The following is a 72,089-nucleotide window of genomic DNA, read 5'->3' as shown; positions in this document are numbered from 1 at the left end:
TACACTGTTTAAGGGTGTTCGCTTTTACACAGATAGGACATCCAGGTAGCCTACCCCAACCTATCCCCAACATTCCATAATGGGCTTATCCCTTGGACAGACCAAGTAATACTTGTCACAGGTTTAATGCAGGTCAATTGTGCTTGGTTGCATTGTTGGATTGATACTTGTGGGTCTCTTATAATAAAATTCGGCTCTTATCAATTTACGGAATAAAATCACTAACAGAACTGAACATAGAATTAAAGAAAGGGTGGGCTTGTAAGAGCTTAGTGCAAGTCTATCCACTGCCATTGATTGTACCATACCAGGAGAGGGTACCACCCGCAATAATAAAAACAGTTACTAAATACAATCAGTTTTCCAAGGCTATGAAACCTACTGCAAAACAAACTTAATTTACACACCTGCTACTTTCCATTGCATTGACTTGTTCATGCAGGTTTTTAATCATGTTGCAATTTCTTGTAAGTGAAAGAATATTAGACAACTAAGACAACTAAGGATTCCCAGCTTTTTCTCTGTATGAGATGCAGCTACAGCAAAATGTTAGCAGTACTTATTTACAGAATTAAAAAAGAAAGAAAAGGAACAGCTTACTGAATAGCACAAGATAACAGTAAAGTAACAAGAATTCAGGAAGTTAAAAAGATACATAAATACATAATACAGAATTTGCACAAGGGAGGGATACATTTGTTGCTTGTAGTGAAATGTGATAATATCAAGGAATGGAAAATAATGGATTTATTATTTTACTGAAATAATATACATATTGTAACAAAGGGAGGCATTTAGTTGGCAATATGCAGAGAAAGCATGGAAGTAGAGTAAAACATTTGTGTAGTAATGCACCTAGATTGATGACTTATGTGTAACAAACAATAGTTTAAGTTTGGTTAACTTACCTGATAGAGAAATCCTTCCTCTCAGCAAACAGACAGGGTGTGTCTTTTAGTACAAACAGAGCCAGTGATGGGACGTTTCCTTTTAAAGAGAAGGTGGATGTGTCACCTGTCTATCAAGCTAAGGCTGGGGAAGGAGTATCATGTATAAAAGCTTGTTTGTATCATTTGTGCACTGAGACCAACGCTGGGTAAGCTGGCTGGTCCTGAGAGAAAGCTGGTCTATGTATAGCTAGCGTTTAGGGTCTCCATAACTGCTGTGAAAGTATATGGTGTCAAAACATTTACCATCCTGACAATAAAGCTACATAAAAAGGAAGAAGTTGTTCGCGTGTGCTTCTGCAGTAGCGGGCTCTTGCCACAAGTGGTGTCAGGAGTGGGATATTCCGGGAAGCAAGTTTCCGCTACCCAACCCGCACAGACGTCAACATGGAGGAAGTACTGAGAACGCTCGTGAATGTGGCCGCTGCGCAGCAAGAATAGCAAGCTCAGATGCTACGAGTCGCCGAGGCACAGGTGGAAAACACAAGGCTCTTAAGAGAAGAGTTAAGCCAGGTGAGGCATGACAGAAATGAACCACCTGGTCCTGTTCTCCAGAAAATGTCACCAGCTGATGACGTAGAAGCATATCTGGTGTCCTTTGAGAGACTTGCAAAAAGGGCAAAATGGCCTCCTAAAGATTGGGCTGAGAGACTGGCGCCATATCTGACTGGGGAAGCTCAGCAAGCTTATATGGATCTAGATGAGGAACGGGCCTCTGATTATTTGTGCCTAAAGGCTGAGATATTGGCTCGCATTGGAGTTTCCGGGCCAGGCCAAGCCCAGCGCTATCACCAATGGCGCTATGACAAAGGAAACGCCCCATCTCTGGCTCTGTTTGTACTAAAAGACACACCCTGTATGTTTGCTGTGAGGAAGGATTTCTCTATCAGGTAAGTTAACCAAACTTAAACTATTGTTAGTTACACATAAGTCATCAATCTAGGTGCATTACTACACAAATGGTTTACTCTACTTCCATGCTTTCTCTGCATATTGCCAACTAAATGCCTCCCTTTGTTACAATATATAATATATAATTATAGAATAGTGGGTTAATCACATACAGCAAAGATATGTCTCTAAATATATGGTATTACAATGGAGTCTTCAACTTATCCTTAGATTTTCTATGATCAACAAATTAACTCTTAGGGTCATATTCAAATGTTTGTTTTGCGCGCTGTGGAAAAACTATTACCGTTAATACGGTAAATAGATAGCTGGATTTCAGCTTGCGGCTCAGGAAGCTGCGAGCTGAAATCCAGCGTGTAAATTACCGTATTAACGGTTTTTCCCCATGTACGCTTACCGTAATAACGGTAATCATGCGCGGACCGCGAGATTTTCAGCGTTTCCGCCGAGAATTGAATATGCCCCTTAGAATAAATAAATGTTTCAACATATAATACCGAATTACAGTCCACAGATGACCACATACTGTAGAAAGTGATCTCCGGACTATTGTGGAGTAGATTAAGTCAAAGCCGGGGTGTGATTAATACTGTCGGATGGTGACCTGTGGTTGGGTGTGTCTTTGCCTTCAGAGCGGAAATACCATTGACCCTGACCCAGACAGCAGTAAAACGTCAACCAACATCAGACTCTAAATAAGATGGAAAAATTTAATAGGGATAGCATTTATATTGGGGTAGATGGGGAAAATGATGGGTTGGATTTGCTGAAGAGGGTCACTGGGGTTTGGTACATTGCACACTGAAACATAGAAGGGTGTGTTTGGTAAGCTCAAAAATTTAACACATTTACTTCTATCTATGAATTAAAATAAGAAACCATAACATAGTTTGCTGATTCATTAACTAATATCTGAGTTTACAATTATTCTATCTTTATCTAAGACATCTAATACAATTTAGGGAAGAGAAGAATGTGTAATTATCCTTACTGTAATGTACTTTCCAGTCTTATGAACCAAATGACCTTCTCCTTACAATTATATACTGCACAATCTTAGAAGTTAGAAAGCCTGATTCATTAAGGAAAGTAAAGCAAAAAAAGGAATAACTTTGGCAAAACCGTGTTGCATTGGAGGGGGAGGTAAATTTAGAATGTGGGGAAAGATTTATAATTGGGGTAAGGTATGTCCTAGATCAGCATTAAATTTCAGTGTAAAAATAAATAAATTAAGTATTTGTGTGCTATATGAAAAAGCAGCCAGTATTTTCCTTATGTGCAAAATAATAAACTAATTTGCACCCCTTGCATTGTAACATGGTTTTGTCCAGGAGAATATGTACTCCTTTTCTTGCTTCGCTCTTCTTAATAAATCAGGCCAAGAATGTACACTGATGTCTGTGTTTTATCAAAGGGGCAGAGATAGGGTGGAAATTGTTAAAGTGGTGATGATGGTGGCAGCGGCAATGATCGCCGCCATCTGCCCGTTCACTGCCTTGTCCGAGCTGGATTGTGGGCAGAAAACTGTATCCTGCACAGATTAGGGGAGGGGGCAAGAAGCAATGGCACCGGCGCCTAGGGTGAATCCAAAGTAGATGTTGCATAGATCCTTGTATCCCACAGTTTGATCCCCTGAAAATAGTTCCTTTCTATTGTGCGCTCTGATTAATTGTCCTTAGATGTTCTAGGAAGTAAATAGACCTGCTGCGCCAGTAGGTATAGTATTGTCTACAATATCTATCCTTAAAATGTCAAGTTAATATTATGTGAGTAGTCCTATATTAATGGGTGGTCCCTGGATAACAGGGAGCACCCAGGGAGGGCTCCCTGGATATTTAGAGAAGACAAAGAAAGAAAACAAGTTATCCAAAGCAAATGTCTGCAAACGTTTATATAGAGGAAATTAGAATAAAAGTATATTTGGTTAGACTGATACTATTGTGTAGGTTTTTTGTTGTTTTTAACATTTTTCAAGTTACTGCTATAAACAAAATTACTCTGGATTGATATAAACATAATTGTTTCCTCCTCTACAACCACCACCACCGCTATGGAATTTTGCATATTTATATAAAAAACATGGCTGGATTCTTTTGTAGTTCCACAAATAAAAATTGTGTTTTCTTTTTTTTTTACTTGCGCTGTTATTACTCTACACCCATAGCCCAGGGGTGTAGTAAGAGCCCCAGTTCTTTCAGCACTGGGCTGGGTGTTCCTAGAGGGGGGCCCACTCCCTAGGTAATCAAACCCAGTGCTGAACAGTCTGGGGTTGGTGTGTCATTATGGCAGGGGACCCCCTGCCGCATGTCCCCTGCTATAATGCCAACCACACCGGGTGGTTTGCCTAGTGCTGGTTATGTGGAAATCGAGGTGGACCCCACACATTTTTTTTATGGATTTTTCCACAACCAGCAGTAGGCTGGCAGCCTAGGGTTACTAGTCTTTAGAGGGGGAAACCCCACATATTTTTTTTTTCTTTTTAAATTCATCTTTTTTTTACATTCTAAACCCACCGGCTTGTGCGGCTGTATAGCCCAGCAGTGTAACAGTGATGTGTTTGATAATCTTGGTTCTAGAAAGCAGCATGATGTATCTGGCGATTTTGAATTCAAACTCGGTCGACTTTGTAAAATCGCAGCTTCATACATTTGGCGACTTGTATAGCTAGAGTGGGAAAAAGTCAGGACCACGATTTGTAACGATTTTGATAATGGCGATTTTGAAAGAAACACATCTCTGGTGATTTTACATCAAATCGCCATTTAATACATCAGCGAGTTTAAACTCACCCGAGAAAATCGCTGGAAATGCAAAATCGCAGTTTGATACATTTACCCCTTGGAATGACCCAGTCGGAGAAGAGGCCTTAATCCCATTGAAAACCTGTGGAATGACCTAAAGAGGGCTGTGCACATGAGATATTTAATAAAAAATATATATAATTGCTGATATAAACAATTCTACTTTGGATTGATACGTTGACCCCATAATGTATACATGCTGTATGAAAATGGGCCTGCTATGTGTTTTGAAAATAAAACAAAAAAAACCAAATTAAAAATCAAAAATGGGTTCAACACACATTTCTCTATGCAGCATATATTTTTCTGAAGAACCAAATTTATTGGCCATCTTTACTATGAACAACCTATACTCTTCCCTATGTAGGATGAATGGCAAAAGACCAGCAGAATGTGAACACAATTTTTTTTTTATTTGTGAACCAAATAAAAACTTTATTTTATTTCTGTTTCTTTGAATCTTTTTTTTCTTTCTCCCATGGCAGATGCTAGATGTTGTCCTCTACATCTGTGTAACTTGAGCACTGGAGGATGCAAGTGCAGAGGCAGGTGTTGAGCCCTCTGCTCTCTCAGGGTCAGTGTCTACAGGGACAGATGTCCCTTAGGCCGCGTGGAAGCAGATCATTTAGGATGGCTGCCACGGATGTACCAACCCCCTTGATATTGTGAAGAATGGTGTCAAACTTGCCCTTTATCTCCTGGAGGCTGAGACTGTGAGGATTTATTGTTTATTTTTAGGGGCTCTGTTGCAGTTTCATAACTTTTATCTATGGCCTCCAGGAGGTGCACAGATGGAAAATGTGCAGGACCAGAATTCAGAGAGGAGTGGGGGGAAAGGTGGCTCATTGTCATGCTCTTCACCTGCGGTGTGTGGTTGCTCCGCATCTTGGGAAAATCAAAAGGAATATTTGAGCAAGATTGATTTAGAGTAATCTATTTAATCATTGAAAGGGTAATTACCCTACTTCTTTGTAGGGGAAATGAAATGATTACTCATTTAAAGAATAGTTAGTTAGTCCTATATATTATAATAATTTCATATTTTATTTTTTAATATGGGCCTAATTTCTGACAATATTTCTGGCATGACAATCCATAAAATTGTAAATGCTAATCTTAGTCAACACTTTTAAGATTTAAGGAACAGTTAATAAATCTTTACAAAAAAGGGTAATGTGGTGCGTGTAAACAATTGTACAATGGTAATGACAAGTGTTGACTACAGTTGTCTTACATATAGGGCGTATCAAGTATCTTTAATTGCTTTAATAATCAGAAACCTTTTGATATGTTTTTCAGAACTAGAGTGTTTTTCCTTGAAACGAGTTACTAGGGGATGGTTTGCTATTCCTTTCCTGATGCTACGGACATGTTCAGAAAGAAACATTTTTTAACGGACGTGTTGTCCCAATATAATGTAAACCACAGTTACAGTCCAAAAGATAGGCCACATATTTTGGGTGGCATGATATAAACTCATGGATCTTAAAAATAAAACCATTGATCTCAAAATATATAGGCTTGTTTTTATTGCTCTTACAAATGTCGCATGCCACACCTATGAAAGCCTTTGTTCTTAGCATATTCCTCATTTTGACTGGTAATGGAAGCCCTCCTCACTATTGGCATTCCCATACATGCATTTAGGATGTTCAGAACATATAGGTTTCAAATATGTTTTAAAAATCTGCTCAATTCCTTTGTATTGTGAATTCAATTTAGTAATAAAGGCCAAATAACACCCCTCCTATTTCTTTTCTATCCAAATCAGGTATAAGAAGGTCCTCTATCTATTTTATTAATCTTCTCCAGAGCCTTATTTATTTCACTTAGGACACATTCCATGTTAATGAAATGATCTTTAATTTTGTTAGATTGTTTACAAAATACAAAGGATCAGAACAGTTTCTCTTTCACCTTGTAAACTGACCCAAGAGAACATTTCTAAGACATTTCTGGTGGTAGATACTGGTATTGAATTTGATTCCATAGGTTTATAATAATTCTCAGTACATATTTTCCCCTGGTCAGTATCTATATTGAGGTCCAGAAAACTGATGCTAGAATTATTGTTCTGAAAAGTCAGTTGGATATTTAGATCATTATTATTCATATAAGTGTAAAACAAATTCAAATCCTCCTTGCTCCCTTTCCATATAAACAAAATGTCATCAATAAAATACCACCAGGTCAGTAGGCTCACTCTGAATGGATGGTGACTCCACACAAAAGAATCATTACAGTGACTTTTAAATCAACTGGCATAGCTCGGAGCTAGTGCCTGTAGCCATGCCTGTTAGTTGTATGTAAAATCTCCATTGAAATCTAAATAATTATTCATGAGATTATATCTAATTCCCTCAATAATGAAGTTGCTTGAAACATCTTTCAGAAGAACTTTATTGATGGAATACTCAATGCATTAATACTATGGTTAATAACGCTTATAGCGATGTTACATCTGCTATACAAAGGATATAATTACCCTCTCATGTAACATTCATAAGTGTATTTAGAGTATCTTTAGTATGTATTAAATAGGATTTATTTTTTTTATTTTTTTGCCCCTTATCTTGTAGGATATAATCAATAGAAGCAGACAAGCTGGACTCTCAAGAATTCGTACCAGCAACAATTTGATTTTGTGTATCTTGAGTAAAATATATAACACTGGTACCTAAGGGTCCTGAATCATTAAGAAATGGGCCAGATCCTCATCTATCGCATGCATTGTCTGATATTTAAGAATAAATTCTTTAAATTTAATAACAATGCTATTGGTAGGATTTATTTTTTTATATGTTTTAGTATCGTTAAGTTGCCTTGTGACTTATTTTTTGTAATTGCATTTGCTCAAAATAACTACCACTCTGCCCTTATCAGTAGGCTTTAATACAATATCAATATTAGATTGGAGATCCTTTAAAGAAGAGGTGTCCAAACTCGGCCCTCAAGAGCTACCAACAGTTCATGTTTTCAGGATGTCTTTAATCATACACAGGTGGGTTAATCTATTTGACTGGGTCATAAATTTCCATAAATAGAAATCCTGAAACCATGAACTGTTTGTTGGTAGCTCTTGAGGACTGAGTTTGAACACCAATACTTTAACGCATCCCTCTCCGATTGTTTTCCTTTTTCCTTAAATTTTCAACATCATCAAGGACTAATTTACTGAATGTTTTAATGATTCCCACCCCCCCCTTCATATGATCTGGGTAGAACATGTTGTTATCGTTTCTGTTGAAACCCTCTTCCTGAACTTTTATAGAGATAATTTTTTTTAGAGAGAGTATAAAACGGGTTTACTGAAAATATGTGAATATTTTAAATATACAGGTAATCTCAAATATTTTGGAAAAGGTCCATGCGAGGTTGATACACTGTAAATAAATGTTATTAAAGTTTCTGTACTTAATTCCTTTTCTACTGATTACAAAAATACCCACAATCCTCTTTATTTATAACAGAGGTAGGTAACCTATGGGCTTCCAGCTGTTTTCAACATTGAGTGGTACATGGGGACCAAATTACTAATTTATTTTACTATGGGGTCCACAAATGTCTAGTTACGCCCTTGTGTCAATATTATTGTAACCAACACAAAACAAAGATTACATCAAACATTTCAAGTTGATATAATTATTGTGTTTAGATAGATAAACGGAATGCAAACAAAAGTGTATTTGACAGACCAGCCAGGGGAACAGACATATCCATGTATATTGATTTAACAAAATATACAGTGATCATTCTTTATAACACACGCTTAAAACACAGACCGAGACTGGTATTATAGAGAAAATAGCATTAGTTAGGCATACTTATTTTAATACAGGTTTGTGCTCTAAATATGTCTGGTGGTAAATGATGGTGGTGTTATGAAGGGCGGGAAGGCGAGGGTATAAAAAAAGAGCACTGTACATATTTTTGAACTTTAATTGTTTATCTGTAAACTAAAATGAACCAAGGCGTATACACATACTGCACCAGGTATGTGGCAAGCCTTTAAAATATTTAGAAATGACATTTTCCCACAGCTATTTGACTATTTATGTATATATACGGTATAGTGGTAGAAGAATAGCATGTGTATATAGTAGTTTTTAAAGATTTTACGAGGGTAAACATGCTAATCATTAATATTTTTGCATTTAGGCATGTTACACTAAAATAGAAGCACCTCTTTTTGTATAAAAAAACAACACAAAATGTGTTTAATTTACGTTGTATTGTCACCAGTGTTGGACTGGGGCATGAAGGGCCCACCGCTGAAACCAATGACTTGGGCCCACCTAATACCATGTAGCGCTGCAAAGGGGGTGTTGGGGGCCTGGTGCACTTAAGACAGGTGGTTATTATTTTAGACAAATACACAGGCAAAACTGTGTGCACTACTGTTAGGTGCACGCAGCGCTGCCTTCACGAGCATTACAGTGTGAAGCGGGACATACCTCCCAACTGTCCTTGTCGTCGGACCAAATCATCACTAAGCGAGAGTCACCCAAATTCGTGACTGCCCCACCAGAATCTGTACAGTTGGTAGACTGTTCTGCTCTCTCCTACTTGTCTTATCACTTTCCCCACCTGCTGGTGTCTTTAGATCGGTTTCTTGTCTGGATTTTTGGAGGCCCTACTGGAAAAAAAATGGGGACATGAAATTTAGAAAACTCCAACCATCCCTGGCATTAAATCAACAGCACCCACGTTTTATAATTAGGCCTCTCTCCAGCCCCGACATTAAAGTAATAGTACGCACATTTGATAAATAGACCTATTTCCCTCCACCAACCACAACATTAAATTAATAATATTCCCATTTAATAAATAAAACCTCTTTCCCTCCCTCCTAATAGCCCCAGCAAAAAATTAACAGCATTTACGTTTAATATAACCAGTTCCCACGACCAAACCCAGCATTAAATAATTAATATTCACATTTAATAAATAGCCCTCCCCACATTCAATTATAGACCCAAACCATCCCAGCATTAAATTAAAGGTCTCGTCACCCTATCTTAATTTAATAGGGCCCACCAATAAATTAAATTGCCCCACTATCACCCCACAAATAAAATAGCATCCATTAAATAATTAGCCCCATCTAAACTACAACATTAAATTAATAGCCTACCTTCCACCCATGTACTATTATGACAGCCCCCCCCTTCCCTCACACATTATAGCAGCCCCCTTCCCTATAGTTTTCTCTCTGCAGCCCCCTTCCTATAGTTTTCTCTGTGCAGCCCCCCTTCCTATATGTTAGCATAGGCACCCCCCCTCTCTGTAGTTTAGCATAGGCAGTCTCCCCTCTCCCTATAGTTTAGCATAGGCAGCCCCATCGCTATAGTTTAGCATAGGCAGCCCCCCTCCCCCTCCCTATAGTTTACCATAGGCAGCCCCCTCCCCTCCCTATAGTTTAGCATAGGCAGCCCCCTCCCTCTCCCTATAGTGCAGTATAGGCAGCCCCCCTTCCCTATAGTTTAGTAAGACAGCACCCCTCCCACCTCCTACAGTTTAGCATAGTCAGCCACCCCTCCCTATAGTTCAGCATAGACAACCCCCCTTCCACCCCCAATAGTTTAGTATAGGCAGCCCCCCTCCCTCCCCCTATAGTTTAGTATAGGCTGCTCACTTACCTTTAGCTGCTCTGACTTGCGTCGCTCCTCAGATCAGGCAGACAGGAAGTGAAGTGAGACTTCTTGTCTTCCGCACAGTACTGTGGGTCCCCATACAGCAACAGGCAGCCTAGCGATTGGCTGTCTGTTGCTGTCCACTGACCACTGACCACCAATGCTTTTGATCACCCCCACCCCGCACCCACTCACCCTCTCCTACATGTGTCAAAAAAACAAAAACGAGCTGAACACTGCTCTGCCCCACTAACGAAGGGGGCGGGCTATGGAGCATCAGGGCTTTCCAGGAAATTCCCTGGCACCCTGGCGGGCCAGAACGATGCTTATTGTCGCCCATATGCAGAGCTAAACACATCTCAAGACGGATCCGGCTTCGCATCGACAGTATATGTGCGACACTTACGCCAAGTGCATAAATAGTTGTCACAAACACACTCCTAGCTTATGTGACTTTGGGTGTTTACTGTATATTCCAGCACTTAATCTCTCTATTACCTGTCACATAGGTTATAGATCTGCTGAATCACTCCCAAAACAACATTCTCACACTCGCATACACTTTGATTCTGCCACCAACTATTGAATAAGGGCAATAGGACTCCCAATATACTGATACCCACAGGCTAGCAAGGCCCACACCAGCAATCAAAGGGTTAACTCTTTAACATCTCCAGACTGTTACACAAATGTAAATTCAAGCACACACCAGGCTTGATAGTCAAATATATTAACAAATCACATACCAAAATTTAAAGGGTTAACATGGTCAAGCTATATTCTTCTTAACAGGCAAATTGATTTGTTGGAGTATCAAGGAAACAACTTATTAAATTTTAGATTTAATATACAAAGGTACAGCGCATTCAGATATACAAACAAATAGATAACAATTGACATACAAATATAAAATACATAACAGTTATAAAAACAAATGGGATGAAAGTTCAGAGAATAACTTACGTATAATAATCGGTATGCCTGGGGCAGGCAGAAGAGATGGACAGTCCTTCAATTAGGTTGAACACCAAGAGCTGACAATTTGTCCTTTCACAACACAGGTTTTAAGATAACTCAAATGGGACAGGACTATCCCAAAAAGTCTTCAATTTAATAGTTCCCATTTAGGAAGCACTACAGTTTCAGAGTCCAGCCAAACCACATCCAGAGTTTTACCTATGCTTTCTGAATTTTTGGGATACTGGCTGGCCCGGCACTACTATTAAGCAGCTTTAGGGAGCTAGTGCCAGCCACTTGTGTGGGCTTCATGGTCTGCTGACAACAAGAGTAGGAAAAAGCTCCAGGTTAATCACTCTGCACAGAGTGCACAGCCCCTACCTCCACTCTGATGTCCACTCACCCTGACCAAAAACTGTGGGACCTCCCTGCAAGGTGTGTGGAAGCATAAGTACGCAGAGGGGAGCTGATAAGTCATCAGTTGCCCTCTGAATATTAAAGGAAAAACGAATCAGCAAAAACTAAGTAGGTATAGGCTGGAGATTAATAATTTAATATAATTGGTGAGAAGTTAATGTGGAAGGGGGTTAGGCATGATAATTCAAAGTTGATTATGAGGGCGAGGGGGTTAATAACCTTAATGGGGTACTTTGATGAGGCTGAGGGGGGTGAAGATTAAGTGGGTAATAAATATATATTGGCTTCATTTGGATTAATTAATGAAGTTGGGAGTAATTAATTATGGGGATGAGGGATTTAATGATGTTCAAAGGGTTGTTATGATGAGGGTAAATGATTTAATGTGTGGGGAGAGGGGTGGGGATGGTATTGATGCAATGTGTGGTGAAAGGGGTGGGGTGGTATTGGTGTAATGTGTGGGGAGAGGAATTGGGGTGGTAATGGTGTAATGTGTGGGGTGTGGATGGTATTGGTGTAATATGTGGGGAGAGGGATGGGGTGCTATTGGTGTAATGTGTGGGGAGAGGAGTGTGAATGGTATTTGTGTAATGTATGGGGAGAAGGATGGGGAAGTATTGGTGTAATGTATGGGGAGAAGGATGGGGGTGGTATTGGTGTAATGTATGGAGAAAGGGGTAGGGTGGTATTGGTGTAATGTGTGGGGAGAAGGGTGGGGGTAATACTGGTGTATTGTGTGCAGGGATGCCAAGAGGAATTCAGGGCCCCGGTACAACAAATTCATGTGGCCCCCCTTATAGTCGAGTATGTAAAAAATAACGGTGCAAAATTTTTCAGGGGTGTGGTCATGCATTTGGGGGTGTGGCAAATGCGCCATTGGGGCGTGGCTAACAAAGCAAAATCACTAGCCTCTGAATTCTCCAGAGCGTCACATTTGTCCAAGCACTCCTCACTTTCAGGACATCTAGCACCACAGTGTAGTATACAAAGAATGCAGTGTGTACACAAAGAATTCAGTCTTGGCCTGCACCTTACATTGGGCACAACACTCACCAAAAATTGCCATTGTCCCTACTAGAATCACAACATTTCACACACTGTCCTGCTCTCTCTCCTACCTGTTCTTCTCACTTTCACCACCTGTGGATGCAGGTCTCTTTAGTTGCGGCTTGTCTGGATCCTGGAATGCTGGGGGTCCTATTTGGAAAAAAAATGGCTACATTTAGATAATTCCAAACAACCCTGGCGTTAAATCAATACCACCCACGATTAATAATTAGGCCTTCCTCCAGCTCCAACATTACAATAATGTGCCCCTTCATCATCGTCATGCCTTATGATCACACTGCGCCCTCCATGCTGCTTTTGCCCCCTTCACCTGGCTCCCCTTTATCACACTATTCTATGCTGCCCCCCCCTTTTTCAATCCCACTGTGCCATGCCTCCCCCCCTTTTTAACCCCACTGTGCCATGCTGCCCCCCTCGTTTTTAAACCCCACTGTGCTGGGCCCCCCTCGTTTTTTAACTCCTCTGTGCTGGGCCCCCCTCATTTTTTAACCCCTCTGTGCTGGGACCCCCTCATTTTTTAACCCTTCTGTGCTGGCCCCCCCTCGTTTTTTAACCCCTCTGTTCTGGCCCCCTCTCGTTTCCCCCCCCCCCCTTTACTTACCTTTTCCTTTTCTTCTCTCTTCATTCTTGGTCCTCTCTGCTACTCTGCTCCATGCAGACTGACTGCCGGGGGCGTGACAGGATGACATCACGTCCGGCATGCAGTCTGAATGGAGCAGAGCAGCAGAGAGGAGGGACGCGCTCACGTGAGTATGTTTATATATTGTTAACTACCCTGCTCCCCCCACCAACGACGAGCCCCCCGCCCAAAAAAAAAAGTTTTGAAAAAAAAATTGTTTTGAAAAAAAAAAGAAATAAAAAAAAAATTGTCGGCGCGAGGGCCCCCTAGCATGCACAGGCCCAGGTAATTAGTACCCACTTTCCCCCCCCACCCTGATTGTGTGGGGAGAGAGGTATGGATGTATTGGTGCAATGTATGGGGAGAAGGGTGGGTGCTATTGGTGTAATGTGTGGGGAGAGGGGTGGGGGTGGTATTGGTGTAATGTATGGGTAGAGGGATGGGTGTGATATTGGTGTAATATGTGGGGAGAGGGGTGGGGTGGTATTGGTGTAATGTTTGGGGAGAGGAGTGGGGTAGTATTGGTGTAATGTGTGGGGAGAGGGATGTGAGTGGTATTGGTGTAATGTGTGGGTAGAGGGCTGGGGGTGGTATTGGTGTATTGTGTGGGGAGAGGGGTATGGATGGTATTGGTGTAATGTATGGGAAGAAGGGTGGGGTGGTATTGGTGTAATGTGTGGGGAGAGGGGTGGGGGTGGTATTGGTGTAATGTATGGGTAGATGGGTGGGTGTGATATTGGTGTAATGTGTAGGGAATGGGGTGGAGGTGGTTACTGGTGTAATGTATGGGGAGAAGGGTGGGGGTGGTATTGCTGTAATGTGTAGGGAGAGGGGTGGGGTTGTATTGGTGTAATGTGTGGGGAGAGGGGTGGGGATGTTACTGGTGTAATGTATGGGGAGAAGGGTGGGGGTGGTATTGGTGTAATGTGTAGGGAGTGGGATGGAGGTGGTATTGGTGTAATGTGTGGGGAGAGGGGTGTGGATGGTATTGCTGTAATGTATGGGGAGAAGGGTGGGGGTGGTATTAGTGTAATGTTTTGGAATAGAGGTGGGGGTGGTATTGGTGTAATGTGTGGGGAGAGGGGTGGGGGTATTATTGGTGTAATGTGTGTAAGATTTGGGACTTTTTTTGCTTTGTTTTGAAATCTAACATTTGAAAATCCCCCAATCTGCCCCTGGGACAACATTTTGCATCAGATATCAGTGCATCTGGACTACAGCCTTACCTGCCAGCAAGGAGGAGGTAAATGTTATTATTTTACAAAGTTATGTGTGAGGGTGTGGGAAGTGGGAATTGGGTATTGGGGGTCGGTGGGGGATTATTGCGGACAATACGGAGTTGAAGGTACCAGTTATTAGGATAATAGCATATGCCCTATTTGGAACCAATCGGGCTGTAGTACACTTATATATCTAATCAGTTTGTTTTTTTGGACTCTAATATTTCTTTTACATGTTAAGAGGAAACACACTGTGTCAGTTAGAGTCAGAGAGAATTACATCAAACCGCAGTTTATCTCCTTGATTAACGAGATCAGCCTGTTGTTGTATCATTATGCTGTCTATATTGGAGTAATTTACATACAATTATCTAAATGTTTGGACACCCAATTTTAGGTTTTCTTGCTGCTTTCCAAATTCTTTTACTTAGTATGTTGGTAAGAGTGATGTTTTCCCTACTTTTTTGGCTTTATTTTTTATAGGGTACTCTGACACATCACACCGCCCCCTAAATTTTTTTATTTGCTTTTAAAGTGTTTCAATCTGAGAGCAATTGTGTGAGGGGCAGTATCAGTGACAGGGTGCTGTGAATGACCTGGCACTGTGTGCTTGCTGTACTCTGCTGAAGGTATGAGGAGGATGATGATGATGGTGTAACAGGAACTGCTTCTGCTGAAGGCGATATACCCACCCAGTGGGCTGTCACGATCATGTAGTCTATTCACCAGTACCACTTGTCCACACATCTGTAATTAAGTCGATAGTCAGTACAATGGTATTTTCTAGAGACTGGATTACTTTTTGTTTAACCTCCCAATACAGCTCAGAAATTGCTGTTTGGGTGAAATGGAATTAAGATGGAATTTGGTAGCATAGACACATGATGCCAACTAATCTGCTTAAACCTGACGTATTGATGGCGGAAATTGGACCCACATCCAATGCTAACACAGCTGTCATGCCTTTAGCGATCTGCTGTAAATCAGGATGTTGGCTGTTACACTTGCATATGCGTGCTTCACAGACAATTGTTGTTTAAAGCAATGCTTATTGTTCTTGGTCCCCTTCTGTATAGAAGTTTCATCCCCAACAGCAGCAGCAGCTGAAGTGTGAAATGATGCCTCTTAGGAATCATGAATTGCATTAGAGGAGTCAGTTTGCAATTGAAAATTGGATGCTGGACTACATACTAATAATGAAGTTGATAATGAAGGTGGTGACGGTGAAGATTTCATGAGGTGAGGTGTCTCTTCATTCTGCTGCTGGTTGATGCTGGACTGCATGTTACTGTACATGATTTTCCAGCTTTTGATAAACTACTTGAATTAACTCGCTGCAAATAATGTAAGTGGGAAATTGTAAGCTTGTATGCAGGGCTTTCTTACCTCTCTGTCTGTATTACCCAGCATTGTTTACATAGTAACATAGTTGATGAGATTGAAAAAAGACACCAGTTCATCAAGTTCAACCTATTTTGGATCTTCTGTGATCCCTCACTTATATTTGAAATTGATCCAGATTAAGTAACCGCCAATCTGTTTCAATTAGGAAAAATCCCCCCAGACTCAATATTGCAGTCCTATTTTTTCCCTTTATCCACTACTATCCTTCATTTTAATTAACGGCCGTAACCCTGGGTACACTTTTCTGCTAAAAATTTGTCTAACCCTTTCTTAAACATATCTATTGAATCTGTCATCACAACCTTCCCTCGCAATGAATTCCATATCTTGACTGCATTTACTGTAAAGATCTCCTACCTTTGCTGGTTGTGAAACTTCCTCTCCTCTAACTTTATGGGTTGACCGCATGTATTGTGTATAGTCTTTGGGGTAAAAAGGTCCCGAGAAAGTTCTCTGTATTGACCCTTAATGTATTTGTACATAGTAATCATATCTCCTCTTACACAGGGCCATCTTTTCCATTGGGCACGATGGGCAGCTGCCCGGGGGCCCCACGGGCAAGGGGGCCCCATAGGCACGGCTCTTAATGAGAATAAATAATCCTGCAAAAGAAAAAAAACTTCAAGGGTCACTGAGCAAGTACATCTATCTATCTCTATCTCTATATATCTATATCTATATCTGTATCTGTATACATCTATATATCTATATCTATATCTATATTTATATTTAGGGGCCCTAGTGCACTGCTTTGCCCGGGGGCCCATAATGTTGTTAAGATGGCCCTGCTCTTACATGCCTCTTTTCTAAAGTAAACATGCCTAAACTGGCTAACCTTTCCTCATAACTTAATGACTCCATACCCTTTATCAATTTTGTCGCCCTTCTCTGAACCCATTCTAGTTCCAAAATATCTTTTTTATAGAGTGGTGCCCAGAACTGTACTCCATATTCAAGATGAGGTCTTACCAACGATTTATAGAGTGGCAAAATTACACTATCTTCCCTTGCATCTTTACCCCTTTTTATGCATGCCAATACTTTATTTGCCCTTGCAGCTGCTGCTTGACATTGAGCACTATTGCTAAGTCTACTGTCTACGAGCACTCCCAAATATTTTTCCATTATAGATTCCCCTAAATTAATCTCATTTAATTTATAGATTGTGTGCTTGTTTTTAATCCCTGTTTTATTACTGTGTTTTTTCCCAATTGTAATGTGCTACGGAATTTTCAGCCGCTATATAAATAAATGATAATGATGAAGGTATGAGGTGCCTATCTCTACTTATTGTGAAGTCACAAAGGCTACAGATGCCTTGACGAATGTTGTCTGCGTTGGGATAAAAATATTTCTGCATGCAAGGGGTGGATTTTTTGGTCTTTTGCCCAGGCATGATAATGTAATTTTCATGGGGATGTACACATACATCATTCTCCTCATTATCTTGTTCAAGTACAACACACTGTAACCTTTTCAGATCTACAATTATTACAAAGGGATAGGTAAAATTCCAAGGAGTCTGCAGATAGGGATAAATTCCCTATGGGTTTCTCATGCAGCACTGAAATACACAGGTGCACCACATGGATGTAATTGATTTGTTGTTTTCTGTATACAATGTACTTTACTAAGGGTTGTACATTGTACATGGCCCCATAGTTATATTACCCCCTTAAGAGCAGCTTTAACAGCGTCGGCGAGGTCAGTGACGTCATCCAGTGCAGCCGGCGTCTTCTGTCTCCTGGGATTGGTTGAAGTCGCTTCAGTGAATAGTCGTGATGAATCCTCGTCGTGGAAGCAGCCAGCTGGACTCCAGATGTCGTGGTAAGTTTTGTCGGTGTAGTCTGCACCGATCTTCCGTACCCCACCCATCTTATCATTGATTTCAGATTGTATAGGAATGTAAACCTTATTTACTGCGCCTGATCCCTCTTTTGTTGCAAATACTGCTTTGACTTTCACTTTCATTTAGTAATGCTCTCCATCAGTACACTTTTACAAATTCTAAGTAAAAAGTTTTTTCAAGGGTTGGCCACCCATGATCCTCATAATGGGAGAGCAGTCTTCTAAGCCCTTTCCACATATAACAGAACTGTGGTGTTCCCTGCCTATCTGAAGTATACCCAGGGCCGGTGCTAGGGTCCATGGCGCCCTAGGCACTTTGTCAAAATCGGCGCCCTCCCCCCCCCCGCAAAAATCGGCGCCCCGCCCCCCCTCCCCCACACCGCAGGAACACTTTGAAGCCCCCCTCCCTCCTCCCCCTCCCCGTCTTTCCTTACCTTGCCTCAACACCACTGCTTCTCTGCTCCGTCTGCTCCCCTCCACTCACTGACATTGTCGGGCCGTGATGATGATGTCACGGCCGACAGTCAGTGAGTGGAGGGGAGGAGACAGAACAGAGAGGCGGTGGTGGTGAGCAATAGCCTCTTCCCCCCTCCCCGTGGATTTATATGAATGCTGTGTGGCGGCCGTGAAAGCTCAGCGGTCGCCGCACAGTTTTAAAGTAATTTTCATTCTGTGGCGCCCTCCAGAGCCCGGCACCCTAGGCAACTGCCTAACCTTGCCTAATGGGAGCGCCGGGCCTGAGTATACCATCACCAAACTCCATTTTATTGAGGCAGCAATGCCTGAAGGTGTACATAGGATGTACACAGTGCTGGTTCAAACACACACTTATGCACACACACAAGAGACCTATGTTAAAGATACTGTAGAAGCAGACACTGAAGATATAGTTGTCCTCCAGAGTACAGAGGAGGAGCTTAATTTTTCATGTAATCAAAGTAAAGTAAGCAAAGCGATTGAGGCGGAATCTTAAACATAAAAGGGGATATTGATTTGTATGTATTGGTTAGACATTAGAAATGATCTCCTCGTCTATATGGTCACTCATATAGTGCTGATGTATACATATTGTGGAAGTACTCCTTTAATGTCTTAACCTTCCACTGTCTCTTCATATTCCACCTGTACCACACCACCAGTAGCTGCACAGAAATGCTAATTACCAATGGCATTACGGTAGCCAGCCGCACTTTCCCCACCAACTACAATTATTATTCTGCAATAATATGAATCAATCTGTTACAGAATACAGCCTGCAAATCAAAGACTTAATTCTTGTCTACCAAGCGACACCAGTCTGTTACAACAAATAGTGAAAGATATTGAATATTTGGTGTCTGAACTGCCGATGAGTCAGTTACAATGTCACTATATGCCTCAGACTGCTGTACAGCATCTTCACAAAGGATGATATTTTGCCTACACCAGATCCGGCCTGCAAGGGGTTAACTTCTCATCATTAGACTTGGATCCTAATCACCTGTGTCTGGCCTTTATAAGACCGCCTGTTTCAGCAAACTGGGCCAGTTTATCATTTGTCTCTGCTGCTGGTCTCTGTGAAACAGCTGTGTTCTGGTCTTGTTTTGTTGCATGACATCTGACTTCTGCTTGATCCATCGTCCTGCATCGTTTCGTGTGACCCAGACCTACGTTTGACATTGCTCCTGTCTACTCCCTGGCTTTGTTGTGGATCTTCTGGCTTCTGACCCTGGCTTGTCTGACATTCCTCCTTTCTAATTCTCCCATGGATCAACTAGTATTTCTTTCTCCAGTGGCTAAACCTAGTGATTCTGACAACCTGTACCTGCAGTCATCCTGTTGAGTCTGGTCTCCAGCTCCCCAGCTAAACCTGGTTATCCTGACAACCTTTACCTGCAGTCAACCTGTTGAGTCTGGTCTCCAACTCCCCAGCTAAACCTGGTAATCCTGGTATCCTGTTCTACTACTGCTATGGACTTTGCTGTTTAACCATTGACTGCGCTTAATTTTACTTGTGCAATCTCTGTTTATAATAAAGACACTTAATTTCAAAGACAACTAATCTCTATGGAATTCATACTGGCAATCCTGACAAACAAAAACAATTCAATTATTTAATATGTCAGAGGTACCTTTCTGAAAAATCATGATGACTTTTGCCTGAAGAAATGTAAATTAGAAAAGAGGACACAGTTGCAAGTTGATGTTCATCAAAAAGGGGAGACATTTACTAAAATAGGTGCTAAAAACCACAAGGCAACGGCTTAAAAGAATGCTAGAAAAATGTTTATGCACATGCTTATTATGACAACTACTATACTGTAGGTATTTTGTGGTTTAATATCTAGGTGTCAAGTTGTTAATAAAATTTTACAAAATATACAAAAGAAGGAAACTAGAATACAATATGTAAACGTTTCTCTTTAATAAAAAACATCTTCTTTTATACGTCTAAACAATGTCCTGAATTATCTGTTGTGAACAGTTTATGGGGCCAAGAAAACCCTAAAAGTCAAAAGTTTAAGAAAAAATGTCTTTTCATAGCATCCATGCTGACAAACCAGCCCAGTGACCCAGCCAAAGGGTGCTAACTATGGAATGACCCGGGGTCGATGTCCCCCTACCCCACAGCCCAGCCAGCCCCTGCAGAAAACTATATAAACTGAGCTGATTAAGGCCCAGCATATTCAGGACTATAGAAAGAGTACCTTATAAATGGTATTGGAGACTTCCAGGTAGTGTAGTTTCTTTTCAGTGGTCTCCCACATAGTTTTAAACTCTTGTGACCGCACTTGATGTGCCAACAGACTACAAGCTCATGTTAGGATATGCCAAAGGTAAGCTTGTGAATAAATACTAGGGAAAACAAGAGAGCGCAAGCAATGACAATGTGTTCAGTGCAGAATCAGATTTAGAGACTCAAACTGGATGAAGAATTATATCAGCAATTTGAACAAATGAATGTTTTGTATGCAAGAAACCGGTTCACCTAAATATTGACAGCTGAGTTTAGAAAGCTAGAATTAACCCCAGCTGAAGAAGCAAAGTAATCAATAGAAGTTCACAAGTGCTTTAAAAGACAATGATAACGCTGCAGGTAATGAGGCTGCCTTTAACACCAGTGTGGGTGCATCATGAAACAATGTATGGTGTGTTATTTCTGGGGCCATGAGTCATATGACTAACAATAAAAGCTTATTTTCTCACCTTAACTAATGTAAGATGGAAAGAGTGAATCAATAAGAGACCCCAGGGAGGAAGAAGTAATTTCTCCCATTCATAGAGGATCAGTCAATATATAGTCTACTTGCTGCTATGCAAAGATGAAATACCAAATAAACTCATAGTGCATCTTGCTTGGCAAGAAGGCAATTATACCATGTGTAAATAATGGGGCTGAATACACAAGTGGCAAGACACATACCATCTGGAAGAAGAACAGCATAGCTCCAGGTCACCGTTACACTCTCTGTGAAAGAAAGTGAAATATGCTCTATTGCTCAGCTATGTCAGTGACATATTGGTATCATGAGATCATGACAACTTGTTATTTCTATAATTGTTTCACCAGTAAGGCCACAGAGAACAATGCAACGGAAAAAAGTTTGAGTTGTAGTATATTAGAATATTTGCAAGCAAGGACTATGTACATGTAAAGTAAATAAAAGTGTACCAGGTGAAGCTCATAAAAGGATGTAATTATGTAGGCTACAGAGATAGCAAAAAAGGATGCAGAATTCTGCAAGGCAGACACCAACAATGTAACAATTACAGAAGTGTGATAATTGATGATGACTCTGTGTCATTTTAATTTCACAACATTTCAAAACCAGTTCAGCCTGAGCAAAAAGCTCAATCAGAAACACAGGAAAACAAGCAAAGTAACATTGAAATTGAATTACGTCCTACATGGTTTGAACGCTTTCTCAAAATTAACATTGCTAAAACTGAACTCATTGGGCCTGATTCATTAGTGATCTTATCTGCCGTTTTTTGCTTATCTTAAGCAATTCCACTCTGTGCGTGCTCAGAAAAGGGAGATAAGAAGCAAAATTCACTGTGTAAAGCTAGGTACACACTACACAGTTTTCGTCCAATAATCGGCCCGATCCACAACAGTGAGTATGAAATTACAATCATTGCTCACGACAACATGGCTGTAAAAAGTCGCTAAAGAGACGTCCGCTCTTCCCTTTATCGTCCTAAACAAGGCTAGTGTGTATGCAGTCCATGGACCGAGCGATCGGACCATCGATCGCATGTAAAATCGCTCGGCATAAAAAGTTGGTGGAAATTTCTGTAGTGTGTACCTAGCTAAAGTGAAGAATTTCTTAAGTTAAGATGAAAATCCATCTTAACTTCACTCTTATTTCCCCGTTTCTTCTTAAAAATAAGCATCTTAACTTCTGCACAAGATAAGGGGCCTGATTCATTAAGGAACTTAAATTAAGAAGTTTCTTATTTAAGTCTCCTAAACAAAACCATGTTACAATGCAAGGGGTGAAAATTAGTTTTCTGTTTTGCACATAAGTTAAATACTGACTGTTTTTTCATGTATTGTTATAGCACTTGTTATAGTACTTGTTATAGCACTTCTTACAGTAGGAAGAGAGGAGGATAGAGGTGGCATTTTTGCAAACATTAACAACTGTTTGGGGTGTCATATTCCCTCCTCCACAAACTATTTTCTGCCTGCAGAAATCAAAATATACCAGCAGTATATATTCTGGAATTTGCACTACAAGTGTTTGGGGTGTGACATATTGCCCACTTCCAATAAATCTATTTTCTGGTGCTGAAAGTATTATCTAGCAGCACTATATATTTAATATTTTGCACTACAAATGTTTTGGGGTCTCCCATATTCCCTTGTGTGAAAAAACATTTTTTTCTGGTGCTGAAAGTATTATCTAGCAGCACTATATATTTAATATTTTGCACTACAAGTGTTTGGGGTGTCCCATATTCCCCTGTGTGAAAAAACTATATTTCTGGTGCTGAAAGTATTATCTAGCAGTACTATATGTTTCATATTTTGCACTGCAAGTGTTTTGGGTCTCATTAAAATGAATTCACAAAGGGCTAATTCATTAAAGTAAAGCAAAACCATAAAGAGAAAATTTGATCCTGATAAACCATGTTACAATGCAAGGGGTGCAAATTAATTTAGTCATTTTGCAAGTAAGGGAAATTCTGGGTTTTGTTTCATGTAGCACACAAATACTTTATAGTTTTATGTTTATACTGAAATTTAAAGTTGATCTAGGACATGCGCTACCCCAATTATAAATTTGTCCCCACATTTTAAATTTCCCTTCCCTCTAATGTAACATGGTTTTACCCAGGTACAAAGTTACTCCTTGTTTGTGCTTTACTTTTCTTAATGAATCAGGCCCAATATCACTACCAAGAACCAAGCTTGAAGAACGCAGAATAAAGATGTATGTTATAATTTAATATATCCCCCTATGTCTAGGTGGCATTGTTAAGTTGTTAATAAAAAAAAATTATATATATATATATATATATATATTATCAGGGAAGACAAGTGTTCTGCTGCAGTGTAAGAAGCTAGTACATTTTGATCTTTAATAAAAAAAAAACATCTTCTTTAGTTTCAACATGCTTTAACAATGTCTTGTATTTACTTCTGATAAATAAACACCACATGCAGGCATGTGAAAAGAAAGTACATCCTCTTTCAATTATTACAAATATCACATTTCAGGACACAGTTAACAATCATCTACTCATCACAAAATCCTAAAACTTAATAGAATCTCGTGTGGCATAGCCAATGGCAGCTTTTATTTGTCATTATTTATTCAACAAAAAACAAACAAACATGAAGAAGCCATGTGTGAAACAGTAAGTATACCTCCTGATTCAGTAACTTGTAGTACCCCACAGCAAATGAAAAGGAGCCCCTGGGCAACGAACGGAGAGGCAGCTCCATCAGAGCAGAAAAAGAAGATTAGTATGGCACAGGCGGCTAAGATTATGTCCTTCTCTCTGAAACAGTCTGCAAGTTATTAAGGCCCTGTGGCCTCAGAGAGACTGTGTATGTTATTTGGGTCTCCATCATCATCATTAGTTATTTATATAGCGCCACTAATTCCGCAGCGCTGTACAGAGAACTCATTCACATCAGTCCCTGCATTGGAGCTAACAGTCTAAATTCCCTAACATACACACACAGACAGACGCGGGTCATTTTTGATAGCAGCCAGGTAACCTACCAATATGTTTTTGGATTGTGGAAGGAAACCAGAGCACCTGGAGGAAACCCACACAAACACAGGGAGAACATACAAACTCCACACAGATAAGGCCATGGTTGGGAATTGAACTCATGACCCCAGTGCTGTGAGGCAGAAGTGCTAACCACTTAGCCACTGTTTTGTCTAACATAAATAAGACAGAGTGGGGTGGCAGGGAAGGTGTGCACCTCTGGAACTATATTAAATGGCCAGAATTTTTAAGCAAATGTATTTTCACAGACTCATTATTAGCCATTCCTTTTCACATTTGTAAATTTAAATATGTTTATTACTTTGGTATTTGTCAAATAAAATGTTTTGATGGGGAAATCCTCTGTGACCACCTGGTAAATCAGGAAATCCTTCAAACCCTAAGTACACAGTTTTCACCTCTTGAAGATCATGTAAATATATTATTCCACAACATGAAATCTTGGTTTTTCATGTGCGCACAATACATACCTACATTCAACATGGAATATCCCGATCTGCTTATCTCTTTCCAATACAACGGGCAAAAGTTCTACCCTTGCGGGTGACACCATCTTTAGGACACTAAACACTGGTGGGTCTCATGTGACTTAGTATTTGTGCTGTTTATTAAGGCCAACCTTTGCATTCTTTTGGATGCCAAAGCAGTAAAACTATCATAAAATAATATTCCTTATATTTATATTACTCTATGTGCAACTGGAGAATTCCTGCAAAGTAATAATTGCAGCCTACAGATTTCCAGTGTCTGTCTCAGAAAATAAGAACAAATGGGGGTCTCTAGTTATCTGACAGATTATTATGTTCTGCCACTTCTACTGGTGGGTTATAAATCAAATTCAGAGTGCAAGGTTAAATACTCTCCGAGGTTTCAGAATTAGACATCCTACAGCTTCTCTGGAAGGAACGAGTCTTACACAGCTTGGAAGGAAGGGATGTATTTGAAGCTTTCAAATAACCAAACTGTCAATGTTGGCTTTGGAGGAAGTCAACAATTTTTCACAGAAAGGGAAGTGTTACAATGACAGATAAGTGTTGTAAATGCCCATCTTACTCAGAATTTATGAACGCAAGAGATTTATAGTAAATGTCAGGAAATATTTCACAGAAGAAAACTTTTTGTGGAATAGAGTCTGTGGTTTGGTTGTTAAAGCAAAACTGATCACACATGCTGCGTCATTAGAGCCGATCATGATGAATTGGTCTGGTATTGCAGACTATCCCCCAACAACTGTGATGTCCAGAAATTAAACCTATAGGGCAAGTTATTAAATGCAGTGGGAAGATAACTGCTACTGTTTGGTCCCAGCGCTGAACGGCCATAACTTGTCCAACTGGGCCACCTCTGCAAATTGTACAATGGTCCTGATGTTTGGCTCCCTGGATGTAGCATGAGTGATAAGCATTAGATAGAAGTGCAGTTGTTGCTGCTATTGGTAACTAGACAGGCAGCATTTGTTTCAGTGCAATGTCAGTATAGACAATTATTGTATTTAGAGATCAGTAAAACTGCTGAAAAATTTTGTGTGGATTTACAGCAGAACAGTCCATTTTAAATGGGTACGGAAATTAGGAGGTACAGTATTCAACTTCCACTTTTGCTCCACCATTCTGCAGCATGCAGTTTTGTACTATACTTTGCATTTTGCGGAATTTAGTCTATGAATAGAGCTGAGGAGATGTTGATCAATTTGTTCTGTTGTGCAGTATGGTTAGGATAGGACTGGGAACATTTAAAGCCAAATTCCTCTGGCGAAATATGCAAAATTAGGCAAATTTATATATCAAGAATCCTTTATTTGTGACTGAAATATTATTGCAACTAATGCAAACCGAATTATTATAATAAATGATAATGTAGAATTGACAAAACTACAAGAAAATCTCTGCTACTTTTTAACTATTTTTTATAGTAATCACAACTAAAAATGGCCCAAAAAGGGAACACTTTGTTATATGTGTTGTTCGACAATGCTAGCTTAGCAGTGCAGAGCAAGTATATTTCTACTTTACATGAACAGTAATTTCTCCAAACTACTTTCTATAAAAAATTACAATATTCTACAGGTCCAAATAATTCATTAAGTTCAACTCTATAACTGTGTGAGGAAGCCAGCGTCTACCCAGAATTCCTAGGGGTATGTTTACTAAACTGCGGGTTTGAAAAAGTGGAGATGTTGCCTATAGCAACCAATCAGAGTCTACTTATCATTTATTTAGTACATTCTACAAATGATAGCTAGAATCTGATTGGTTGCTATAAGCAACATCTCCACTTTTCAAACCTGCAGTTTAGTGAAGCTTTGTCTTTGGTTCTGTGGGCTAATGCTAGTTTTTATGAACTATCTATGAGAATCTAAATAGTTTCTGTTAAAAGAAGACTTCAACTGTCATATGAATCCCCTGTTACAATCATTCTTTTTTTTTACATTAACTGTCCTGTATATAGTTTAGGGTTGTTTGCTAGTTATTTTCATACTATGTTAACATTTGTGACAATCATTAGAAAATTACTTTAGTTCAACTTCTTTGATTTATTTCCCTTATTGACATTTACTACATTTTTTATCATGGAACAGAGTTTACACAAGTGAATCTATAAAAATGTCAGCATCAAATCAAAATTTGGCAATGTATTTTATGAGTTAAAATTAATGCAATTATTAGACTTATTCTATTTAAACTTTTTTTTTAACTATTTTTTATTTTCCTTATAGCCCCTCCTTGTAAAATGTATCACACACATCTGCAGCTCTCCTTTGAATTCTTTCTGCAGTATCTACTATCCTCATAACTCTCAACAACTGACCATAAAGGACATTCTCTATAAACGCTTTGAAGAATGCAGTTCCTTTTTTCCATATATAAGTCTTAGTGGTAACTTGCAAATCTAGATAATGTATCGTAGTTTTGACTTTTCCATCTATACATTTCATATTTGTATTATGTAAAGTGTTGATATAGGTTATGAAACAATGAACAAGTCCTTTATAAACCTATATATATAACAGTTATGTTTCTTAATCACGTCTTTATTTATTAAACACATTTCCTCAAGATGCTTCATAAATTTGCAAAGGATGACTCTGAAAAAAATAAATGGTATACAACCACTTCAAGGAAGCCCACAAGGAATTTTTGCATGTCTACATTATAATTTGATGTTCGTAATGTCTCTGTTATACTCTGAATCCCTGCTTCAGAGATATAATAATCTTTTTCTGTCTAGAAATGTGTGAGGGGCTCCTACCCCACTTTTGTCACCTGTTAATAATAAAGGCATTAATGATAAAACAGATTAAAAGAAAATGTTGTACTACTGTCATTTCTTTCCTTCCATGAAATACCTTTATTAGATTAGATATTAATGTCTACTGAACATAATATACATTTTTACAGATTGCAAACACATAGCATGCATACGAGACTGCCAACCATACTTGTCAACTCTCCCGGAATGTTCGGGAGACTCCCGAAATTCGGGTAGGTCTCCCGGACTCCCGGTAGAGCAGGCTAGTATCCCGCATATTGGAACTTACTCCCCAAAATGACATTATTCGCAGTATATCGCGTCATTTTGGCCCTGCCCCCGCGACAAAAATGGCATTTTGTAGCGGGGGAGGGGGCAAAATGATGCGATTCACCGCGCCCGCCCCCTCCCGCCCTCCAACCACGCCCCCTGCACTTGATCTCCTGGAATTCACTTTTTAAAGGTAGGTAAGTATGCTGTCAACATTACTGATCAAGACTTACACTAGACTTTCAGCTTGAGTAAGAGATACGACAGAAAAACAAGTAACTTTGAGACGCTCAGAGCTGGATTCGGATGTAGCTGTGTGCACTTGAGTTTGGAACGCCTCTACTGTAAATTCATTACGGAAAAACGCCCCTTCCCTGCCCACTTCACTCCAGAAAATCGTAGGCTGTAGTAAGTGTCCTTTGCGTATGAAGGCGCTGCGGATATGGCTGCGTTCACGGTTGTATCTACTGGTTCTGGGCATGCGCAGAGTGATTAGGCAGATGATAGGCTCAAAATCGGACGATACGTACCTTGATGAAACAAGCCCTTGGTGTGGACTTTGGGCTGCAAAAGATATTGAAATATATTTGTTTTGTAAATTCAATCAATATTTCTATAAAATTTCTGCCTTTTTTGTTAATCACATTATATTGTTAGCTAAATTCTGTAACTCTTTTGACTTTTTTATAGTCCAACTGAGCCTCATTTACAGTTTGATGCATTTTATGCACCGAAAGTACTCATAAAGTACGCATAAAGTACGCATAAAGATTCTGTCAAAAAAAGCATACTGACACGTTTATGGTGAGTTGTCCGAATCTCAAGATACGCCCAATTACTTGTGCCTAATCAGTGGCGCACGCAGGGGGTTTCTGGTTCTCCCCTCCGCGAACCAACGGTACTGTACAGCAGCCGCGGCGCTGTCAAAGAAGCGTCCGTGGCAGTGCCGTATTGTAGTATAACACAGCACTGCCGCGGATGCTGCTTGACAGCGCCGCGGCTGCTGTAGAATTCAGACTCACCGAAATGGAGCTGCTGCGCATGCAGCTCCTTCTAAATCCTGCGTTCGCCCCTGCTAATTATCACACAGTGCTAATTATCACACAGTGATGTAGCTTAACAGTGTTATTAATTCATGCTAAATTAACATTATCCTATACAATATAGTATTATAAGGAAGTGAGAGAGGATAGTATTTTGACATTGTTATTAATAAATGTGAGTCACATTTCCATGTAAAATGTAATGAAATACAAAAACAGCCTGGTGTGTTGTTTTTCCCCTTTACTAGTTGAATGTGAATTTTCTTTAATGCAGTATTTCAAACGGAAATGAGAAATAAGTAATGCGAACAGACAGCGGTAATATAGCCACAATGCTAATGAATGAGGTGCTATGGAGGGGTCAAAACACCAGTCTCCAATCACAAGCAGAGAGAGCTGCTGTTGTCATTGTCATCATTGCATATATCTTTACACCAGGCCTCCATTAACCACAAAAGATATGTCTCCTAAGATGCCTCTTAAGATGGGAATGGGTCCAAGTATAATTATGCCACATCTCCAGAGGGCGTATTACACCTACGTGAACATGACCCTACTGTACTCAAATTGAGCTTACAGGCCCCTATTTTTCAGAGGCACTGAGGGGGGGGGGAGGGGGGGGTGCAAGTGCAAAAGGCCCTGGCCTGTCTGTGTATTGGGAGGAGCCATCAACCTGTTATGACCACACCCCCATCTGTGGCTATGGAATGGGCTCCAAGAAGTTGCTGTATCAGGGTATGAAATTCCTGTTGACAGTCCTGTTCCTCCTCACAAGTCATAGGGGGACTAAAGACTAACATGTGTTCAAATCGACAAACAGACGCATGTTGGTACGCATGCACGCTACGGAGATGTATATATGTACACCACAGAAATTGACGTACGAGGTTAAGTCTTTTATTGTCCTGTTTTGCTTAATATATGTTCTGCTATAACAGTCAGATTATATACTAGTGGGTAAAAGTTTTTTCTATATGCAGCTGCAACCAAACCTTCCTCTCTTGTCATCCTCAATCCACATCCTATGTTTTCCACAATTCCATTCACATATTTCATATCAATGCATACTATGCATTCAACATTAATTTGTGGATAGGATAGTACAAACACATGTAGCAGTGGAACAAACCAAATAATTATTTTAAAATAAAGATTGGTAATTTGCCATGTTGTCATTGTGCACCATGCTATAGAAAATAGATTCTGATTTCAGTCCAATAATTACCATTAACAAAGAACATAATTAAACAAGCACAGGTTATAGATCAAATAAAGAGAAAAAATAGAGTATTAAATACAAACTGAAGGTTGAGGTGTACGATAAAGTACTAAAATCAAGGCGTGGACCCAGCTAATAATGATTTAAATTAAATATTGTCTGTACATCACTGTATAATATGGTGGCGCTATAGAAATATAGCTGCTATTGCCACTTTTTTTAGTTTGTACTTCTACTTTTGTTATTGAAGCATGATAAAAAAATAAACATATGCAATACTATGAGTGATATATAAATGTACAAATAGTACACATATTTGCTAAACTCCTACTACAAGACGTTGAATCTGGTGGTTTAAGATGATGTAAAGTTAAAAGTTTAGTCACTTGTATTAAAAAGAATATTAATGAAAATAATAACGTCGCTAAAACAGGAAAATTGTATATTACTTAAAATGTGTCTCCCTGTAGCTAACATTGTATATGGATATTTTCCCTAGGATCATATAGTATTGACAATAAATGACCGTTTGTGTACATGAATGATGAAACACGTGTGCAGATCATTATTATAACAAGTAAATATATATTTGCAGTCAGTACGATGTACATGTGTAAACATCACTGCTCTCTGCAGACAGGGAGGAACCTGACTCTTCAGGCTTGGAGTCACGAAGTTCACGCCCCCAAACAGACCCCGCCCCTAGCTGGGATCTCCAGTTGACTGACGTAATCGTTTATAGAAATAGCCGGCTCAGTGTGTAGTAATAGTACAGACGTGAGCCGGGCTTGCCAGTCAGTCAGTGTATGCAGCTCGTCGCGGGTCACACAGCCTGCTGGACACATAGCACAGGTAGGAAACAAAAGCCAGGCTAATGGACTGGTGACTTAACCCTTACAGAACTTTAAAGTATTTAAAGTAACTATTTTTAATGCTGTCATTTTAGACCTTTTTATTAAGAGATGTTGTCCTAATCTGCACCCTAGATTTTGCAGACTTCTGATCCAGAGTTTGTTACCTATAAAAATCTGCATTTGATTCAATAGTTGTGTTAGCTATGTAATGATGATACACCTGTGCTACCGCCGGCAGTACCACACTTCGTTTGAGATGGTAGCAGAGAAGAGTAAGATGAAATACGGATGGAGATGTCAGTGTGCGCAGTTATTCTGATCCCTATCTAGTAGATGCACTGGGCTGCTCTGGTGCCCCTCATCCAGGGCTGATCTGCTGTTCTGCTGTTATGGGGATAACTTGCGCAGTTGTGGTCCTCAAGACCCAGGACTGTTCTCCTGCCCCTCAAGCAGGACTGTTCTCCTGCCCCTCAACCAGGACTGTTCTCCTGCCCCTCAAGCAGGACTGTTCTCCTGCCCCTCACGCAGGGCTGCTCTCCTACCCCTCACGCAGGGCTGCTCTCCTACCCCTCACGCAGGGCTGCTCTCCTACCCCTCACCCAGGACTGTTCTCCTGCCCCTCAACCAGGACTGTTCTCCTGCCCCTCACCCAGGGTTGTTCTCCTGCCCCTCACCCAGGACTGTTCTCCTGCCCCTCACACAGGGCTGTTCTCCTGCCCATCACACAGGGCTGTTCTCCTGCCCATTACACAGGGCTGTTCTCCTGTCCCTCACACAGGACTGTTCTCCTGTCCCTCACACGGCTGTTCTCCTGTCCCTCACCCAGGACTGTTCTCCTGCCTCTCACCCAGGGCTGTTCTCCTGCCCCTCACCCAGGACTGTTCTCCTGTCCCTCACACAGGGTTGTTCTCCTGCCCATCACACAGGGCTGTTCTCCTGCCCCTCACACAGGGCTGTTCTCCTGCCCTCACACAGGGATGTTCTCCTGCCCCTCACCCAGGACTGTTCTCCTTTCCCACAGAGAGGGCTGACTTTCTGCCCTTCACCCAGGACAGTTCTCCTGCCCCTCACCCAGGACTGTTCTCCTGTCCCTCACACAGGGCTGTTCTCCTGTCCCTCACACAGGGCTGTTCTCCTGTCCCCCACACAGGGCTGTTCTCCTGCCCCTCACACAGGGCTGTTCTCCTGCCCCTCACCCAGGACTGTTCTCCTTTCCCACAGAGAGGGCTGACTTTCTGCCCTTCACCCAGGACTATTTTCCTGCCCTTCACCCAGGACTGTTTTCCTGCCCCTCATCCAGGGCTGTTCTCCTGTCCCGCACAAAGGGCTGTGTTTCTGCCCCTCACCCAGGACTGTTCTCCTGCCCTTCACCTAGGGCTATTCTCCTACCCCTCGCCTATGACTGTTCTCCTGCCCCTCACCCAGGTCTGTTCTCCTGCTCCCCACAAATGGCTGTACTCCTGCCCTTTACCCAGAACTGTTCTCTTGCCCTTCACCTAGGCCTATTCTCCTACCCCTCACCCAGGACTGTTCTTCTGCCCCTTATCCAGTACTGTCCTGCTTGTTTTTATTTTTGTTGGCATGCCCTTGACATCATTGCATACCACTTAATAGTAATAGAGGACATTAACAGTGATTTGATATTCACCAATTTGTTAATAACTATCATATGTATTGTATTGTGATTAAGTAATATGGTTTCAGGTAGTGACATATATTCTCTATATATATGCTAAAGTGTTTTAGCACACCTATATTTCTTACCTGTTCAAACTATTACTGATAATACCACTTACCATACTTAATTACAAAAGCAGCACTACTATATACAAAACATTGTATATATGATATATATTATAGTAAATATGGCACAATGCGGTTATATTTTATAGTTAGTAATTGCAGTAATTTATGTTAACTTTCTAAACTAAATACTGATTTTAAATTCAATATCATTTATATGATCAGTAATACTTTGTAATGTACGGTAATTCATTGCTGTATTGATGAATAGCTGCACACTAGTACAGAAACACCATGTAAAGCGAATGTAGCTGTTGAGAGCAAGCTCTGCAGTAAAAGAATGAGAGTTGTAGGTTAACCACAACTGAAGAACTCCAAGTATTGGACACAATATAGTGAAGATGTATTGACTTTCATTGTAGATAGATAGATAGATAGATATACAGACACATTATATTATGCCCTGACACCTACAGATCAGTTCTAGACATCTTGTGGCTCTCTAGCCTCTGGCTGGCAGACAACATTGGGACTTGTAGTTCTACAGCAGCTGGAGAGCTAAGGGTTGCTTAAGACTGCTATAGACTAAAAAGTACATCAGTATATAACAATAGAAATAAAGTATTGAGAATTCCAGCTGAAACAATCCATGAGCAAATTCTGTACTACTACAGACTTAATGTACAGTAGGAAAATATTACTGAAGACACAGCGTACATGGTTAAGTTCAATTCTTCTTTTTCAGCGGAGTTGATTTCAGGTAATCCCACACCTAACTCAGTTGTCACATTCATTGCGTGACGAGACATTTCCAACATATGGTCTGTTAGATAACAATATGTCTAGGTGTACATTATTATGACTTGATATGTCTTTTTTTCCTGCACTGTGTACCTGTACTTAAATACATATGCCATAAATCAAAGGTTAACAGTTGGTTTTTACAAGCCTTACAATGCATCCATAACCATATCTATCTATCTATATATATATATATATATATATATATATATATATATATATATATATATATATTTATAATCAGATGTTGTAACTAAGCATTTCTGTGTTTACTTACAAAGTGGTATATAAAAAGGTTATACATAGAAATGCAAAATATTTTTAAAGGTTATGCTGTGCATTATTAATTATGTAACGCATAGTATGAATATACCCGGGCAATAAGTTACAAAAATGTACATTTCTCCCCTAAATCGTGCGTAAAGATTTATGAAAAGGATATGCTCCAACATGTTCCTCTTTAGTCATGTGAAATGCTGGGAGGTACAGTATTCCTGCTAAATATACTTAAGTTGTATATGGATCATATTAATGAAATGCAAAACATAATTTCAGAGAATGGTCTCATATCACTCCAGGGTGCTGTTAAGACTGCAATTTACATTTTAGCACATAGCTGTTTTTTTTTAAATTAACCTGTTGAACATAATTGCTGAAAGCACTCCATTATCTCACCTGCACTACAAGATAGGGGCTGCCTTGAAAATTTACCTCTAAACTTAAAGCAGTCCCCAACGTAATGTTTTCCTTAGCAATCTCAGCCACCCACTTCCCTCTTTTCTGGATTTTGTTTTCAGAAACTTTAAGCCCCCAAGCAATTATCTATAAGCAAATGGTTAACTTTGCAAGAAGCAAGTGTCATTTCATTAAAAGACTGTATGTCCGCCCTAAAGGCATGTCATGACATGTCGGTAATTATAGTGTCTAAGTAAATTCGCGTACATTAAGTTGATCATTTGTTTTTAAGCTGGACCAATGTGGTTAAAACACTAATACATGTTGTATTTCAATGGAAATGTGCTACAGATTTAATTGGGTTTTTTATGTAGCTCGTTGTCCAGACAAATTATTTGTATGTCCGCAAAATCACCACCTTAGCTACCATCTTGGGCACAGACCTGGCGGAATAGAAGGCAATGAGGTGACAGACACACAATCTATGCAGTGTTTTTAACCTATTTGTCGTGACTGATCCCCAATTTTGCAGGTCCTACTCAACCATGTGCAATTGCAGGTATGGCTGCACCTATGGCGTGTTTCTTGAAAACATTGAACACCTCTTGAAACTAGAGCAGTGATTGCCGGCCAGACTGCTAGGACATAAGTGTGTCACATCAACAGACTTTATGTGTTACAAGATTTTAGATGTTATGTTTTTTGAATGCACTAATTTTTCACAATTATGGCATTATGTACTGTCATATTCTAACATACAGTCAATGTTATTACAAGTAGCCTGGTGGAGGTAGCGTCTTTGGGTGTGTCACAACATTGACAATGCTGGGAACCACTTAGCTATAATATATTGATTTGTAAAACTGGGTGGTGCCTTATGCCATTTTTCAATTTGAGTTATACTAAAACACAACATTGCTTTAGAATCCTCCAGTGTAGCTGTTCTTTATGGCAAATTAAATGACTGCTCGCTTTTTAGAACTGGGGCACTATGGTTCTAGATCTGTCACATCAAATAAATGATTTCTTAAGATCTTAAGAACCTGGCTTAGGGAATAGTTTATATTTAGACATAGGTGGATTTGCTTGTTATAATTTTGCGTGTCACTTACAATTTGATGCACAGCAACTTACATCACTAGTTTGAGCTGTCTGTATGTGAAACTTGTGAACCCTTATGCTTCAAGATGTGGATCAGGGGCGTCTACGTGCAATGTAATATAGTAAGAGCGTGCAGATGGAAATTAAGCACACATCTTTGAGATGCATCTTATTGTGGATTACTCAGATATTTATACCTAAATCCTGTGCCGACCCAAGACAGTTGTAATTTTTGAGGTGCTGATGATTGCTGCATATTTGCTAGATTTAAGGTTGCACCTATCTTAAGATGCATGAGACTCAAAATACAAGCCTAAGTGTACAGAATAATATTTAACCATGAAAAATTTCTATGTTTACTCTAACTCACTCCCAATAGTAGGGTTAAAAAGTGACTGCATTTCAATTTCACTGACTGTGAGTGTATAAAAAGCAATATAATGTATTTTAATAAGTAAGACAAAAACAAAAAGAGCACATATTGCAAATTAGCCCACACATCAGTGTGAAGGTGCTAGTGGATCAATGTTATTTACTTTTCATGTGCTTTTCTTGTCAGCATGAAATATATATATATATATAGCAATCTAGACAAGTTTCCTTAGAACCTCACTGATTCCTATAAAACTACTGGTCCTGTCTTTCCAAACCTCAGCGTTTTTCCTTCATGTAAGCAAATCTTTCAGAGCATTGGTGTCCTCATCATGTATACAAAACTTTAAACCTTACAGGTCTCTCATCCACAAGTACAAAGGTTTTGAAACATAGATCTCTAATTTACATTTCAAGCTTAGATGTTTGGTAATAATAACCCATATTTTTTTTAGGTGGGGGTAAGCTGTCCATGGCTACACAAAGTATTAAGTGGAACATAAGGAGTGGCTGTGGCAAGCTCTGAGTCTCCTGTGGCTTGTAGAACTCTAAGGAGAACTTTTGTATAATTCCTAATTAGAGGTGACACACCAAATTATCATGCACACTATCATAAACATGTCATTTAAAGCTTTGCAGATGGTATCTGGGGATATTGTGAGACTAGATTAACTAGACAGTCTCCTCCCTAGAGATGATGATTTGCACATAATGACACAATGCATTCATTATATATTCAATAGACATTTAATAACAGGTGTTTTTGATTCTGCTTTAAAACTGCTGTAATTTTCTGTGTTTTATTTGTTGCATAATATCTAGTAATCTCTAGTTTCATTATTTTGCTACAATGTGAAAGGAGGTTACCTGCTGAGTATCAAGCACCTCATTTAGAGTCGGATGCAATGTCCGTGTAAGACTTACATGAAAGAGTAGGAGTGGCAGTGTGCCGCAGCTTGGTAGGGTATTACAAGTGGCATGCAACCCCAGTTGCGTCCCACACCTAATACCTTACCAGGCTGCGACCAGTTCCTGCAGTTAGCTAACTACTTGCACCACCTAATTTCTGCCACACTTTTTCAGTCTTGTTTTGACCTGTGTTCCGCCTGTTTTTGATCCGACTAAGGTAGTTAGTAGACGCCCATAGTATCTGAATTATTCACGGTCACGCCTACATCACTCTGTGTTCCACCCTTTCCCTTGTACTGAGACGCAGTGTACACTTGCGTCTGAAAAGTAGACGGAACTGCAGGGAACTGTTGCTCACTGCGCATGCCCCATCAGTGGAAATGTGCAGCATACGCCTGAAATTGACTTTGAGTCCGACTCTAAATGAGGCCCCAAGGGTATTATAGATTGTTATAGTGCAGGATATTAAAGGGAAACAATTAAATATGCAGCAAATCAGAACACATGAGTATGAGATTGTACAGATCTGGTTATTTGGTGCTTGGGTGAAAGTCTGGACCGCAGTAGACCTATGGATTGTTTTCAGCCGATTACTTATAGGGAGGGGGTTTCAATTGTCTGTCAAAAATAACGCGGCTGACACACCATTAATGCAGTAATTTTAACCCAGCATTAAACATTACCGCACTAACAGTAATAATGCACACTATTACCGTAATATCTGTAATAGTGCGCAGGCCGCGTTACTTTCAGCAGTAACATGGGCAATTGAATTCCCTCCAAACAGATCAATATGCTGTTTGGCCAACCAAAATTTTTCAACTAGCCAGATCTGACTGATCTTGATCTAATTGGTCAGGAGGTCATAGCTGTCCCTAAGCTTAAAACTGTTCATATTATCAAAACTATATTTGCTGAAATCAAATACATATGATGGGAATATAAATAGGTGAAATACTGCTATTTACAGAAAAATAACATTGGAAAGGGCTGAGTGAGAGAAGCGTGCCACATCCAAGGACTCCTTTCCAGGAGAATTATAGATTTGTGGTGCCATGCAGGGAATTGGGAAAAGGTCCTGCAAGCCATAGCAACCAATCAGACGTTATCTGTCATTCTCTCAACCATATTAAAAAATAAGAACATCTGTACCATGAGGTACAGCAACGTTACTGTGCACCAACTTTACTTTATAAATGTACACCACCAAATGTTACATTGTCTGTCTGATGCAGGGACACAACATCAGGAAACGCCAGGAATAAACCACCCTGTATACTTGTCCTGTCAAATACATTATAACAGACGAGCCAACACACGGACGTGTTCCATTTTCACATATCACTTTTGCTACTTATTCTGTTCTGTTCCAGTTCACTCTCTCACTGTGTCCGGGATATATATCCCATTTATAAGTGGGGATTTACTTTGTGCAGTTATATTGATGTGAAGCAAAACATTCATATTTCCCTGCGTATGTATTTACAGAGGACACCATCAGACTTATCTAATTACAGTATCATAAAAAAAAGCAGCTTAATAATTAGGAAACAGAAGGTTTCTGAGGTGGTATCACCAAAAAATACCATTTCAATCAAACATATTTCAGCTACATAAAAATATGCTTACATTTTATTTTATTCAACATTATACACACACAAGCAAACAAACGCAGACACAGAAAGTATAGTGTGTGACTATGCAGAGAATATGCTTGGACATGTCCCAGACAATGTTTCTCTCCTCCCCTAGACTTGTGACTACACAGGGACCCAGATGACACTGGATGACGCTGCAGTGTAATTAGCAGCTGGGTGACTCAGCCCTTTACACACCAACATAGGAAATGTCTCTGTGCTAGGAAGAGAGCATGTAATAGTAATATTCATGTCTAAATAAGGGCTAGTTTGATGCATATTTTTCCAGTAATACACTTTAGATTTTGTTATTGTTTCATCTACTTCTTCTTTCTTCCCCTTTTCATACATAAATATATTACACTACCACACATTATGCCTCTAACAGGAAGATATATTCTATTTCTCAGAGGGAAGAGCAGTATTAATGATGATTCTGTTATATTACAAACCACAGACTATGTATGTAATGAATCCATCAAACACAGAGTCCTGCGTTGTACAAAGCTTTTTAATACATAAGAAAGAGACTTAAGCTGCATTGTGTAGGAGAAACACCACAATGCCATATGACACCAGACTGCTGTGTAACCTGCCTTGCGTCAGCATGCCTGGTGCTTTGTCGCATCATACTGCAGGTGTGCACCAATATATCCCCTCATAGCCCTAATTAAAAGCATATTAATCTTCAGTAGTGGCATTGCAAGCTGGCAGGATGGCACTCATAGTTACATTGACAGCAATGGATTATTAACATGTATTTATAAAGTGGTAACATATTGTGTAGCGTGGTACACTGATCATGACACAAATGACATACAATTACATGAAGCAGAAGGTAAAGTTGGCCCTACCCAAATGAGCTGTACCTCAATGACCCCTCCTGGGCACTATTTAGGCATAATTGCTTACTCTTCCGGAATGTCTGGGAGACTCACGAATTTCTGGGTGTTCTCCCGGACTCCCGGGAGAGCAGGGCAACCTCTTGGTTCCAGGCCGCCTCATTACTTAAGTGGCGGAGGGTGGGGCTTAGGACGCAAGCAAAGCGTCATTGTGCCCTCGCCTCCTGCTGTAATATGCTAACAAAGTGCAATATCGTCTAGGGGGCGGGGCCAAATAGGGCGATTCACAGAGCCCTGCCCCCAGATGCCCACCTCCCCCTGATATCCCGGAGGCCAGCTTGCCAAAGTTGGCAAGTTATGTATTTAGGTGAGTCCCTTCCCTAGCACTTAGAATTACCCCCAATGTCCTCTGTAGAACCATCTGTCCAAAATGCAGGAGGACTTTAATTTTTCAGCTGGAGGACATCAGAGTGGGAATATTTAATATTGAGCTTCATTTCTAATACTCCCACTTTTAGCAGACTGTTCCATTTAGCTGACCCTGAAAGAGACATGGCTTATAGGGCAGCAGTTGGCACTGTATGAGAAAGTGGGCATGGTTGGGCTGAATAGGACGGGTTCTAGGTGAATTTCTGGCACACTTTGCACGGATTAGGGACTGGGCTTATTTTGTCCTTAATATGTCTGGATAAATGTTGTGAGGTATGTTCGATGTGTTGTGATCCCAACTTAGATGGGTGTAAGGGTACTACTTCTGCCAATAAGGTGCAAAACACCTTATTGTTTAACATAATTTCTTCAGATAAAAGACTGAACATTTGTTGAATACCTCAACATAATATGTTTTACAGGTTTTACAGGACTGTTATTGCAATTATAACAGCTGAGAGTATTCCTCAGAGATATATGTATATGATAATAATTTACTTAAATAAATGATAACTCCAATCCGTGTTAATAAACACAAATCTGCAAGGAAATAAGGCTTTTTGTACAGAGATAAAATGTCTGACATTTTACATATAAATAAAGTTCAATATTCCATTATTTAAATCCCATTAACCACATTTACATGCTAGCATAGAGGCAAAACAGATTAATTCAGACATCAATATACAAAATGAACAAAATGATATCTGGTGCAAAGAGATATACAATGAAGGTCAGATATTAATGGTTGAATCGTGAATACACATAGGCTATATATATTTAAATCAGACATACATACACTACAATGTAAACAGTGGATACTTGGCTGGGTAACAACTGATATTTGATTAGATAACAAATTCAATGCCAGTAAAACCCATGTCAAAGACGTTTCACATGTAGTTGTTAATTAGCGTTTTTACCTGCATTTGAGTATTAATTGGAGGTCATCTTGTGTGAAACACACTGAAGGGAACAAGAAGTGCTCAGAAAACCGTGCCACAAAGGTAACACAAGTGGGTATGCTGACATTGGAAATAATACGTTTCATTCTAGACCAATTACAAATCATCATCACCATTTATTTATATAGCGCCACTAATTCTACAGCGCTGTACAGAGAACTCACATCAGTCCCTGCCCCATTGGGGCTTACAGTCTAAAATCCCTAACTCACATACAGACACACAGACTAGGGTCATTTTGTTAGCAGCCAATTAACCTATCAGTATGTTTTTGGAGTGTGGGAGGAAACCGGAGCACCCGGAGGTAACCCACACAAACACGGGGAGAACATAGAAACTCCTCATAGATAAGGCCATGATCGGGAATTGAACTCATGACCCCAGTGCTGTAAGGCAGAAGTGCTAACCACTTAGCCACCGTGCTGCCTGTGATAGTAAATGCATGTAATTTCATGACAGTGGATATGAGGACTATAACCTCAGAGAGTACAGTCAGTAAACGCACATACACTGATATGTAAAAAGGGCTAGTTATTGTAATGCAGTATTATTGTAGTAAAATGTGAAATGATTTTAGCACTTATTTTTAAATTTGTTCTTAGTGCTTTACATTATTCTTATTATAATCAACTACATCCCTACATTCAAGGTTATTCAACTTATTGAGAAAATCAACTGACATTTCAATGATTGCCCATTTGAGGAGACAAATGTCAGTGGACATTTCAGTGGTTTACAGAGGTAGATGGCCACTTTATATTCATAGTACACAATGAAAAGGTGTTTGCAATTTTTTTATTGGTGTGTTGGGTTGTTTTTTTACAACCAGAAAACACCTCATTTTATGTCTTAAAACATCTAAAAGAATGTAATATGACTTTCATGATTACCATCTTGCTGATCCTGTTCTTAAAATATCATCCCAGATCAGTGTTAATAAGTTTAGCTGAATGGCACAAGAAGATATATAGAAAAAGATTTTTAGCATATGTAATTAAACTGTTGTTTAACATGATATATTGTTCTCTTAGTAGCAGCAGAAAGTGTTTGGAGTCCAAGGTTAAGGTGAAGATAAGAATATATGATTTGTTGTAAACAACTTATAATCACTACCTGAAATTTTTCCTTCCGTGTTAGGGGATAGATCGCTTGAGAAGTGATAGGCGTTTATGACAGCTTGTTAAAAGGGAAAGTCCTTCTTTTTTTAAAAAAAATTTCAGTGCATCAGTTTTCATTTCATTTTTCTTACTTAGCACTTAGCATAAATAGAAAGTGAAACGTTCCCTTTTTAGAGATAGAACTTTTTTGTACAATTTAAATTGGACAACGCCAACTGGTGATGTTTACATCATTGGCTCAAGTCGCATTGATACAGTGGCCAATGTTATCAAATACGATTGTATATAATAACGTAATATATAATGTAATCTTCAATGATGTAATGACAGTCATGTAACAATGGCTGGTTTACAAATTATTTTAATGACCATGAAGATGAAATATATATATTACTTACTCTTCATCTAGTCGTTTTGGCATTTGATTTTTTTTTTTAAGGCAATAGATAATTAAAGGTTGCTGTAACTCAAGAATATTGAAATAAACAACTTTTATCGTTTGCAAATTGAAAGAGCCAAATGCAAATGAAAGAGTGTTTCATTGTGTTAAACAATATTTTAATTTTTAATTAATACCATAGTACTATAATAACTTGTACGTTATGTTTTGAGCTACAAAGTATTGCCATCTTGTGGGCAAATCAAGATACTGTAACTATCACTGATTTCAATAATTCAGCAGCAGTTCGCAAATGTCTCACTTCTTACTAGAGGTACTTACTGTGGTCAGTATTCATCATCCTGTCCAAAATAGGTCTTACAGCTGAGTCAAATCTGAGTCAAGTGTGTTAATTTCAGCACTGTCTATATGTATGATGCTCTTGTAATGTCCACACTGCCTATATGTATGCACATCTTATAAGGAGAGTGAACAAGGGTTTTGTACATGTATTATATTTAAGCATCTATGTCACAAGCTGGCCAGGTTGATCTATTTAATATCTACTGAATCTGCCTCCTCCTTTCATTTGTACATTTAAAAAAAAATGTATTCAGCCGTATTGATAGGCCGAATGAAAGTGCGTGCAGGCTTAATAAGTTTTAATAAAGGGTGCTTTTTGTGTAGTTTTTATATGTATAGGAGAAGCATTATGAATATAAATGAACAGGTGACATTGGTTGCGTAATATTAATGTTGGTATCTGACAACCTAACATTCTTAGATATCCAGCAGCAATAGAATTTGACTATTGGCCAAAGGCAATTAGTCACTTGCCAAGAAGCTTTTTACTAACATGCAGAAAGCATAATCCTATAAATTTATCACACCAGTACATTACAACTCCTTTTGATAGTTCCTTTTCCAAAGTGTACAGTTATTATAATAACAGTTTATTATGAATATTGTGTGTATTATTATATTGGAATAATAACTTGTTATTATGTTGATCTAAGTTGTGACACACCATACACTGATGTAACAGTATAAAAGATTAATAATAAAACAAAGTCATAGAAAATAACAATGAAACATATTTATATTATTTAATTTAAAATATCACTTACTATTCCTCAAAGTTCCTTTACCCCTAAAGAGTTATGAAACATCCGGCCTGCTTGTAAGGCACCCAGGTTTGGGATTGAGATCTACAAGAAAGCAAAATGATATGAAAACATAAATTATTTTAAAAGTAATATTTATTTTTTAGAAGGTCATGTTGAAAAAAGCAAACTATTATAGATCCTTTGATGAAAAGTTATTACAATTCAAAATCAAGCAAGAATTCTTCAGTTAATTGTAATTTGCCCACTGGAGACATTGTTCGATTTGGAGCTATGGGTATTTGATGTTTTCTTGGCTGAGCAAACAGCATGATAATTACAATGGAATAACAGGCACACATATTTACCAAATATTAAGGGTTTGTACACAAAGGCATTTACATATTTTGGTGTTGTAGGCTTGCAAAAATAAAGACTATTAACCCCTATGTAACATTGATTATCACTACTTAATTGGCATTGGCCCAAATGATATAGACTCTGCTATTAAATTTAAGGAGACCTTAACAGTTCACTAAGACCTCAGCGATGTCCTTAACACTAAGAGGTTATGCTCTAAGATAAGTAAGGACCTTCTAACTCAGTCATAGGCAGCCAGATATAATTCAAGGGCTGCATGCGTGGCTCTCCAAACTTCAAAACGGACGCATATTGACCTTTATTTTAAGGTAATTTTAATTTTAAGGTTAAAAACAGCCCCAAAATTACCTCTGCACCCCCAATGACTCATTCGAAAGTGCCCTCATATGCTCAACACTTGCTTTAAAAGTCCACCACTCAGACCTACCACTTGCAATAAATTGCCACCACAATTAGTCAGACCCCACTTTCTCCTCTCCACATGTCCACACTTACCCACATACTGTCCAAACCTCCCTATATGCCACTCATACCTCTCCACATACTATCCAAACCTCTCTACATGCCACTCACACCTCCCCATATACTATCCAAATCTTCCTACATGCCACTCACACCTCCCCATATACTATACAAACCTCCTTACATGCTACTCACACCTTTCCACATACCATCCAAACCTCCCTACATGCCACACACACACATCTCTCCACATACCTATCCAAACCTCCCTACATTCTACTCACACCTCCCCATATACTATCCAAACCTCCCTACATGCCACTCACACCTCCCCACATACTATCGAAACCTCCCTAAATGCCACACACACCTCCCCACATACCATCCAAACCTCCCTACATGCCACACACACCTCCCCACATACTATCCAAACCTCCCTACATGCCACTCACACCTCCCCACATACTATCCAAACCTCCCTACATGCCACACACACCTCTCCACATACTATCCAATCCTCCCTACATGCCACACACACACCTCCCCACATACTATCCAAACGTTCCTACATGCTACTCACACCTCTCCACATACTATCCAATCCTCCCTACATAACACTCACACCTCCCCATATACTATCCAAACCTCCCTACATGCCACTCACACCTCCCCATATACTATCCAAACCTCCCTACATGCCACACACACCTCTCCACATACCTATCCAAACCTCCCTACATGCCACTCACACCTCCCCACATACTATCCAAACCTCCCTACATGCCACACACACCTCTCCACATACCATCCAAACCTCCCTACATGCCACACACACCTCCCCACATACTATCCAAACGTCCCTACATGCCACACACACCTCCCCACATACTATCCAAACCTCCCTACATGCCACTCACACCTTCCAACATACTATCCAAACATCCCTACATGCAACTCACACCTCCCAACATAAAATCCAATCTTCCTGACATGCCACACACACCTACCCACATACTATCCAAACCTCCCTAGATGCCACACACACCTACCCACATACTATCCAAACCTCCCTACATGCCACACACACCAACCCACATGCACTAACATCTCTCTAATTAGCACCCAAACCTCTCCACGTGCACCCATTCATTGAGACTCCCCTAATGCCCCTACTCACTGGAACACTCCAAATATACTATAGCTGGCTGTTCCCATTCAAGTTTTATTCTCTTTTTTATAACAAATGAGAAAATAAGTCATATCAGGAGCAGCCTTCTGTCCACCATAGGTGATGGCTCTTATGACCAATGGCAGCCCCCCAGGACCTCAGTGATGCCCACCACTGTCTTAACCCTTGTTTAGGTAGTGTTTCTGCATTACCTAAAACTTAAGTGACTATAAGAATAATAGAATGCACATGATATCAGTGCTAACACTTTAGCAGAAATTCTCAAAAAGTTCCAAAATGTAATTAATACCTAAATCTGTAGTTACAGCTCATAAGAGGCTTCTAGTAATATTATATAAATAGGGATACTCTACAAATGGATTATAACCACTTTAGACAATAACATTGATATATGTTGAAGAATAATGTGTATTTTAATTGAAGTAAAAAAGAAAAATACAGATGTAAAGAATAAGGGACCAACCTCTATGTTTTTTAAATTTCAAATTATTCATGTTTTGAATGATGCAATTACTCTTGAGCCTTTAGATGTAAATGTGTACTTATTATTGAAACGGAATATTAAGAATTCATTTCTTTTAGTGAGGGAGCTTTAGAACAAGTGTCTCAATGTTGTCAAGATGACATCACTAATGGTACAGAACATTCCGATTTATCATAGACATTAGTGTGATTTTTCCATAACTTCCAACTGTTTTGGTTGCTATAGAAGTAAATAAGATGTAGACATCCGCCTTCTGCCAGAGATGAGATTCTATGTCTTTGTGTTATCACTTTTCACATTTGTAGCAATATCCCGTTCAACTTTTCACCTCTAAAGAAACTATTTTCCTTTTGTAAGTGACGTTTGTCACATTATACTTTTTTGACATGAAAAGGATTATAAGATTTTAAATGACATCTTGGAGCATCTATCTATAACTTACACATGGCCCTTCCCATAAACATTTTTCCAGGTTTCATAGATTTGTTTTTTTCCCGAGAATGTCCCCATTATTTAATATAGGACAACTGCACAGTACCACTTCTCTATTTCTGAATGCAGGATGTAATTCTCACTTTCTACTCTTATACTGTGTGCTCTATGATTTAAATCTATTTATAGGGAGCATTTGTAATACAGTAAGATTAAGTCATGACTTTGTCTAATGGATGTAAAATGTTGGTGGTGCTAAATGTTCCTTAATATCATATTCAGAGTTTGCCAATTATGATAGCTGTTATGGGCGCGCCACCCGTCTGTGTGGTCATATTGAACATGGTTCCTGATGCTCAGCAGATGGGTCCTGTGCGGCTGCTTTTACACTTGTCATTTTATTTTATTTTAAGCAAATCTGTCCCTATACTTACATTTCCTGATGGTCTTTTCTGGATTAGTACCGATCATAGTACCTGGCAGTGTTTCTTGTCAGGTTTGATTCCAGAGTCTGATCCTACATTTATCCGAGTGGTGTCACACAGGCCTTTTGAACAATAATGCTTTTATACCCCCCAAAATTATAAAAATGCATTATAGTGCTCATAGCACTCAAATCACTCTGTGCTGACGCAATGAAGTGATATGTCACACGGAGCGCTCACACTCAGAAAACATTACATGCAGTATTCTCTTCTGAGAGGCCGCTCATACCCTTCCACGGGTGAGTCAGCACAAAGTGATTTGGGTGCTATGAAGCCTAGTGCCATTTAATCTTTTTTTTTTAGCGTAAAAGTGCTATTGTTAAAAGCGCTACCACACTAAAGGTCCAATTTATTAATGGTCCAACAACCATAGTGCCAGCAAAAATTGATGTTTTTGCAGGCAATAGACATTTTCCTCATTTCGCCCTATACATCAAATTGTTACCGTATTTTTTGCAATGATTTTCAACTGGTATCGCTATCTCAGGATGGCAATAACAGATTCAAATCAATGCAAAAAATACTTTATACTTTGATTTAATTAAAATGACTATGTTTATCGCTTTTATTTGTTATCTCTTTCTAGCTTTCTTGAAAACTAGTGGTGCTGAAATTCCAAATCTGGGCTTTCATTTCAACTGTGAACACTCTAAGCAGCGCTCACACACACACACACACACACACACACACACACACACACACACACGTATCTACAGAGACTGGCTTGCACACACACACACACACACACACACACACACACACACACACGTATCTACAGAGACTGGCTTGCACACACACACACACACACACACACACACACACACACACACACACACACACACACACACACACACACACACACACACACACACACACACACACACACACACACACACGTATCTACAGAGACTGGCTTGGGGAAGCAAGGGGTTAACCCTTACTGCTCCAGGCCAATATCACTGAGCAGCTGAGTTGCACTCCTTGGGTAGCTACAGATTGATAAACCCCTATCCCTGGATATGAGATCTGAAGTCTGTACTTGTACTGACATGTTCCTTCTAGTACAAGGGCAAGGTGCATGTTTGGGCAGGCTGGGACATGTCTGACTCACTCTGTAATGATGTCACCATAGGATTGGACTGGGTGGGAACAGCAGTAATATGATACAGGCAAACAAAACTATTTTTATCACATTTGTTTTCCTTCTCTCTGCAGAGAAATGCTCCTGGCTGAGGTTAATGACACATGTATTTTTTTTTTTATCAGGGAGGGAAGAGCAGATACACAAACATTATGTGTGTGCAGTTGGGTATACATATGTTTGTGTAGGCTGAACACAATTCTTCAACCATATTATGTTTTCATGAGCAGGACAGGGCAGCTTAATACGTGTAATGATGATGTTAAAGATCACTTATTGATCTGGTAAATGTGAAACCAAGTACATGACTTAAATGCAGTGCATCGTAAGCTCAACTCTACTTTGGGAGGCAATATGCAATATTGTTTTTGTGTTACCTCTTTCTCCTAAAAATGTTACATATTTAAAAATATTGGTAAAGATTGTTGAGATTTGAAATCTTGCAGGTTAACAGTTCCTTTTAGACATTTCGGGTAGTGATTGGCAGCCTGATACACTTCAAGGGCTGCATACTGCAGCCCTCTAAACTTCAAAAGGGTCGCACATCACTTTTACACTCAGTAATAGGGTAAGACAATACACTCAGGGCTAGATTTACTAAGCTGCGGGTTTGAAAAAGTGGGGAAGTTGCCTACAGCAACCAATTAGATTCTAGCTGTCATTTTGTAGAAAGCACTAAATTAAATGATAGCTAGAATCTAATTGGTTGCTATAGGCAACAACCCCACTTTTTCAAACCCGCAGCTTAGTAAATCTAGCCCTTAATCACAGAAAGAAACATGTATCTGTAAAAACATATCAGCAGGCATTTTAAACATGTGTTACAAACTATGACAAATCTGACAATAAAGATTGAAGGAGCTGGGAGCCCCAGATGAAGGCTCAGAGGGCCATCTGTTGCCCATCACTCATATTAGGGCCATGTAGGGTTGGACATACTTTTGTTCTTTTTGAATAAAATATGCATTACCGCACTGAGCATGAAGGGGCGGGTAAGTGTAGGCCCAGTACAGCAAAGGTGTGTTCACATAATTGCTACCTGGATGCAGTTGCATACACTCCTGTCAGAAGTTGTATCACTTGCTGGTGATCTTGGTCTGGTGCAATGAGACACAATTAAGATAATGACTATTAGCAGCACTATCTAGTTGCTTCTCATTGACTGCTTGCGAGTTGACCCCCTGACTTAATTCGTTAGTGTTGCTCCTATATTATATTATCTATTTGCATTACTTAATTGATAAATCCACTCAGACTGCGGCAGGAAAAAAGATGCCCATTTGGTTTTTAAAGGTTAGCACAACAGATGTTTCTATTTAATTGAATTGAATTTTTTTGTGTACTTAATATTTTATCTGGTAAATGTGACTAACACATTTATTAATATCTGTCATACACATGAGAGAATAGTGCCCTAAGACACTTCATAACATTATTGTATTGTGTACAAATAGGGTAATGCGATTTTCATAATTACATTTAACACTGCCAAGCCCCCTCTCTACGCCATCCCTGCACTTTCTCTATATTTTCATGGGACATATGTATATACATGTTACTCCTCATGTAAACTTGGCATATGCTATTGATGGGTGTCATACCAATGTTCGACAGTTACATGATCGACATTTATATGGTCAGCACCATAATATAGACAAGGTCATTATAGTCGAGGATAATGACATTGACAGTATTATTAGGTCAACAATTTGATTGTAGAGCAGGCCTGGCCGACCTGTTGCTCTCAAGGTGTTGTGAAACTACAAGTCCCAGCATGCGACTATCTATTGGTAAAGCATGCTGGGGCTTGCAGTTTCACAACATATGGAGAGACACAGGTTGGCCAGGCCTGTTGTACAGTATCATTAGGTCAACGATAATAACGCTAAACCTATCCCTAATTCTAACACTATGACTAACCATATAATACTGTCTATATTTGCATTGTCGAACTAATAAAACTGTATACATTCGAATTGTCGACCCAATGTGGTCTACCTTCTGAATGTCAACCAAGTGAATGTTTAGCCATCGATCGCATAAAGCTATTGATGTACATTTCGTAATGCGTCCGATTGAACATATGCACATAAATGCGCTCTTTCATGCTGCTTCAGGGCACAATTGCGTCCAACTCTACATGAGCCCCATAATACTTAGGTTATTAACATTTTGAATAATAAAACATTTTGTTTTTCAATTGTATCATAAAATCCTACGTAGGCTGTCATGGATGTTCACTGATTCAGAGATTATTATTATTTTACATGCCTTATGTATTTGTTCTTTTAACTCACAGTTTTGTTTTTTTTCATAGAAAACATGCGTTCAGCCAGGGCCATCTTACAGTCTAATGGCAGCGCTGGTAGAGGGGTTTGTCGGAACCTTTTTGGACCTGTGGATCATGAACGACTGAAAATGGACTATAAAGCAACAATAAACAATTCCTTAGAAGAGGCCAAACGTAAGTGGAATTTTGATTTTGCCAACGAGATTCCACTTGAAGGTCAATACAAATGGGAGAAAGTTGATTGTCTGAATGCAGATCTGCCAGATACAAACATGCTGTTATGTCCTAGCATGACACAAGAAGAGAACGAAGTCACAAATGGTTCAAAACGAAAGCAAGCACTTATTACAGGTAATTCAAAGCATACCATAGTGTTTTATGCAGATGAAGGTATCCAGTGTCTCCAGCTGCAAAATATGGTTGATTAAGAATTTGGGTTTATTTTCTTCATAATAATCTGTAAAATAGATGTACTTTATTATGTTTACAGCGTGTCTTACAAAGACTAGATTTATATGTGACATTATGAAAATTGACACATTTTACTGATTTTAGAACACATCAGTCCTGAAAATGAACCTGCTTTGTAGAGGCTGTTATAGGTGAGTTTCCCTGTTATGAAGTTAGTTCCCTTTTAAGCTTCTTCAACCTAATGGTTCTGTAACATATACAGACCCCAACTGTCTATTTGTTACATATGAAAGTCTTGAACTTTGGTGGTCATGGTTATCAAAAATCTTAGTCTGAATGCAGTATGGGTGGATCAGGTCTGTTGCCTATTTTGTTATGACTTTTTCTATTTCAATACATGAGGAAATGCAGATCTAGCTGTGAAAACCTCTACACCACACTTGCCAACTCTCTTGGACTCCCGGGAGAACTGGAAAATCTCCCGCATCCCGCTCCCCAAAATGACACAATTCGCGGTGAATCGCATCATTTTGCCCCCGCCCCCGCACCAGAATGGCATTTCCGGGGCGGGGGCAAAATGACGCAATTGGCCCCGCCCCCTCCCCCCTCCCTCCAGGCACGCCCCTCTCCCGGACAAAGCAAGAAGAAAGTAGGTAAGTATGCTCTACACTGTATGTGATTAACACTGCCTCCAACCAGGTTAATATTGCCGAGTCCTGCGGGATTCCAGTAATGATAAATCTTTTTTTTTACCCTTACATATATCATATTTACATCTCTATTTTTTAAGCTGGGAACACATCTTTAATTTAGTGATATGTTATGGGTCTAGTTACTCCTTGTAACTTTCATATTAGCAAACCATTTTTTTCGCAACTGCATTATATTGATTAAAATCCACCCGGAATTATTTTTCTTGTCAGCTTTACAACTGCTGACCTAGGTGTGTTATGGGTTATAGCAGTTACTGGACTAATCTGTCCAGTGAGCTCATTCATATGTCAATCCTCACTTCTCCTCCCATTGACATGTCCTGTGCTGCTATATACAGCATGAAAATAGAGCATACTTGCCAACTTTATTAAGTTGGCTTCCGGGAGCCTGCCGGTGGAGGTGGGCGTGATGGGGGTGGGGCTACAAAATTTGCATAATTTTGGGCCATTTGGGCATTTTGGACCTAATTCTGCCTACTTAACTAGGAAGTGGGCAGAATTCTGCCACATGCAGGAGATTGCCACACTCTCCCGGGAGTCCATGAGATTCTCGCAAAATGCGGGAGTCTCCTGGACATTCCGGGAGAGTTGGCAAGTATGAAATAGAGTACAAGTCATAAATAGGTATTTGGGGCTACTGCTTGCTTTAAATACTAGGTGCATTTATTAAATAGCAAAATGGTCCCCAGACAGATGCGTTAAGTAAATAGTATTTCAAATCAATCTCAAGTTAGCATAGAACATTGTGCCAAGTATAATTGTGGCTTTTTGGTTCTGGCAGTAGCTGGCTAATTTGTCGGCATGGTTTTACATGGTCAGTAAAAACTGCAGTGTCAAGAGTTATAATAAAGATATAGTACAGTCTCATGTCACCCATAAACAATGCAGAGCGCCATCTGACCATACAATGTGGATTCCCATTCAGATGACCAGTATATAAAGTGTGGAGGCAAATTCTGGTGACACCATGTGGTAAATGTATCAAGCTGAGAGTTTTCCGCCGGGTTTGAAAAACCAATCAGATTCTAGCTATAATTTATTTAGTACATTCTACAAAATGAGAGCTAGAATCTGATTGGTTGCTATAGGCAACAGCTCCACTTTTCAAACCTGCCAGAAAACTCTCAGCTTGATACATTTACCCCCATAAGTTAATACCTGTGTGAAAATATGAGTAAAGGTTTATAAGGTGCTAGAAACTTTCAGCACCACTGGCTAGAAACTCACTACAATCCAGACTTGTAAATAACAGAATCCACACACCAATCTTAATGCAACTTTTATTACCAGACCATTTTTCATTCTGTAGACCTGTATGTGTCCTACCTGGAGACTAGTATACATTAACCTCTTCTCTGGTGTATAATGATTATACCTTGATCTCTGTGAGATCTGTTTATTAAAATACGACAACATGGCTGATTTTCTATCGCTTACCGTAGCAGTGGAAAATCACGTATTACTGCATACTTGCCAACTCTCCCGGAGAGTCCGGGAGACTCCCGAAATTCGGGTCAGTCTCCCGGACTCCCGGGAGAGCTGGCATTTCTCCCGCATCCCACAATTCCCTTGATTCACAGAGAATCGCATCATTTTGGCCCCGCCCCCTGCGACAAACCGTCATTTTACTCTTGAGGGTGGGGCCAAAATGACGCAATTCGAGGCGCCACGCCCCCTCCCGCCCCATTAGTCACGCCCCTCTCCCGGACGTCGCCTACTGGAAGTAGGCAAGTATGCTGCAATCTAGAATCTTACTGTAGCAGCTGAGCAATACTTAGCTGCTTTGGTGAAACTGTCCCATAGCAAAAAGGCTTAACTTACCTCTTTGCCTGGGCAGTCTAAAGTGATTTGTGTATGTGTGAAGCAGGCTCGCACATGCACAGTTCCACATTACAAAAATAATAATAATTGTAAAAAAAATGTAATAAACATAATACAAAAAAATGTAAAAGAATGAAGCATATTTTCATTGATTTTCTTTCTGTCATTGCCATCCTGAGATGGGGTTAGCAGAACAGGGAGTACCGCCGCACCCCTTGTTAAATAGACGGGTTGAACCTACCTCCAGCAACCCAGCGAATCTTACTGCCGCCGGTGACCCCTTGATGTGTAGGGCAAAGCCCTATCGCTGGCAACAGAACCCATTTTTGGCAGAGATTGGGCTTTTCGGCCTTCAGTAAACATACCCCTGTGTGTCTTAGAACCAGTACCCCTAGTAAGAGGAAGAGGATAGAAATGATGTGACAGCTCTCTGTTTGTTACAAGGCAAGCAAGCTCCATGTGTTCACTGCTACATAACCTAGGTTTGCTCTGCAGCTCGCCAGTATGCCATACTCTCATTGTGCATAACCACTGGCTTACCAAGCAGATACAACTAATTATTATCTGGATCATCTTGTCGATGTAGTATTGTTAATTAAAAAAAGACAAAGCAGCAAATTATTTCATGATCTAATGATGTGTTAACTACAGTCCATCTATTTTGCATTTGAGTCATCAGTAGTAATATTACACACGATGTACAATTAATTTCACTTTCTCTGCTCTTTCCTTTAGATTTTTTTCAAGTGAAACGTCGCTCTTCTCCTCTTCCTTCCCCAAGTCAGTGTAGCCCTTGACGGGCTCAGTTCCAGATTTTACAAAGCTTGTTTTCCAAGCGTCCTTCCTCAGGACAGGAATTAAAAGTATACGTTTCCATATCAATATCTGTTTCAGGATGTAAATCTCCTACTTTTGAATACACATAGACAATACCTGGATTATAGAACAGCTGGAGATGTTGATGCACTTCATACCGACTCTGGAGAGCGTGGAACCCTTTGTTGCTGTAGCAAAAAAGATTTAGCTCAAAAGAAGTCAATTATTATTACATATATATGAAGAATGTTTTCCGAGACCTAATGTGTGTCATGTGCGTGTACACATGTACCAACTCTGTACTTCTCTGTGAAATTTGTTGGCGCGTTATATATAAATAATACGATATTTAAAAAAAATAATATATATATATGAAAGGGGATATGGTAAACTTAAAAAAGTGGCATAGGATACGTCCATGGGCACTTTCTAAAAATGTATTTGAAGCATTTTAACGCTCCTAATTTGCCTCTCCATTCACTTGAATTGGATTCTAAACAAACTATGCTCAAATGCCTATGACTATTTTCTTTGTAGAAGCCGACTTGTACAGGGGTGGGAAATGACGAATGCTGCATTTCCCACACACCTAAACATGGCAACATGAAAAAAATTGCTCATAGCCATACATTTAAAGAAAAAACGCCCATCTGGATGTAGCTTTAAGCAACATATTAAGGTCTATACTCTATACACTAAATAAAAAGCCCAAAACATACCCATAAACTCAACACTTGAATAGATATTGAAATTGGTGGTACAATGTATTTATTAATTGAAACTAAACTATTTTTGTGTGGAGTGTTGCTGACCTTAGTGTCTTGTTTTTGACACATTGATGGACTTTCAGTAGATATGTGACCAGGCAATTTACAGTTTTTGTTATGTAAATTTTTTTTTTTAAGAAGTACAGTCTCAGTTTTCAAATTCTTAAGATATTTGCACCTGCTTCAAAACAAATCGGTGACCTGCACATTCATGTAAATACTATCTGCTGTCTGACCCGTGTACTTACTATGCTTCTGACAATATTTGGGGACTTTATGCTAATATAAGGTGTCAGGGGGTGTATATATATTTTATGACTAAAAAATTATATTAATTTATCTGCATTTACAATGTTTAGGTTTTTGGCAACATTATTTTAAGGAACCAAAATATTTTTCCATATAAAATATAAGAGGGCTATAGCTATACTGCTTATATGATGTGTCATCTACTATGCACTTTAGCTGCTATTACTTTGTTTGGTTTTCAGCTTGCACATGTTTATATTGAACACTAATCATAGATCAAATAGCTAGACCAGAGTACTCTCTTTTGTATACAGATTATCTAATAAGAAGTACCATTACCTCTATGGGGCAGATTCAAGTACGGAACCTCTCGCAAGGTGTTTCTGTACAAAATACCAGCAATTAAAGCAGTACAGAAATCATAAGATTCCAGCAGAGAGATCGACGGAACCTGGTCAATAGTTTAGTCTTCCCCTTTATATTTTAATGATACAAGGAAATGTTTGGTCTCTGTGAGCTGCGTTTCTCTTACAAACAGAAACTTGAATAATGGATTTTAAATGCAGCAATATAAAGGATCATAGATTCCAAGAAAATTTGGGGTCTGTATACACAGTCTGTGGTAAAGGCTCGATGGCAGCACCTTACATTCAGGGAAATTTTTGCACTTATGCATTTTTGCCATTATACAGCAACACAGCGAAATTTTGGCAGATGTTAATCTTCTTCCAATTTGGCCACAATCATTGTAAATATTTATAACACAACTGTAACCTTGTAAACAAAATAATTATAACTTTGCTTTAACCACTCACTAAGTGCTAGTTTTGGCAAAATTATATTATTAACTTCCACAGCCTCTAAGTAATGAAATAATTACTACAACATCGCAAGTGGCGTTCATTTAAAGATATAGGCATAACATCGTATTAACTGTGTTGTACGTCTAGTACAAGCTGAGGACTGAGCACTTTAGATAAGCACAGCCAAACTACATATAAAAAACATACAGTGCACATCATCTCTCAATAAATAAACTTGTACACAGTAAAAATTAAAAACAAAGAGCACTTCAAAATATACTTTCATTTTCATTGCACAGGAAAAATGCTATAATATCTGGTTGCTGTCAGGTTGCGTCACCTGTGTTCTATGAACCAATTTCATAAATGTCCCCCAGTGTTTGCAGTTTTATTACTGAATCATACTGCTGTTTAAAAGATAATTAATTATGTAAATACAATCTTACAATTTCAAAGGAAAATTAAACATTTAGGCTATCTTATTTTAACTATCACATTTGTGCAAGTAATGTAGATATAGTGCTCTCATATTTGGATCTAGTGGACCTATTTGATTTGTAGAGTTGGGTTACTGCTGGGCCAATCTATACATAGATAAAAACACAAACAATATATATCGACACACAGATGGATAATAAAATGTAAAATAAATGTGTGCCAATATGATTGTGAAAATTTATAAATAATTGGAGTATTATAGCCCTTCTGTTTTTATTAGTTTAGAGGGGGGATACTTGACTAGAAACAGAGGTAATCTATATATTCTTATGTGGGTAATACATGCTAGGGGACATTTATGAAAAGTGGTGCAAAAGTGCTGTAACCCATGGCAACTAAACATGTCTGCTTTCATTTTCTAAACTGTACTACAGAAATAATAGATATTTTCTGATTTGTGACTGTGGTTTGCACCCGCAGGTATGTAACAGTTTTCAGAATAGTCACCCAACATTTTATGTAAGGCCTAGGATAGCAAAAACAATAATAGTGTTGGTTGGCCTAGACTAGTCCATTGTTCAAAAAAATAGTAAATACTATGGGGGATATTCAATTCTTGGCATTTTCCGCAGCGGAAAAAGTATTACCGTTATTACGGTAATACTAAGCCGGATTTCAGCTCGCAGCTCCCTGAGCCGCGAGCTGAAATCCAGCGTGAAATGTACCGTAATAATGGTATTTACTCTCACTATTACCGTAATGACGGTAATAGTGTGCACGCTGCGTTACTTTAGGCAGTAACGCCAACAATTGAAAAGGCCCCACTGAATGGTTCCGAACTCATGCTGTTTTCTAATGTTCATGTTTACTATAATGCACTTTGTATGCCAAATTGTTAGCACTAATTATTATATTGTACATATTATATTGAAGCATTGTTTAATTAAAATCATACAATGTATCTATTTATTAAGAATAAAAGTGTAACTATAAGTACCTAGTCATGTGTTTCTTTATCTAATTTTTGTGTGGTATTGTTTCTGATGTGACCACATTCGTTAAGATGATAGCTAGCCATATTGTACAGATCCGAGCGTTTGGTGGTCAGACTGAACAGATAGATCCTGCGAGATATCATTAGTGTAGTCGGCCAATGTCCTGCACACATGCAGCAATAGTGGTCTCCGGCCAACTACATTATTGTAATTGTCATCTAATACATTTTAATCATTATCGGTAATCTTTGGTGGTTGGTGAAGCCCCACACACCTGTCCATGAATTTCCTGCCAATTTTGTGCGCAGACAGTTCTAGTGCAGCCGTCATTAGTATAGTCGGCCAACGTCCTGCACACGAGTAGTTATAGTGGTCACTGGCCAATTCCAATACTGTGGCCATCTTTGGTGATTGCTGACCCCCCCCCCCCCCCCCCCCCACACACACACACACACAACCATAAAACTCCTGCCAATTCAATGTGAGGACAGTTTTAGTTGTGCCTTTACAAAATAAACCACAAACAAATGAGAGAATTGTACTCAGCATTCTTTTGTTGACAAGCTTCTTTTAACATGTCAATCTGTGTTTCCTCAATGCTTATTTTCAGACTCTTGTGCAACATGTTACAAATGTTAGTTTATCTAACAAGTATTTCCACACATTACTGTAGTCACCCATTTGGTATTCATAGTATGGATGGAGCAATGATCTAGTTACATGTTTTGGTTTTATTTTTGTTTAAGTAGATTTAGAAATGTTTTATTTACTCTCAGTGAAGGAGGGGGGCACCTCCTAGATCAACTTTAAATTGCAATATAAAAATAATGCTGCCAGCATTTGTGTGCTACAATCACAGGCAATATTTTTCCTGCATGTATTTGCATTCATTGCATCAAAACATGACTTGTAAATAGTTTGCAGCCCTTTGACTCGATTTTCTGTAAACTAAATTAGGACCATTGTATCTTCATTGGTTTTCATGATGCACACTTACACTCCTAGTGGTGACCACTTATGAATCTAGAGAACTTATGGTCCTAGACACTGTGCAAATTTTAGAGCAGCATCACAGTTATTTTGTTTTGTGTCATCCACCATATTGACTTAAATCTGACCACCCTGCAAATTTATTAGATATTTTTGTCTAAAAATGTAAACTGTACAGGAAGTAGAGCTTATTCTGGTGGTTGGTGAAGAAAATAGATTCCAATCTATTGAGTAGTGTCCAACACAGACTCCATTCAGTGGTGAATAGTGTACAATAGAGAGTCCATCTCTAGTGTCTAGCAAATAATGCAAAATCTAATCTCTGTTGGCTAGCATAGAATACAGGGCTCACTGTATGGTGATTACTGTAAAAATGGAGGTTATTATACAATACCAATCTCTGATAAACAGTGTATTAGTGCTCTGATGGCTTTTGGACAATATTAGACCCTCTGTCCCTCGTTCCGGAACTCATAACAGGACTTAGATCTGGTCTTCTGCTCATCTCTTGCAGAGAGCTGGCATAACAACTAATAGGCAGCTCCAAAGAAGCTCCTTGAATAATGAACTCTGGCTACCAGCTCCTGGTGATAGTTTAATAGCACCAGTTTCCTTTAAGAGGAGAACCGGGATCTGGAGGGTTTGGGGAGGGGGGGGGGGTGAGGTGTGGGAGGAGGGATGGTCTACTTTTATGGAAGTCCGGGAGTATTGCCCGAATTTTCTGAAGTATTTCGGACATTCTGGGAGAGTAGGCAAGTATGGTTTTAACAGATAGCACACATTCTATATTAATATTTCTGCACTTTACATGTTTATACACAATGGTAATTCGTAATAAGTAATAGTTTAGATTGTAAATTGGTGATGTGTTTAGACAGAGGTGCAAGCTATAGAAATCCTCAGTGGGGAAGTATCATGGAAAAATAAATTTAGGTAAAAAAGCTTCTCATTACGTTTAAATACCTGCATGAAAATGCCACATATAACTTATTATCCCCCCCTACTGGTGAGGAAGTAGCAGGTAGTTCAGACTAGCAGAGCGCGATTGTTATCTTGTTTTTACAGATGAAGGGTGAAAATTTATACATGCTGGTTATGATTGCATAAGACTTCTTTATGTTCTTTATACTCTGAAACTTCCAATATTCCCATTTTTGGATCCCAAATGGGGTGTGGCCTACCGAGATACAAAGGTGGGAGTGACATAGTGCATTGACAGTGACTTTATTTTTCCCAATTTTTACAATCGGAAATATTGTAAGCTATGTACACATGATTATGTAGAATTACAGCAGGAGAAATAAAATAGTCTTCATAGAATAATAGAGTGAGAAGAAGCAGAAATCAAATGGTTGGAAACATTGGTTATCTGAAGAAATCTACCTCGTTGGATCAGGGTGTGTCTAGATGTATTTTACTGTTGCATATACATTGTTTACCGAAAACATGTAATGTGTGTGTGTGTGTATATATATATATATATATATATATATATACATATATATATACATATATATATACATATATATATATATATTTTCCAGGTGAGGCGGCACTCAAGGATCATGATGTCCCTGAGGAAAGCAATGTACTGAAACCTTGGAATTGATTAAATACACCCTTTTGATACAACTATCTAGTTTGTCTTATATCCTTGAGGGCCGCCTCACCTGGATTCTATTTATTGTACTATCCATATAAGTGAAGTACCGAGGAAGGCAACAGGGTGATGTACACATACTATTTAGGAGCTCTGGATGCTATATATATATATATATATATATATATATATACACACATACACTAACATACATATTTTTATATATATATATATATATATATATATACATATTGTAGTATAATCAGGGGAATAGGTACTATCTCCAGGGAAAGATGCGATGAACAGCAGCAGTAAATCACACAAGTCCAGAGGTTTCAGGTTAACAGCCACAGCTAGTTTATTCACCAGCTTCCGAACAAAACAAAACATAAACAAAATCCTAGCCGTCTGGCTACTAGCTAATACATTTTAGCAAGACCCTCTCTCAGGTGTTGGACCTTGTGTCCAAACACACAGTCAACATATCATTGCTCACCACAGCAGAGTGTCTCAGGAGGCAACTCACCTCCTCCCCAGGTCTGAGACAATGATTGCATATTCTAGCTGCCTTTTCACAGGCACCTCACAGGTGCATCTCTTGATCAGTCAGTTTAGAGACTGGCAGATCAGAAGAAGAAGACCCGGACTAGGCCTTATGTATGGAGCTCACCCCACCCCACACACCTCTGCCATTTAGCCTCCTTCCAGTGACTCTGTCACAATACATATATACATATATGTCATATATACATATATTCATATATACATATATACGATAAAATAAAATAAAAAAATAAATAAATATATATATATATATATATATATATATATATATATATACATATATACTTATATACATATATATATATACATACACACACATCAACATTTATTTTTATAGCACCAGCATACTCCGTAGTACTTTACAATTGGGAACAAATATAGGAATGAAACAATACAGACAGACAAAGAGGTATGATGGCCCTGTTTGCAAGCTTACTATTTACTGTATGTATGTATATATATATATATATATATGTATTTATAGATATAGTGACGTACATTAGTCAATTTGGACCGGTGTACTTCGACAAACTGCATAGGTTGGAGGTTGGGTAGTAGCATGTGGAGAAGGTGCCAGCGTCTGGTGGGGCCAGCTCTGAGAGGAGAGTGAGAAGACCTAGTAGTATCACTGTACATAAGAGGGCATACATGTACCATAGGCCAGGATGATCAGTAAGACCATGAAGTTGACTCCCAGCCCCAGATCATCCATGATCAAAACCAGCTTCACATCATTCATCAATTGCATGGCCTATCTGAGCACTGAGTTCATTAGGATTGTGAGGCACAGTGCTGTGAGGAAGGTGTCATTACTACTTCAGCACTCTAATGAAAGGAGGTGCAGGGCTCCAGCTCTTGTGCCGAGAAATGTGGAAGGCGGTGATCCACACACAAAGAGAAATCAGACCGAACAGCATGTTGAATGAGTTCAAGATCAGGGTCTTTGTGCAGTACCTGAAGACAGAGGGCATGTATCAGGCCTTAAGAATTAGGATGCCTTATTGTGCAGAGGACAATCTAAATTCATGGAAAACTAGTGTATATTAATTGGTTTGAGTAGTTGAGACAAACTAATACTGTACCAGGTTACATATAATGGTATGGATAGTTTCACATATATAATTCTTGAGGCGCCATTCTGATAGGATACTAAACTACTGCGAAAGTGCAGGACTTTGGTGTGTAAAGAAGGGACAAATAATAAAAATCACTATGATACGCAAAACAAAAGTAATGTGCGTTTTTTTTTAAAACGCACGTGCATCTGGTATACGCACAACAAGGAGCGGATGTGAAGATACGTCTGGTGAGGAATACATGTCTAGATTTGCACTACTCTAACAGACAGGACACTGCAGGATTAGTCCAATACATATGTGGAATATCAAGTCACAAAAGAACACACAGAATGAAATAAAAAACTGTTCAATTAATGTCACCTGTTTAAAAAATATTCATTAATGACAAAACATTAAAAAATAAAAGTGTTCGGAGGAAGACTGGGAACATATTTTTGCCAACTCCTTTAAAATGTCCAAGTGCCTTAATCACACTGAGATGTTGGTAAAATTATTGAATAGAATATATGTTACTCCAGACAAACTTCATAAGATCTGGCCTTCTATATCCCCACTATGTTGGCGTAATTGTTCTGAGCGTGGCGATATTTTCCATGTATTTTGGTCATGCCCGGTAATAAGGCCTATATGGAATAAGGCCTTTCAATTGATAAGCTCAGTCCTTCGTCACTCGGTCCTCCCCACACCAGAGTTAGCTTTATTGCAATATTATCCCCCCTCTCTTCCCAGTTGGGATAGATACGTGACAGGCCAGATACTGATAGCAACCAAAGCAGCTATAGCCCAGGCCTGGAAGCAGCCTCTTCCCCCTACTCTGGCCAAGATAATCTCCAAAATTAATTTCAATTTTGAAATGGAAACCCTGGGTGTACCATATTCCACGTCAACATCGTCCCCGCTGATTAAGTGGAGAGCCTGGCATAATTATGTGACAGATGGGGAGGGAAATCCATCACGCTCACTTACCTCACCCTCTAATGACAACGACGCTGGTGAATGATCTTTTGTTTGATGGGGTGTAAAGTATTAATCAAGCCGAATGTACACAACGTATAGTCAATTGCATTGAATTTTGACGCTGTATTTTTTCTCAAGGATATTGTGTATGTGTTCCATCCCCTTTATGTACCCTTTCCCTTTTTTTTTTCTGTACCCCTTTTGAAAAACCTTGAAAAAAACAATAAAAATTTTACTCGTTAAAAAAAATAAAATAAAAGTGTTTTATTTTATTTTTATCCATGGACTACATTTATTAGGATACAATTAATGTCTAGTGTACATAAAATATATTTTTACAGTTGCTCCTGATGTTCTAGTATACATACTCAGTCATTATCATTAGTAATCAGCACTTAGACTAGACCTGTAGCTGGTGCAAGGGATACGACAGAAAATCACGTACCTTATAAATGCCCAAAGCTTGATTCTGACGCTGTTGCATGCACTCGAACTTCACACGCTCTTACTGTACATTGACTATGTGCAGTCGCCCCTGAAATAGTAGGCTGTTGTGAAGATCCTTTGCGCTCGAAGATGAATTGAACGTTGCTGCATTCTATGGTGTATGGTCTAGTTCTATGCAACGTATCGCCAGTTACGCTCCTTAATGAAGCAGGTCCCAAATGGTCAAATATAACCTAAAAAATGGACTGTTGATCATCTTAGTGCCCGACAATAGAACATCACCTTACCTAATTTTTTTACTGGACTTATTTTCGAGCACAGAAGAATTTTGGCATCCAGAATTGCTGTAACAGAGAATGGATATTCCTACTATTGTCCGTTTTCTTTAAATTGAGGGCGATGTATGACCATTTATTTTCCATCACTGTATGCCTTCTTTGTATTTATGTCTTTAACAACATTCTACTAAGAGCAACTATGTATGTCCATGTCATAAGATACACAAAGATTCATTTTGGAATGCATAACTATAAATATAAAAAAAAACACACCTGGTCCTGGATAGCAACTTTCTTTGTTTCAAATTGAAACTTGTGTATTAAAAGGATTAATGTGCATGTTTAATGTAAAAGAAAACGGATATCAGCGCTAACCTTGGAGTTACATAGCCTAAAAACAGAAGACATTATATAGTCAAGGAACTCATTTGTGAATTATAGTATTCATGCATTATATATTTAACAGTGGTGAGTACATTATATATAATATAATATAATATATAATAATGTATAGATTGAAAGCTATCCCTTACCCTTTATTTTCACATTTGTGTTACATTGTGCACACCTGAAATGACTTAAATTATACACAAAGTTATGGACATTGACTAACATTGATCAAAGGTGTAAATCTGCACTTAAATCCTAATTACACATTTGCTTTCATTGTCTACCCTGCAACCCATTGTTGAAGGGTGGATTGGCTAACCACTAAGGCAATGTTCATTTTGAAAAAAGAGTGAGAAGCTCAATATCACATATCGGCCCAATACAAGGGGCTCGATACTCTCACCTGCCAAATGTGGGGATCCCCGCCGGCGCCAAGCATGGCATCCGTCCGATGGTGGTGGCCATCTTGGTTCCGAGTCTGTGCATGCGCAGATCCGTCCTGTCAGATAGAACGCCTCCCCTCTGCTCCCATTCGTCCAGCCTGCCATTACCTCACTATCTAAGGCACCTGAGCCAACACTCAGTTGCCTGTTCTTTGTTTGTCAGCCCTGACTGTGTGAAGACTTGGCTCCCTGGCTCCAGCTTACCTGTTCCTGTATCTCTGCATGACTGACTCAGCGCTGCTCATTCCTGGATATCAGCTCACAGAGTTTACCATCTTTTCCAGCATCTCAGCTCAGCTGTTTCAGTGTGCTTAATCTACAGTTCTCAGCTCACAGAGCTCTCTTACCTGTTCCTGTATTTCTGCATGACAAACCCAGGAACCATATTCCCTGCTGTGAACTGTGACACTCAACAATACAGCATGCATACTACAGATGTAAGTGCTAGATAATAGTATTTCAAGGAAAAAAACAGCACAACACAGCCACTCTTCATTATTATTCAAAAATAGATGCCAGTTAACATCTACACAGGTTCGTTAGTGGTCAGCGCTTTGGTCTCACAACACTGGAGTCATGAGTTCATATACCAAACATGTCCTTAGCATCTGGGTGCAGCTTTCAGGCGTGAGGAAACAAGCACAACAGGAGCTTTGGCCAAACCAGGCTTTTTTTTTTCAAAAATTTCAAGGTGTCCAATTAGGATACTATTTAGATAAAGTAATGTTTTATTTTTAGGCAACACGCAAACACTTGTTAGCTTGATTTTTACTATGTCGTTCAAATGTGATCTACTACATGCTCGACCACAATGAGAAATCTGTCCTCCTATTTTAGATGTATCTCACCCTCCAATGCAACTTTGTTAGGCCAAAGTGCATTTTTAAATTATTACAATGTTTTACTTTCAAAATGGAAGATGCCCCACTGGTCACATTCACATTATTATGTGATTCCATATGAATGGACTCAGAGGGGGGTGGCTTCATTTTTAGGCTTCTTTCTTGGCCAGAAATGGAACATTGTCTGGAATCCTTGCTTTTTCTCCATCTATGGCTTGTATGTGTTATGTTATGTACTCAGCTTAACAAAACATCAATGCAGACTACAGTGGATCTGCATGGTGGTTTACACTACACTACTGCCTTACTGCACTGGGGTCATGAGTTCAATTCACAACCATTCCTTTATATAGGTGGACTTTTGTGTTCTCTTCCATGTTTGTGTTGGTTTACTCTGACATTTTAAGTTGATGTACACTCTGCTCTTTTTCAAATTTTAATCGGACCTCATATATTTCACATTAACCTCCCCTTTCAATGCAAGATGGTTTGGGGAAGGTGTTGATTTGGTTTGGCATTTGCCATATAACTTCCTTAATGTTTCACGCCCCCAGGGCACCTTATGTGTATGATATTACTATGAGTGGCCTACCTTTTGGAGGTGGGGTGTTGTTGTGTAATGCAATTAGCAGTAGCATCTGACAACCTTGTTTTTTCATCTCCTGTTTGTATGTTATGTCCCCATCTTGTCCAGAAAAACACTGCAGCCAACACTGGGTCTGCACGGTGGCTTAGTGTGTAACACCTCTGCCATCCAGTGCTTGGGTCATAAGTTTGGTTCCTGCCATATGTGTGTGGGACAGATTGCCTTATCTATACAGTGAGGTAGTAGTAATGAAACTATCCACTTTAAATAAATGTTATTATTGAAATCTCCTTTCTTTATTGTCTCCCACATATGTTGTGCAATTGTAGTAAATTACTGAAGACACCCACAACAATGATTGTGTTTGAATATAATAGATTATAAACAATTTTTTTCAAAAAAAACATATCAAATTTTTAGTAAACAAAACAAATTTACCATGCAGGTCGTCTAATAATTTGAGATCTGCCTTTATTTTTTTTTTATATTTGGCAATCTTTGCCGAATGCTGCCTGATCATCACCATCATCATCATCATCATTATTTATTTATATAGCGCCACTAATTCCTGCAGAACTCAAATCAGTCGGTGCCCCATTGGGGCTTACAGTCTAAATTCCCTAACTCACATACAGACACACAGACTAGGGTCAATTTTGTTAGCAGCCAATTAACCTACCAGTATGTTTTTGGAGTGTGGGAGGAAACCAGAGCACCCGTAGGCAACCCACGCAAACATACAAACTCCTCACAGATAAGGCCATGGTAGGGAATTGAACTCATGACCCCAGTGCTGCAAGGCAGTACGCCACCATGCTGTCCATATGCGGCCACATATCTCCCCCACCGAACGCGGCTGCCATGGACTGATGGAGGTGTTTTTGGGAGCTGAAAAAGGAAGAAAAAAAGAAATGAATACATGCCTACCGAATGTTGTAAACACATGTGAGTTAGCAGAGATGTGTACTGTTACCTAACTTAAAATTACAGCAATGTCTAATGGAATGCAATATACATTTGGAGCAAGAGGCCTTAGTCTTTTTGATTGCAGATTTATATATCTACACATTTTTGTTGTGGCCAGGGAAGGGGAGGGAGTGTATTTTCAAAAGAGACTTAGTAGTCCATTATGATGGAAATGTGTTTCATTTATAAGTATGTCCACTTTCATTGACCATGGGTGAAAACAGGTATTTATTACCAGTACAATGGACATCTAAATGTAAGAAAAATATGTAAAGGCTTTAATGTCAATAGTTACCATCTCCCAAGGCCTCTGCCTCTTGTCTGACCTCCGCCTCCTCGTATTCCTCCACTGCCTCTGTGACCTTCTCCTCCTCTGCCTCCACCACCGCCTCTGTCACCTCCTCAACCTCCACCACCGCCTCCGGCCCCTCCTGCTCCTCCTCGGCCTCCACCACCGCCATCTGTGACCTTCTCCTCTGCCTCCATAACCGCCTCTGTCACCTCCTCAACCTCCACCACCGCCTCCGGCCCCTCCTGCTCCTCCTCGGCCTCCACCACCGCCATCTGTGACCTTCTCCTCCTCTGCCTCCACCACCGCCTCTGTCACCTCCTCAACCTCCACCACCGCCTCCGGCCCCTCCTGCTCCTCCTCGGCCTCCACCACCGCCATCTGTGACCTTCTCCTCCTCTGCCTCCATAACCGCCTCTGTCACCTCCTCCTCCTCAACCTCCACCACCGCCTCCGTCCCCTCCTGCTCCTCCTCGGCCTCCACCACCACCTCCGTGACCTTCTCCTCCTCTGCCTCCATAACCGCCTCGGTCCCCTCCTCCTCCTCCGTCTCCACCACCGCCTCCATACCCTCCACATCCTCGGCCTCGAGCTCTTCCTCCGCCTCACGTCTTTCATACATATAAGTGTATTGTTCAAAAAGCAACCTGGTCAACAATTATACAGATGTAGTCTGATAATAATGTGATCAGACATTGTGAATTATTTATTTTGCAACACAGATAAAGATAATCTTTACCAAAAGGCGAGAAACATGACAGACACACACCACTTTCACATGGCCTGTAACAATGTTTGCTTTAGGCTTAGGAGATGTGGACTATCTCAGTTTTACTCAGTAATTGTCAAATAGTCGTTTTTTGGGGGCACATCAGAATTCAAACAGCCAGATAATTAATGACTGATTAGGGAGATATAATACAGTAGGTATTTTTGTTTTGACTGCTAATATGTGAAAATCAACTAAGGACAACTGTGATCGTGGACATTGTTTACAAAGATGGCGTTCAATTCTTTTTGCAATATAACACATCTGTCACTGTAATATTATAAATGTCTGAAAGGTAATGTCAGCAAGTTGCCTTAGTGGGTAGCACTTCTGCCTCACAGCACTGGGGACATGAGTTTGAAACCCAAACATGGCGTATTTGTCTGGAGTTTGGGCCTCAATCATTAAGGAAAGTAAATGTAGCACCATAAAATCACGCGCCTTGGGTCTAAGTAAGTGGCATTAGATAGTGATTTTTCATGTGAAATATGGATACAGATTCATATTTGGTGTCGGCCACCTCCTAAATTTTACATCAAACTGTGTAAGCAACTATTACTGTAGCTTATACGATTAATATAGAACTTACATCTTACAATCTCCTCCCTCAGTTCATCTAAGAGCTGGGGCTGGCGACGCCTCAGGTCGCTCCACCTACGTTGTAGCTGTACAACAGAGCACCGGCGGTGGAATCACATCCAGATATGGCAGCGTACCGTCTGGTATGCCCACAACTTTAACTCGTTGTTCACGTACCGACCAGAGGGCATGAGTTCTCGTCTGAAAAAAGTGCTCGCCCTCATCTTTTACTTCTCACACCTACAAACCAGTACTCTGCTCTGCAATTGGTTCTCTGAGCACGTATGAGCGAGCTCACATCACACGCAAATCTTTCCTACACCTGTGTGTAAAATGGCTGACTGTCATTCTTAGCAATCCTAGGGAAGATAAGGGAGCAGTGAGACGAGTACTCCATGCTTTGCAATAAGGATGACTCATGTACACCTGGCCTAGCTATAAAATCTGGATTTATTTAAATGCACCTGTGCTCTCCCTTCACTCCTGCTCATTACCGATTGTTTGGTGGCAGGTACTTTATGCTATTTGTTTTTGTGATTTCTAAAACATTATTACAGTAAGTACTATTTGATGTGATATGTTTCAATATTTAGAACATTTTTGCTTCAGAATAGGAGCAAAACTTGTTAGGCATAAAGCAATGTTACTGTGCTGGTAGCTTTCAAATAGTGTGATTTTGCTCTATATGCACAGGCAAAGTGTCACATTTATAGCAACACTCAGCTAATGGGTTTCCAAAACCAAACCCAGGAGTAAGCATTGTTGGTCTTATTAATTGAAATGCATATAGCCACTATCTTTGGTGTCCCAAAAGCATGTATGTACAATATTGTCTACACTCTCAATCATCCTTATGCCTCTCTTTTGCTCTCTTCTTAGATTTATAAGCAAATTGATTCCATAGCTTAGCTCTGCTCAGGAATCTGACTTCGATTTTGGTGAGTTCTCTGTGCTTAAAACACTGCAGATTAGTTAGTGATAAGAATGGAAATTGTCCAATTGACCTTCATTTATCTGGGCCTCAGAAGGGGGTTGAGACCCGTTAAAGTTGTTTGAGAAGTGTCTCTGGCTAATCTGAATTACAACACCTGTATCTATAAAGTTAGCAAACTTTCTTGTGTGGACTTTTTAACTGGTGTTGTCTTGGTTACTCACTCCTTTCCTCTTTTGTGGTGTTGCATTTACCAATTTTTTAAAGGATTTGCTTTCAAAACCTATTGGGATGATAACAATGTAATAAAGGCATAACTGAGTAGTGGAAGTGTTTTGCAAATGATGAATCTGTGGCTTTCCCTAACCCCCTTTTTTACATGTTTGATAAGTTACAGTTGTATATTTAGAAAGGCCAGCATTTATGTATTAATGTGCATGTACTTGCAAACTATGTAGGAGTTTGAGGAATGCATTGTTTAGCTTAAGCATGCAATATAATCGATCAAGGGGGTAGGGGGTTTCAAATTTGCAAAGTTTAACATCAGTGTTTGATTTGAAAGTGTTCACACTCAATTTCTATTATAGCTAACAATGTCTGATGCTGGGCCCAGCTCATCCCTCGGTTCGGTGGAAAGAACCAGGCACTGCCCTAATTTTAAGGAGCAGAAATTACAGGTGCTTGTGGAGCTAGTGGCAGAAAAATTCCATTCAAGCACCAGACGATTTGCCGCCTTGGAGAAATACAACCTATGGGAAGAGGTCACCAATCAAGTGAACGCCATAGCTCCGTGTCGCCATATGCCCCATGAAGTCCAGAAACGGTACTATGAAATTGCTTGTTCTAAACCACAATTTAATTTTGATGCCTCGAAACATAGTACAAGTCTGACAGTGACCTTGACACATATTGTGCCTGTGTAAGTCATTTGTTTGTCAAGCCCTTTTTTTTTACTAGCAAATGCCCATGGTGGGCTCAAAGTGTACTTATACAACTTTACAGGTCACTTTCGGTCCATTATCCACCCAGTAAAAGCCACACACATTTAACAGTGTAGTTGTAGTGTGATTTCTGTGTGTAAATAGTAAATGGACACTATCATGTGCCATGTTTTTGGCTATCAAACCATTTGAAGGCTAATATTTTTTTCAAATTTTGTCAGCTAGGCTGACTATAAGCAAAAATTAAAGAAGAAAATAACAGACGGAAGGAGGGACGCTCAGCGAACCGGTGGGGGTCCACCTGAAGACCGGCGTCTAACACCAATAGAGGAGCGTGCAGGTGTCGCCATTTCCGAGGAGTCTCTTGTTGGGGTGGGCCAAATTGATACAGGCTGTGACCCAACCCTAACACGGGCGCTATCTCCCCTAGGTACATTAGGAATATTTGATATTTCTGTCTGTTAATGTTTATGTTGTGTTTAGGAACATTGTGACACCTCTATCAGTATGTGCCTTAATGCAACCTTTCCAGTCATACTCTGTTTGTGCACCACATAATAGGGAATGAAATGTCCACACTGATTTTAAAATGTGTTAATCTGTTGTTCCAATCTAATTCCAAACATAAATATGACTCTTTCCTAATGTCCAAACCACATATACTTAATAGATATGGCTGCTAGTTTGGAATTCCAAGGCATGTTTGTTGCTAAATTCCCTGTAGTCTTAATCGTCAAAATGGATGCATCACAATTGGCCAGAATTAACATTTGTGCACTGAGCATTTTTTGAGGTTGCTTATTAATTTATTATTTTATTTTCTTTTTCTCTATATACAGAACGTGAGAAGGAGCAGGTGTCTGTAGACATTCCAGAAGTGGGGGTTCCTGCCCATGATGTGGAGGCCACTCGGAGTGAGGATGCACGACTCTTGAGGCAGCAGACACTGTCGCAATTAGGTCACCAATTTGAATCCGCCACTCAGTCCATAGACATACATGTTGGTGAAATTTCCACAACCCTCACCTGTATGGAGCACAAATTTGACAACCAACTGACCACTTTAAATGCTACCTTTACAAATATTGTCACCCTCTTGTGCATCCCGGCTGTCGTCATGACGACCAGGGCGTCACTTCCAGTTTTTGCCCCGGCCGTCACCATGATGACGGTCGGGACGCTCCTCTATCACCACTGCGACCCGGCCAGCTGGTCAGCCGGGCACGTACGCTTTGCTCTTCTCATTCATTCCCAGCTGGGGAAATTATCATTTTTGCCATGCCCCTCTTTTGTGATTGGTTCTCCTTGGTATATTAGGCAGGGAGGGCTTAACCTCCCTGTTGGTTATAGTTCCTTCTTCAGTGTACTTACCTGCTCCTTTCTTTGCTCCTCTGCTCTTGCTATTTGGATTGATTTTGCTGTGTATGACCATTGACTCGCTTACTGGACTCTGCTGGATTGCTCGTGACCCTGACCTTTGCCTGTTACCTGAAGATGCTGTTTGCCGCCAGCCCTGACCTCTGCCTGGACCTCTCTACTGCTGCCTGCTGTACCCCTTGACCTGAGACACAGCAGACAGTCAACATACCCCTACAGCCTGAGGCTCTTCTGAGAAATATCTGGTTGCTGTAGAAGGTAATGGTTCCGGCCAGCTGACGGAGGATGGAAATTGGACCCTTGTTCCTATTCCTTTGGCTAAAGTTACCTCTGGTCTGGTGATTCTGTGTGTTTGCCAAAAGCAAGGTGACAGTGAAGCCGGACCAGTGCCCTGCTGGCAGGCACTGGGGCTTCTGTGGCTTTCTGTGCCTGATATAATCATTAAGGCATAAGAATACAATACACATTTCATAATTAAGATGATTATATCAGGCACAGAAAGCCACCCTGTTGTGCTTGTGAATACACTATGAAACATTACCTGGCTTGCCTAGTGATGTATCTAAAAGCACAAAATTCCAAAATTTCTTTGTTAGCCTGTAATATGTTACTAATTAGCAATGTTAATAGCAGGACTAAATATACACAATCTATATAAATGGTTACAGCATAATGTAATATTGGCTATTCACTCCATTGTGTATGAAACAAAACACTTGCCAGACTAGATTTTAACAGAGGACAGGTCACTAGCCCTAGTCCTGTTGTTTATGTAAACAAAGATAGGTAATGTTAAGCACAAACTAGCGAAACCTGAAAATAGAATTATTGATGTATGCATCTACAGATCGAGAATACACATATACTTACCCTTTTGCCATAAGTGAACAATAGGAAGCCTCAGACTAACATGAATACATCACCTACAGTGTAATAGATAATTTTACACAGTCTCATATATGACCAATCCTAAGGCTCATATGCAACCACAGTATGGTGCTGAGCACAGACATGCTATGGGAATGAAAACAGACATACTGAATTCCCAATGTTAATGTGTGCTAGGGCAGACACTCTAGGGGGACATGGGGATAAAAAGTACATCTTAAACGGCATCTGGACAGTTTGGTCCTTGAGTTAAATTGTATTCAATATATTAGAAAAATCCTTATGGAATGGGTGGAAGATTTGGAGTAAGGTTAGGGCTTGTCCGAGTCTAACTGTACAAATTTGTGTTGAGGGCTTTGGGTGGACAATGTGATTTTGCTTTGTGCTATGCATCGCTTTGTGATATGGTTGCGCACAGTTAACATTAGCCAGATTGGTAGTGCTTTCATTTCCTTTATAACACAGTCCTTCTAGGTCACAGGATGGCCATGCAGCCATGGCATATTCCTTGCCAAGTAGCTACTTAGGCA

The 72,089-nt window shown here is 39.6% G+C and overlaps 1 protein-coding gene across 2 annotated transcripts; it reads left to right on the top strand.

Annotated features, from left to right (window-relative positions):
- Positions 1-30,581: 30,581 nt before the first annotated feature.
- LOC142139069 (cyclin-dependent kinase inhibitor 1B-like) lies at positions 30,582-54,573 on the top strand. Of its 2 annotated transcripts, XM_075196347.1 has the most exons (4): positions 30,582-30,690; positions 49,658-49,981; positions 50,186-50,232; positions 53,311-54,573. In XM_075196347.1, the coding sequence occupies exons 1-3, from the start codon at positions 30,645-30,647 to the stop codon at positions 50,218-50,220; spliced, it is 405 nt and encodes a 134-aa protein (XP_075052448.1). In that variant the 5' UTR covers positions 30,582-30,644; the 3' UTR covers positions 50,221-50,232; positions 53,311-54,573. The 2 variants fall into 2 exon arrangements, with proteins under 2 accessions (XP_075052448.1, XP_075052447.1); XM_075196346.1 differs by lacking the exon at positions 50,186-50,232.
- Positions 54,574-72,089: the final 17,516 nt, after the last annotated feature.

Source organism: Mixophyes fleayi, chromosome 2 (assembly GCF_038048845.1).
Source record: "Mixophyes fleayi isolate aMixFle1 chromosome 2, aMixFle1.hap1, whole genome shotgun sequence".
NCBI lineage: Eukaryota > Metazoa > Chordata > Amphibia > Anura > Limnodynastidae > Mixophyes > Mixophyes fleayi.
This window is presented reverse-complemented; position numbering and strand designations above follow the sequence as displayed.

Coding starts and splice junctions, on each gene's coding strand:
- LOC142139069 (XM_075196346.1), top strand. CDS start 30,645: ATGCAGCTCGTCGCGGGTCACACAGCCTGCTGGACACATAGCACAG. Junction 30,691..49,657: donor CTGCTGGACACATAGCACAG/GTAGGAAACAAA, acceptor TTTTTTTCATAG/AAAACATGCGTTCAGCCAGG. Junction 49,982..53,310: donor AAAGCAAGCACTTATTACAG/GTAATTCAAAGC, acceptor TCTTTCCTTTAG/ATTTTTTTCAAGTGAAACGT.